Source organism: Choristoneura fumiferana, chromosome 25 (genome assembly GCF_025370935.1).
Source record: "Choristoneura fumiferana chromosome 25, NRCan_CFum_1, whole genome shotgun sequence".
Lineage (NCBI taxonomy): Eukaryota > Metazoa > Arthropoda > Insecta > Lepidoptera > Tortricidae > Choristoneura > Choristoneura fumiferana.
Genome location: NC_133496.1, coordinates 8138235 through 8210323, shown reverse-complemented (window position 1 = coordinate 8210323; position 72089 = coordinate 8138235). Strand labels below are relative to the sequence as shown.

Sequence of the window (72089 nt, the reverse complement as noted above, 5' to 3'; positions counted from 1 at the left end):
TTTCATGTAAAAAACTGCATCGTAATCGGTCTATCCGTTTGAGAGCTACGATGCCACATAAGACAAGACAGACAGACATTGGCGTCAAACTTATAACACACCTCTTTTTCGTTGGGGGTTAAATTCAATTTAGAACAATACGTATAAATTACACGTAACAGCGTTGTTATAGAATATTACCTGCAATAGATAGAGTTGCATAAACCAAAATGTTTATTTTGCAAGAAGGCCTAAAAGAGCTTTACGTACCTATATTGTTTTGATTATAATAAAGTCTTTGGAAATATAAAAAAAAAACTTTTATTAAAATGCGTTTGATAACTTGTACTTAAATACAAGAATTTGTACTTTAGTGTATTTTATAAAGACTTATAATACTTGGTACAAAAAGTTTTCCATTTTGAATAAAAAATATGGTTTGGGTTTTTACGGTTTCCTTTTAATCAAGTATCAAAACCTATCCTAGCGATAGCTTCAAGCTTCAGCCAAAAACGTTACCGGGACGTGACCAGTTTGCGAACGTGTGCACACCCCACTAAACCCCCTTGTTATTGTTATGTAATTTGAAGGGGACATTTACGATGCTGCGGTGACCATACTTTGTGTCTGCGTGTTAAGGTGTGGATAGACTGGTAGTTTTTCATCGTCATCATCATCAGCCGGAAGAGGTCCACTGCGTAAAAAAGGCCTCCCTTAGAACACCACAATAAACGACAACTTGACACTTTTTATGAATACTTTTTGCTACCAAAGATTTTTTGTTATAGTAGGTAACAAGAAAGGAAGTTTTTACCAGTAAATTATAATATTTTGGGTGATTAAGAACGTTATTTCGACTACCTACTAAGTCCAAATTACTTTACCTGCACACTCTGCCGTGTAACTATGCAAACTAATATTTTACAGTCAACAGGATATTTATTTATTGTATTTACCACTTGGCTTAAAACGAGATTCTGTCAGTTTGTTGGTATAGAAAATGTCTAGACAAATTTGGTTCTCTTAAATAAATAATCATTCATCATCCCAGCCTATATATGTCCCACTGCTGGGCACAGGCCTCCTCCCAGAACAAGAGGGCTTGGGCCATAGTTCCCACGCGGGCCCAGTGCGGATTGGGAACTTCGCACGCACCATTGAATCGCTTCGCCGGTTTGTGCAGGTTTCCTCACGATGTTTTCCTTCACCGCAAATACTCACCGCAAATAATCATTAAAAAAAAATTTGCATAGGAAAGTATCATGATATGTTCTTCCAAGACATAAAACAAAAACATACAAATACTTGAAGCTCACACATCTTTTCCCATTACTAACAAAATTAAAATTAAAAAAAACATTAATTAATTCAGTTTATTCATTCATTCACTGCCTCATCCAGTGTACAACCTCCCTAATACATGAACCATCCACGCGCTTGATATTCGCATGATGTTACCAATGAAAAATTGATACGGAACCGTTGCAGTGATTTCGATTGGTTCCGTACGTGGTTCTTTGCAACGGGCCCCTGATTTTATAAGAATCTATGATCTAAGAAATGCGGTTTGGGATTTGTCTGAGTTAGGAGTTATTAGATTCAGATATCTTGGTACATAATAAAATAATAAGATGGACTGACCTCAGATACGAACGCAGAAATAATAGGAGGGAAGGAATAGGCTCGCGAGGCGCTTATATGGCTGAAAAGTCATAATCATAACATATATTAAATATATCTAATACCTATCTCATAATAGTATTAGATAGACTGTAAGTGATTCTGTCAGCCGTGGTGGCCTAGTGGTTTGACCTACCGCCTCTCAAGCAGAGGGTCGTGGGTTCGAACCCCGGCTGGCACCTCTGAGTTTTTCGAAATTCATGTGCGGAATTACATTTGAAATTCACCACGAGCTTTGCGGTGAAGGAAAACATCGTGAGGAAACCTGCACAAACCAGCGAAGCGATTCAATGGTGCGTGCGAAGTTCCCAATCCGCACTGGGCCCGCGTGGGAACTATGGCCCAAGCCCTCTTGTTCTGAGAGGAGGCCTGTGCCCAGCAGTGGGACGTATATAGGCTGGGATGATGATGAAGTGATTCTGGCTAAGAACAACGTCAATGATATCTTTAAATTTCAGTACCTTTTGTCATTCGCCTTCTGACAATTTGATATAAAAGTTCAACACCAAGTGACAGCGACAAGGTAGTAAAGTGTAAATATATTTTCGAACTCGACCATACTACCGACATAACTGTCAGTAACACTTGTCATACTGAATGACCTCTCGTAAACATCGGTTCTCATTAATTAATCAGCTATAATTATTGCCGACGCACGATGCGTATAAAGAGTAAAGGAGCAGCCACACCGCTGCTTAAAAAACGGTGACGCTACGAAATCGCAGTGACGCATCGTATGCGCACCGTTTTTATCGCATGCCCTCCACACCACTGCTCAAAATACGCAGACGGTGCGAAATCGCAGTGAAGTGCCGTAAACGTTACGACTTTTGATGGAGAGCATGCGGTAAAGTCCTGACGTTTACGGCACGTCACTGCGATTCCGTACCGTCACCGTTTTTATCTACACCCATATAGTAAATCCTCAATTATGCGTTCAAAAACCATAGGTAATGACCAGCATTACGACATTGGATTCTATTATGAACACGGCTGTATCGTAATGGTCATAACGATACAGAAATCTGTACAGCACGGGGGGAGCGCACCGCGACCACGTGCAGCAGCAGGTCGTCGCGCGCGCAGCTGACGCAGCTCGTGGGGCAGACATACCTAACCTACCTAGTTCTCGTTAATGCAGGTCATTCTCAATGGTTCTTGAACACATGATAGAGGATTTAATATGTGGATATAGATAAAATATTGTATGCAACTGTACGTAATTAGGAATAAAAACACTCATGTGACCCTATTATGAAACGAGGCGTAGCCCTCACCCACACTCGTGTTTTAAGGACCCCTATTACGATACAGTTGCATAAAATACTATTTAAGCAGCGATGTGGCCGCTCCTTAAAGAGTAAAATTGTCAATAAGTTCGCTGGTATTCGAGCGTGGCGTACCTACTGAACGCCATCTAGGTTTTGAAAAAGGGTTCGTATTTATAATGGTCATCTCGGCTCGGCCTATATACGTCCCAGTGCAGGGCACAGGCCTCTTCTTAAAATAAGAGGGATTGAACTGTAGTTCCCACGCGAGCCCAGTGTGGATTGGGAACTTAGGTACACACACATTAAAATTCTTCGTCGCTGTGTGCTGGTTTTCTCGCGATGTTTTCCTTCACCGTAAAGGTCGTGGTAAGTACCTATAATGTAGTGTCGCACATAAATTTCGAAGAACTCAAGAGGTACGAGTCTGCGGGCTCGAACCGACGATCCTCTGATTGAGAGGCAAATAGGTCAATAGGTTGTTACTTATAATGGATCAAAGCTTTTTTAGAAGCTTCTGAAGAAAACAAAGAAATACTGAAAACGCATACTACTAAAGACGCATACTAAGTCTGCTCTGTTGCAACAATATTCAACATGAAATAACCGAACCATAAAAATATCATTTTTAATACTAGCTTTTTTGTTGACTGTACTTTTTGTTGACAATTTTTTTTGCATCGTCACCCAAATTTGCACATCAAATTTCAAGTAGATGCCATTAACCGTTGAAGAGTTCCGTAGGAACCATGTCATTGATTTTAGTAACAAGACAAACTGCGTTCATACATTTAAAAAAACTTGTACTCAGTTCGGGAATCGAACCCGGTCGTTTTGAAAAATAAAACATACATTATTTCACGGACATCGGTAGTGAAGGTCATAAGAAATAAAATTAAATGTTACTGTGAAACAAGATATCTGAAATAAATAAAATTCATTGTTTTTCATATTCCATAATGTCAGTTTTATTTTTCAAAACGCCCGGGTGCGATTCTCGAGCTGAATACAAGTTTTTTTTTAAATATATGAATGCAGTTTTTCTTGTTACTAAAATCGATGACATGGTTCCTAAGAACAGTGCCCTATTTCACGAAGCTACAAGTTACAATTTACAAGCGGTAGTCTTTGTTTAATAGTATGCATTGAAAAGAAACTACCGCTTGTAAAATTGTAACTTGTAGCTTTGTGAAACAGGGCACAGATCTTTGTATGTCTTATAGTTTCAGACTTTCCCATAACTGACCGATATTAATGTTACACCCTGTAGATTCTATGCTCCAACACCATCCGCAGATAATAATTTAGTCTTCCATCCATAAAGCAACGAACAGACGTCCGTATTGGTATTTAATCGAGTTAATATTTATCAGGGGTTGGGGCTTATCGTACTGTTTGACGAATTAAAAAGGGGGCCGTTATGATTAGGGGTGGAACATTGATTCTGCGAATATGAGCGAGAATTATTTGAGTACTGAAAAAAATGGTCAAGAGCGTGTCGGGCCATGCGCAATGTAGAGTTCGTAGTATGCCAGAAACATTCAATATAGAAGCCAACAGAGGCCTATACCTGTGTGACAGACAGACGAAAAGATGGATGGATGGACGGACGAACGGACGGACGACACGTCAGTGAAAAAATTTTTAAAGCTTAGGTAATATTTTGCAAATGGATCCCTTTATCGAAAAATGATTAAAGTACTCGAATCCAACAATCATTCTACGATAACAAGACACTATGGGTTTAGATGAAAATAAAAATTAAATACATATCTACATGCGTGTGTGTGTATGTGTGTGTCTCTGTATTCCATTAAAGGTGGTAAGACCGTAACACAGAAAGACGAGGTGATATACTGCATGCACAACATGTTTTTTTTTCTGTAAAATAATGTACTTACATTGAAATCATGTAGACAGAGGTCTTGTTAAAACCTCTGTTACCTAGGTATGTTTCGGTTTAATTATTAAACAAACAAACCATATCTTTAACATCCATAGTCGGTTAGCATACTAGCCATAACCATAATAACGGGAGCTGAAACAAAACCACACTTAACGAGTGCCGGCCCCTTTCTGCGCCAACAATTAACTTATTGCAACAGTTGAGGGGCACTTCAAGAGTAGCTTAATAAAAACAGACACGCCAAAGAACATTATGCCCATGCTACTTGGCAAAATCACACATTTAAAATGTCATCATCATATCAGGCGTAGCCCAAGCCCTCTGATTTTGTACCCAGCACTGGAACATATATAGGCTGATGGTCAGCCATAGGACGTACACTGTTGGCCATATGCTTCCTCTATAAAATTTACCATGAGCTTTTTAGTGAATGGGAATATAGTGAGAATACGTGCAACTTTTTTTTTTGTACATCACTGTTGGCTACTGATTGTCGGATTATCGCGCTGTTGTCAGTGTACTTAAATCTAGGCATTGGAACTTTTCTATTGTTAATTTTATTTCATTTTTTTTACTCTTTTCTAAAATCTTTGCAGCACACACTGTCAGTGTCGATTTACTTTAATATAATTCTCAGTGAGAGCTGTTGAGGAGGTAGATGAATGTGATTTAAAAGAATTTAGAACATAAGAACTATTATTGTACATCTATTTCTGTTTGTTCTCCAAATAAAACTCGTGCAAGTAATTCATTGGTGTGTGTAAAGTTTCCAATCCTCACTGGACCTGCGTGGAAATTAAAATTACGGCCAGCCTTATTCTGACAGGAATGTACAGTCAAGGGCAAAGATATCGACACGGCCAAAGTTACAAAAATATGTAAGTATACACGACTTTATTCACTTAACATTAAGGCCGTGTATACATATTTTTGCAACTCTGATTCTGCTTACCGGTTGAATAACTTTTGATTCTAAACGTATATGATACCTGTATTTTCTGTACTGTTTGCTGTATTTTGTGTTCAATAAAGAGTCACTATATTGTATTGTAGGTACTTATCTCTAGCTTAAGTCATGGTCACACTATCTTTCGCATTGATCGATATTTTGCAAAAAAATATGGTGACTTCAGTGCATAGCTATGTGGGTGCTTAGACTGAAGTAAGACTACGTAAGTCAATTCTACTGCTAGCTTTCAGAGAGTTTAGTTTCTTAGCTAAGATACCCCCGTGTCGCATCTCCTTGAAATTACAAATAATCTTTGCCCAATCCATATTGCTGGACCCTCTATTGAGTTTTAATGCGCTTTTGAGGGTTAACTAATGTATCCAGCGTAATCGGATCTATGAGGTCAGTCTGGCCCTTTGACTTCACAAAAGGGCAATAGCTCATCTTTCGCTGGTCTGGTGATAAAATTTATTTGTTTGCGATCGAATTATAATCGATCTTGTTGCGTGATAGGAATCTTTGCGAGGCGGTTTTGTTAAGTAATTGGTTCGTATTTATTGAGATGATTTTAGTTCTATTGATTGTTTTTATTTGCGTAGTGTTAAGTTCATTATGATGGGCAAAGTTGCTGGTAAACGCAATGTTGGCCGAGGAATAGTCTTGGTTGAGAAGCATGCTGAAAATGCCTGCTAACCCGCTATAATCTAGTCTTTACTTCTTTCTATTAAAAAGGTTGCCTGGAAAAAGCCGCTCTTAAGCGATAAGGCCGCCTATTGCTTACCTTGTAATTTTCTCTCTGTGTACCTGTTTTCTGTATCGCTTACTATTCATGGTGTACAATAAAGAGTTATTGTATTTTATTGTATTGTGGTGCACTCGAGAGTGGATCGAAGTCCCGAGTACTGCTGAGCTGTTCCGCCTCAAGAAAGACAAGAAGAAATATTCGAAGTTGATAGCCAACCTTCAGTACGTTATTGGAGAGACACCACAAGAAGAAGAAGAAGTTGTAAGAGATGAATGAACTATTTACAGTACTGTAACAAGTAGATTTTTTGCCAATAGTCATAGGAAATCTTCATGTTTTCGTTCATCATGTCAGCCGAAAGACGTCCACTGCTGGACATAGGCCTCCCCCAAGGCTCTCCATTCAGACCGGTCTTGTGCTTTCCGCATCCACCGCGATCCCGCGATCTTAACCAAGTCGTCGCTCCATCTTGATGGATAGCAGTTAACCTTTATAACGATTATCAATAAAAGCCGTATCACGTCATATCATATCGAACATAGTATCACGTCGTTTCATCAGTCTTATAGCACTCGAATTTCAAATTTCGTAGTGACTAGTGACCCCCCAGTTTCACAGCAATGACGGTTTCAGATAGCATTCGTATGGTGAGATTCGTTTGACGTTAGAAAAGGTTCATTGCATTGCAGACAACACCGCAGGCAACAACTAACTATCATAGACCTTGAAACAGCAAAACAAATGTCAATCAGTGAACATCGTACACAAACAATTGACAGTCACTCGACCTAATAAAAAAACAATTGACATCCTAAGTCGCGAGCACTTTGCGCATAAAACAATCTGTTGTGTAACAAACAAACAAGCAAATAAAACACTTGAACGCGCTGTCAGTGATGCGAGTGACAGCGAATTAAAATATAAACGCTAGGGTTGGTCGCGAATTAGGGTAGGGTTGACACTTATTTGTTTATTTAAAGCAGAATCTGGGAAGCTGAATCTAGATCGAGATATTTTTAAATAATGCTTCGCATGTAACAAACGTACAACAATACAGAAATAATTATTATTACTCACGTGTTTTCCATAGTGTTGTTTTTCTGAAGTTCGTTTGGTTCAAATTAAATTAAACTGTCAAAAGTTAGGAATGAAATTTGACCAGACTCCTGGTAAGAGGGAAGTCCATACTTAGTGTACGATTTAGAACAAATTTTGCCTAATCTGGCAGTTGAATTAAGATTCAGAAATATACTAAATTCGCTTGAAAACACTCAAAAAGTACAATCACACATTCAAAAAGTAGCATAATGGTCTTAAAGTTGCATTAAGAGCCCGTGCAAAGTTTAATGTCTCTAGTTTTAGCGTGAAAGACCAACACACTCTCATAAACGCATATCATATTCATGCAATGTAAATCATTACCGTGATGTAACATTTGGTAAATTCAGGAATTTCAATTTGACCGCTAGACCTAATGATTACCAAGCGAAGGCGCGGGTAAAGAGTTAATATAAAATTAATAAAACATTATTTTGGAAACCCTAGCTAAGTGACATCGCAGGGGTGACGCAACAGAGCCCTGACAATAAAAACGAGAGGGATCGCATCATCACTAACAATACTGCATAGCCCGTGAAAAACATCATAAGTGTCCTCGGTAGCCTAACACACTTACGCCCTTTTACCTCTACGTTGGATACTAGTAATATTTGCCAGACGTTACCATTGTGAGGGTTTATATGGTTAGGTTTTATGCCTATTAAATTATTAAGCTTTTAGTGTAATGTATACAGTGTTATTGCAGTGTCAATAATGAAAACTGCTAAAGCCAAATATCCTACCAGAAACATAAATGTGGCAATGGGAGCCAAGTTCCGTAGATAATCCCGAAAAGATAAACGAAATAACTTAGTCTTAAATTGGAGCTCAAAATGTTACTTGGCTGAATTTTAACAACAAACCAATTTAAAAAAACAAGATGTTGACCTTCCAATATAAAACCATTAACTTGCATATAACTAATAGAAGATAAATTGATAAGTCAAATATAAGAAAGACTTGTATGGGATTTCAAGTAAATGTAATTTAAAAATACTGAAGAAACTGAAAATCACTTCTTTTCTGCTTCTTTTTGATGCAAATGCAGCTATTAAACAAAGAAGAAAGCATAAAAACGACCATACGGTCAATCAAACCTAAATCCAAACGAAAACATAGACAAACAATTTCACGTCACATTGACTTTTAATCCACGCCAAACGGACCGTGAGAAAGCAAGTGTAATTCAGACATCAACCAAGGCCTCTGGGACAGTCTATCTATCGCCCCTTCTAATTCATATCTCTATGGAACAAGATGTTATCCATTTATGGGCTACGCTTCTATACCAAGTGCAAAATTCACTTCACCAACGCATTACAGATTATGGGAATCACGCCTCAGATCAACATGGTAGAACGCTGTAACCGACCCATGTTTCATCAATCTCATAGCTGTTTTAGCAAGACCAGTTACAGTTGAATTTGCTGAGGCATGTGGAAATGCTATAGCAATTACGCTCTTTAGATTTAATACGACTTAAACGTCATCTGTACCTCCATTGGTTATGGGATCTGGTTTGTTCGGAGGAGAGTTCAGTTTGGGTTGTAGAGTAGAATCAATATCAAGTGCCAGTTAACGCTCTGGATCCCCAGGGGTTTTAACCCCACGCGTTGTGTGGTGCAGATCGAAAGTTTATGAAGGCACACTTGTTACGGGATTGCAAAAAGTGTTGTTTTCCACGGGGGGTGATTTTACGAGCTAATAAAAAGTGGGATGTATGTCGCGCTTGCTTAATTGTATTGTGATAAATGGATCGTGTTTTGTTTAATGTTATTAATGTTGTTTACTTTCTGGTTCATTTAAGATACCTAGGACATACATATATATTTAAGATTAGCTTATTCTTACGAACTTGCCCTTGTGGCTTAAAACTGGCTGGTTTTTGTCCAATTTTGTCTCTGAATTTGTATCTCCAGTGGTTAAGGCTCTGCGGCGTTGTCAATAAAAATATTAACTGTTATTGACAACGCAGAACTGTACTATTTTATAGCTATAGATAAGAAGTTCAGTGATTACTGTTTGAAAGATATCCTGGATTTAGTTATTCTGTGGTTATAATGTTTTTGTTAAATTAGTTTCGATGTTTAAGTATATAATATAGGTAAAATAGCACTTGAAAATAATTGATTCCTCGGTAACAATATAAAATTTTGCAGTGTTTTAAATTAGTTTTTTATTTAAGACACTTGACATAAATAAAATCTCATATTTAAAGCCAGGGATTTCATTATTTTTTTATCTTATTCCTTTGGTACAAATAAAATACTGTAATCCATACTCCCATGCATTTTCTAACTAGCTAAACGTGGGAGTGTATTAAATATAATCGTGTGACGATTCCAAAATATTACAATTTGTCTCTAGAGACTTATTTTAGAGCCAACAATAACCAGTTTTACATAACCTCCTAGTCCCTTTACTATCAAATAAAGTTATTCGAACAATGAGAAGTCCAAGGGGTCTTGTGATACTGGTAGTTGTTGGCCTATTCGCACGGATATTTGATGGTTGACGAGATATTATTCGGATTTTGAATCAAGTGACAGATGTAATTTTGTGATTTGGTAGCATTGGGTCAAACATTTGTAACTGGATACGATGAGGTAGTAACACAGATAGCAGTGATAGTAGAGTCGAATCTTTTGAGTCGTTGATGTAGAACATTCTTAGCGATAAGGCCGCCTATTGCTCACCTTGTAATATTTTTTTCTGTGTATCTGTTTTCTGTATCGCTTACTATGTCTGGTGTACAATAAAGAGTCTTTGTATTGTATTGTATTGTATTCTCACAGTAAATGTCGTAAGGATAAGTATATGATGCCAAGAGGCATTGCGATGTTATAATGACATTACATAATGCTTAAGCTCACACACACACACAGTGCACACACACAGGGCACAGTGGTTAGCGATTCAACTGTTTTAGTAACACTGAAAGAATAAAGAATTTACGCTAGACAAATTTGCAAAGGAATGTAGACTACTACCTGCACCTTTGGAATCTTTTTGTATTTTTATTTCAATTCCAAATTTTTACTTTTACGGTCATCCCGTAAAACCTAAATTGAAAATACAAACTGAAATATAGCTGCACAGAAAACCTAGAAAAATAAGACCAGCACTGAGAACGAAACCAGGTCCTCGGCATTCCGTGCCACGTGCTATACCGCTACACCACTGCTGGACAACGGTACAGACACGAATTTCCCCTATGCACCACATATCTCAGCTTGTTTGTTTCTTATTTAGCCACTTAAGCAGTGACGCTAGCGACATCTATACAGTAGCCCTCATTGAGAAACTTTCGGCACTCCATTGGAACTAACCGCTCACCCGGATAAGAGATATCGTTATTAAGCAATCAAATTAAGATTGTTTTTTTTTTGGAATCTTTTTGTATTTTTTATTTCAATTCCAATTTTTTACTTTTACGGTCAACCCGTAAAACCTAAATTGAAAATACAAACAGATTATCCGAGAGCGGCTAGCGACCGCGAAGTAGATTAAGAAAGAAATGGAAGGACGATTTTGACATATACGTATAGAAAGGAATGTCTGTGAAAAGTTCTCAAATGGAGACCGACGAGCGCAGCGTAGAACCTTCACTAACGAGATGGATGGATGACCTGGTTAAAGCCGCGGGTTCATAGTGGATACAGGCCGCTTCCAACCGAAGCAACTGGACGTTATATGAGGAAGGCCTGTGTCCAAAAGTAGATGTCCTTCAACTGATATAATGATTATGATGAGAAAGGAATGGCGGAAGTTCGAAGATGGGAAGCTCTTGCAATGGGTCATTCATACATTGCAGCCTCAAATCGTGAAACAAAATCCTTTATTCGAGTACTAAATTGTTCACAGTCACACACACAAGTCACACGTCAAGTGTTGACTCCTCTTAAATATTTGAGCGCAAGACGAAGGGTCAGCGACTGTCATCCGTCAAAGCCATTTGTGACTTTAAATTCCCGTTTATTTCATTTTTTAGGGGGATATAAAAGCGTTATCGGGTAGCGTTGAAAATAATAGGGGAGTTTTTAACACTGGAAAGTTGCTTCGTTAAATATTTAAGCTTCGATTTGATGGTAACGTGGACGTCTGGTTCTTTTTTGAGATCAAGTTTTAAAGGTATTTTCACGTTACATGTGTGAATACGTTATTAGTTTTATAAACAGATAGAGTCAAAAAACGCCTGACTTTGGCAAATAAACACTTTTAGGTATAACATGTCGTTGACTGACCACTTGTATTTTGCTTAGAAACAAATGAAAATAACTTTTAGCGTATACTGACATTATAAGACATTTCCAGTGCGTTTAAAATTCTCCTCGAGCGTTACTGAAGCAATAAATTGTTAAAACAGGATGGCACCTATCGACTTGAAACTTGGTACTGATGTGTAATTTGGGTGAAAATACGAGTATAAATACAATCAACACAGTGTTAAAAAAAACTAGTAACACTACGCGTGAATTAGAATGAGTGCATAATGTGGAGAATGACGTGAGAGTGAGCGAAGCGTTGCGACAGTAAATATTATGTTTTCATCTCTCCTGTTCGGAAAGTTTAATTTTCATGGATAGACAGCCGGGTGGAAAATTGCGTTTTAATCTCTAGGGTGGAAAGTATTTTTTTTTAATTTTTACGATTAGCCTGGAGTCGAGTTACGTCAATGACACTTTTTTTTCACGTTTCGGCCTGGTCATCTAGATACACGTCGTGATCAAGGAGCTTATATACCTACAACACTGATGGAGGTTGAACAAGAAATTTGACTTTTATTATGTCACGAATAATATTCCGTCTCTTTCTTTAGTTAGGTTAAGAAAGAGATGGAAGTCATTCTTGAAATGTAAAAGAAAGAGATGGAATATATAAATAAGTAACAATGGTCAAACTTCTTCGTTCGGCGTTCAACCTCCAGTTTTGTTAAGCTCCTTGGTCGTGTCGTGACCAACTCGATTTTTTTTTTATAGTCGGACGTGGCAAGTGGCCAGTGCGAAAAGGTTGGAGGTTGGATATCAGTAAATTTAATTTATTATTATTCTCTTCTTTTTTGTAGTATTTTACTTTCCTCACAGTCGAAATGAAAAGTAGAGTGTCTAACTCGGGTGAAATTACCCATTTCCCCTCGAACTATTGGCGCTCTCACAATATCTCGGGTGAAATGGGTCACTTTCCACCCTTGGTTATCAATCTACTATTTTAGCATAGATACATTTCCAGCTTAGAAACCTAACGAAGAATATCTCACTATCACAAATTAATGATGCAAATCGTTTGTCCCTCTCACAGCGAGCGATCTACTTGATATGACTATAACTACTTTAACTAGCAATAGCCATATTTCCCACTAATGACACCAAAACACGCATTAATTTGTGTAAAATGTTTCAAATCCAATACGTTCTAGGCGGTGCTTGACATAAGCTGCGGTGCGCTAATGAGCCTGCTAAATCCCATCACAAAGCTCCGCAAAGGTTTAGAGAAGGTATTTAACAATTAACATAACAATTCAACGAACAAAGAAAAATGAGTGAGTGAATGAATGAATGGTGGAATGAATTAATAAACGAATGAATGAAATGAAATAGGTACTTAAGTAGATATCAACGTGAAAAGAACTTAAGACAAGGTTAGAATTTTGCTTTTTACTTTAAAATGTATAAGGTAAATGTTTGAGTCCTCGTCACGCTAATGCCAATGAGAATGAGAAATATAAGGAAGATGACGAGCATTCATACGTTTAACTTATAATTGACCAAACGGCTCACTAAAGTTCACGAGCTTGAGAAATAAGACCTGTGGATGAAAACAGATTCGGACAGGCGAAAGCATTTTTGCCCAAGCTAAAACAGAGGGTAAATAAAAACCTATAATAAGTTTTTGGAAAAAAAATATTACAAGCTTTTTTTGCTGACTGTACTTTACTTGACTGTACTTTTTTTGCATACTGACTGTACCCAAACTACATTTGCATAGGTACCTAATTTCAAGTCGATGCCATGAACCGTTGAAGAGTTACATCCTGCGGAGACGATCCTGGCCGTACTACGAACTAACTACCAAATTATTGTATTGTCACGCAATTTACATAAGTAGGTACCTATGCCAAATTTGAAGTCAATCCGACTACTGGAAGTTGGTCGAATCTAACTTGCAAGCTTTGACTACAGACAGACAGCAAGCAACGGGACAGGTGAAACTAAATAAAAGCTTTTAAAAATACAGAATGAATCAGCTCCAAAATGTTCCATTAAAAATTACATACATACATACATACATAAAATCACGCCTCTTTCCCAACGGGGTAGGCAGAGACTACACCCTTCCACTTGCTACGATTCTGGCATACAACTCATAAAAATTACAACATCTTATAATATCTTGAAACTTATCACATCAATCTGAAACTTATTCATAGCTCCATGTGAAATTGCGCTCGCTTCCCGGATTACCCCACACGTGGGCTAATCAGGCCAGCTAATTGCTTCCACGGCACCTAAACAATCAAATATCATGCATTGTTTTGTGTTGACAGCTAGTAATTAGATCGTACAATGCAGCTGTATCGCCAAAATATCGGCTCTGTATCATTTAACCCGTTAGATATAAACTATGTGAACTAAAACAATTACTTTGCTCACCCGTGACCTTATGATTGCTACGTTTATGCAAGATATGCGTGTTCATGCAGTTCCTCCACCTCCATAATGTAAGAACACACACAAATCATACAAACCGATCTATCACCACACTACACTGACGGATTTCGAACTAAACCAGAGCTCATCTTCAGAGCAACACGACCGTACACCATGCTACCAGATGTTAGGCTGCTGCATGCTGCTGTAAGTCTACATACTTATCCAATTTAATTTAAATCCGTCCAGCCGCTTTAGCATGAAGAAGTATTAAACACACATATACACACATACACACACACAAACACTCACACACATACTCACAAACTTTCGCATTTATAATATTAGTAGGAATTCAACTGCCTATCTATTCCACCCTGGTGGAATTAACCTTACGTATATTTATTTTTTATTATGTGAGGTAGGCAAACTAAACCGATAACGATTTAATAATCAATTTCATTATTATTATCTTTGTCAAAATTATGGGATGTCAACATGACATTAGCAGCGCAAAGGTACACGATTCAGTTTGTTCATCTACTTAAGGCTCCGTTTGCCACCCTTCGGGTACGGAACCCTTAAAAATAACAAGTTTCATATCAGTTCTGTGCAAGAACCTTTCTTAAGTTTTTACCCATTAAAAGCCAATAACGCCATCTCATTTTCTCGGAATATTATTTGAAAACTTGCAGTATACATTGGTGCTCAATTATAATGTAATCGTACCTTTATAACGTAACGACCATCAAACAAGTCGAAACCGATCCGTCCATTAAAAGAACTACAATTCTTTCAAAAGCTTTAAACGAAATCGATTTCCAGAAAAACCTTATTTCCGTCGTTCAAAGCGGTCGATTTAACGTCATTTAAGGCGGCCATTACAATAATATCTACAATTTTAACGTTCCTTTTCCCTAGTATAATGACAAAACATTATAAGGACGTGACTTCTGTACTGTCATTAGGATGTTTTGTTTTAAAAACCCAAAACAATTTTGAAAACCCTTATTCTGATAGCCAACAGCGTGCAACGAAATTCACCGCAACGCATCCATTGCCGCTTCAACATTATTAAAAATGTCTACTTCATTATTTAAGCGAGCAATGCACCTTGAAGTTAGAGATAAATACGTGGTATCTCCTTTAGCTTTTGCGGTATCATAAAGGTTATTTCAAATGATATTTTAAAGGATGTCCCTGCATAATCGATGTTTAAACGACAAAAAATAAATGCGTTTCACATCATTTTGGTCGCGGCACCTTGGTCAATGTCGTTCAATGATCAACGATTTAGATACCTTTCAAATTTAAAAGGAACCTTTTGATAGAAGTTCATTGCGCGTAATTATCTAGCTACTAAAAATATTAAACCGCTTTGAAGGCAAAGATAATCTTGAATACTAAAACAGTAAGGTACCACCTATGTGTTTTATCCAGGTCCTCATGATACAAGTTCAGGCTAATTTGACGACCGCCTGATAGTTCATTCTTATTTAATTTGTCTAAGTATGTCTTATGTTTTAAGCGAATAAATGATTATTACTATTATCCCTAAAAGTTGACTTTGTTACGTAGACGATAATATTAACAATATGCCACATGCTTCGCGGACATAAAGTTTCCCCGTTGAGTTCTTTTCAACGTTTTGCCTTTTCGCAGAATTTTCTTTGGCCGAATATCACTTGCCAACCAACGTTTCGCCGATGATTCACTTTGACAACTTGCTATTCTAGGTACTAAATTTTTATATGACAACGTGTCATTTGGTCGAATTACATATTATTAAGATCGCAAGATCGCGGGATCGCGGTGGATGCGGAAAGCACAAGACCGGTCTGAGCGGAGAGCCTTGGGGGAGGCCTATGTCCAGCAGTGGACGTCTTTCGGCTGACAGGATGATGAATTTTTATATCATTTTGTCAAATCTTTCACTAGAGCAAACAACTGTTAAACGACGTTTCGTCAGTGCAACACTTCCCTTTTCATTCATAAGTCAGCTGTTGAACTTGCCTGAAACCTGAAACAAATAAGAGTTTTGTAATAAGTAAGTATAGAAACAGAAATCTAATTTGTGACAAAGTCCAGTTAGGTGCGACGACGAGCGAAGCGAGGAGGATCGTATTAGATTAACCGCGAGCAAACAGCGCACGAAGCCGAGCGAGCGAAGCGAGCGTGCCTCGGTAGCAGCCGACGAGTGCCAGAATCGTCTTTTTTAATATTTCTTTTTTAAATATCCAAAACATTAGTCTAATGAAAAACAATATTGAACTCGTTTTTAAATTATAAAAAAAACCTGAACATAATTTCATTCCAAGTGGAAATGGCAACATAGCTACTAAACGAAGCTAAAGCTAACAAAAAGTATATCATGTGGTTAGTATAGCAGCATGTTTGCATGCACTGCTTCTACTGGATCATTTAGCTCAAGGGATAAAATCGTTTGTGAAAAAAGCAATTTTCTTTATCCGTCAACGGACTAATAAAAAACTATCCGAAGTTAATTCTTTTTTTTAATCGCGTGACTCTATTCCAAATTAGCCCTCGAAGGGTAAGGTTTGTCGGGGATCGAAGTGACGACTTATAATCGGCGTAGCGTGTAACTGAGCTACTGGAGGACAGTGCTGTTGGCGTGAACTGGCGACTGTAGAAAAATCAGTCAGTCACTCTGAGGAAATAACTTAATCAAACGGCTGAATCAATTTTTTTTATTATTTTTAAGAATGAATGAATGTATCTACTAACAAAACTATGAATTTAATCTGCAATAAAATTTAATTATTTTTATTTTTATTATTATCAATAAATAAATTGTGTAGCTAAGAACCACCGCAAGGAAACGCTTTAGCAAAAAACGCATCGGAGCCGTTCCATCCGTTTGAGATCTACGATGCCACGTCTATGTGTGCGTCTGTCTAGATACACAGACAGACATTGGCGTCAAACTCATAACACTCCTCTTTTTGAGTCGGGAGTTTAAAAAGTTCTTTTGAGGTTCTAAAAGGCTTTCATATGAAACTAATTTCATCAGTGGACGCCGATAGGCCAATTTGCTCATTCCCATTCGAGGGCATTCGGTGGATGTAGGCTCTAAAGAGTAGCTGTCATAATTATCTCACAATTAAAATGGCAGATTTACCCCCTGTTTCACCGTCCATTGATTAAATTTAATTGATGAATAAATGTGATGCCGTTTCTGTTTGTTTTGTTCGAATAGACAGAGACGGCATCAAATTTACCCGTCAAACAAAATGAGTGAATGGGTGGTGAAACAGCCCCTTAAAGGCTGGTTTGACATTTTTTATTATAATAATAATTTACCAACGGCTTCAGGATATCCAAAAAGCAACCAACTTTCGTCAATCCTACTAACTAAACAACCCGACTAAGTTGACAAGCGCATTTTTGTGAACAATTTTGGTGTCACGTCACGTCATTCCAAGACAAACTGTTATTAGTGTGTAGTTGTCATTATACCGACATATAATATCTCCGCTTAAAAGTATAATTTAAGTCATCTTTTAAAACATTCCCTTTTTTTCAGTAACAAACATTAACCTACTTCAGAAATAGGTAATTAGAATTATGATTGAAAGAACTATGAAGTCGTATCGCTACTACGCGGGAACAATGCAATTTTCAGAGATAAATGCTATCCTATATTCTTCCTATAATATGAAATTATCTCCATTTTAAATTTCATCACAGTCGGTTGAGTTGACTTGAGATATAATAGGTACACTAAAAATACAAATACAGACCTATAGACCTACCCCCTTATTCATAAAACTTAACAAGCCTATGTTAACTAACAAATGCTTTAACAAATACAAATGTCGAAGTGACAGATAGGACAAACGAATTTTAGCGGCATTTAACCGGAATAAGGCTGAATTCGGAAGGCTGTACGACGACTTACCTGATTGGAAATATTTGAACCTTTCCATACAAACTTTTCTAACTTATCCCACCCTTCCATGAGCTAAAAATAGACAAGTCTGCGTCATTACCGCCTCTACATGTCAAAACTATGGAAACTAGCTATGATTGATAGCTCCCAATTACCTCCAAAGCGGGGAGTAAGTGGTGTTTGTCAGAAAACCATTTTGTTTTTAGTTGACAGTTAACTTTACCCAGAACTATGAGCGATCGACGTCAGGGCGGAGTTTTTTTAATACATTGCCTGCGATGCCTTCCAACTGCTTTGCGGCAAGTATCAAAACCAAGCAATGAACAGAGAATGAATGAAAAATAAGGCCGTTGGTCGCATGGCTGAAGTTATAACCGGGCCATTTGGCTTGTCTAATGACATCGTTCACGAATTTAATGACAATCTAACAGTAGCTGTGAATAAAACCGACTCTAAAAATGGAACCGACTACAAGACCCTTGAAAATATTTTTTAGGTAGGTACCTACCTAACCTACTAGCTCGAAGTCGATGCCTCAGCACGAGCCAGCAGGAATGGAACAATATAGTCGTCTACCTCACCTACATAGGTAGGTACTATGGGTTTCAATCCATCCTGCTGAGTCGTGCTGAGTCACCGACTTCGAGCTAGTAGGTACCTAGAAAAATATTTTCAAGGCTTTTGTAGTGGGTTCAATTTTTGTTATTTTTTTTTTTTTTGGAGTCGGTTTTACTTTTTTGTTAAAAAAATCTTTATTTCTCACTTTTTAGTGTTTCGTAGCCAAAGACCATCTCACAACGATTCCATGAAGCCCAAACACGGCTTAGTTACGTTGTTTTATAACAGAGTTCCGTTGCCTACCTTCCGGCTTCAGCATCAGGTCAGTTCGAAAGAGTCATTAACTTAAAGCTCCTTCTTAGTCGCTTATCTAGGTATATTAATCATGATCGTTTATAGACGAGCGAGCATTACTTAGCTTTGACGAGTTCCATTGGTCATCTACGGTCTTCTTCATCAGGTCCAGTTTACCAAATGATACTTTCTCAATGTAAATGCTTATCTTAATGCTAAAAATGACAAAATTGCCATAGGTGTGCCTATGAAATTTTAGGTTTGACCATGATTTTCCATGGGACCAACTCAGAAGAGTACCCTTTCGACTAAAAAAAGAATTTTGAAAATCGGTCCACAATTGACTAAGTAATCGGTGAACATACATAAAAAAAATACAAACATTGGAACATAGAACCACCTCCTTTTTTGAAGTCGCTTAAAAACTAACAGCCTTATTCATAAAAAGTTAGAGCCTCCTAAGGCTCCTTGAAGGCCCGATGCTAAAAAACATGATTCATAAACGTCTGTTAGCGCTAATCAGTCGATCAAGACGTATCCTTTATCTCCTGCTAAGTTCCGGTATGAACAACTTTGACATTATTTATAGTGGAGCTACGCAGATTAAAAAAAAACTTTATTTCAGGATTTGTAACCTCTAACAACAATAAAAACCATAGGCCGAAAATTCTCCTTTTAAATTAATGGTCATTTCTTCCCAAATATCTAATTCTATCCAGCTAATTGCTATCGGTAATAGTCAATAAAAAAAATACAAACATCGGTTTTTTTGAAGTAAAAACTAAGTTTCTGTCCATAACCGCTATTACTCGGTGATAGCAGCCTATTGTAGAATGTCAATGCTTAATGTGAAAGTTTGTGAATGCGTGTGTGTGTGTGTTTTTTGGTTGTGCCGCGCATCCTTGCATTGTGTGGCTTGTGGGGTGCTGGGAGGTGGGCAATCCTGGCGTAGCTGCCCATAAGCCTCAGTTGACACGTGGTTTTTAACCGACTTCAGAAAAGGAGGAGGTTCTATGTTCCAATGTTTGTATTTTTTTGTACATCAGCCATTCGCTTATCGACACTGCCACATATAGTTTTATCTACGGTCATCATCGTTCTCGCTATTTTAAATGTCTGCTATATCACCATCCTTTATAATATTCTGTTGAATAGTACATCCGTAACTAGTCAAGTCAGCGTGTTCGGTGGCGAAAATGAGTAGGTAGGTCCACGTTCCTTACATCTCCTCGGCACTGGCCACACCAATATTATATTCAATTGCAGCCATTGCGGTGGTCGGCATTCGCTCGCAGTAGTAGAACCTTTTTTGTTTGTGGATGTTGAGACCTTTGTGTTAGACGATGATTTTTCTTTATGCTCTAGAGCATAAAAAGTCATTTTATGTCGCCTAGATCCAGCATAAACACGAACTTTACGAGCATGAAAAGTGAATACCTAACGTTGAGGTTAGAATGCAGCCAGCCTGGAATGATCTTAAATAGTGATTAAGGATGTTTGAGAAGTAAAACAATTTTAATAAAACTTTACAAGTATATTTATTTAACGCCCATCTGAGTTTCCGGCACAATGAAAACTGATAGTACTCAATAATGTATAAATTTACAATACATAATTATGTTTTTTAAAGGATAGGGTTCATGGAGACGCTTCCTTATTTTGCGTATTAAGTATTTTATTTTATGAATATTTTACTTAAAGATTTTTTCGTATTGCGTTTTTTTTTTTACATTCCTACCTACTTATTTAAAAAATAAAAGTAAAGGAGTAGTACTTCCTTTGTGTTGTGAGTGGGTAAAATTTGTATGAACGTGAACTGAACTCAGAACTATGTTACTTAAATAAGTAAATTGATTATTTTACATAATTGAAAACAATTTTATTTAATTTCTGTACTTATGAATTTATTTATATTGAGTAGGTACATTTTTATTGACTTTAACACGACCGATATTTACAACGGATTATATATTTTAGCGTTTTTTCTAACAAATTCTACAGATTTAAAGCGAGATCTGGAAAAAGAACAAACAAGAGTTTTATAAATATAAATGTATAATAAATATTATACAACGCATACTATTCCGTAATTCAGTACTCAGATAAGTTTACAATTACACATATATCGTCTCATCAATATTACTATAATATTATGTTAAATATTTTTATTTAAAATGACGTCATAATACTGTTTCATATTTATTTACAAGAATCTTATATTAATGCTATTAATGTACAGATTAGCTATCGCCTTATGTATACTTTCGTATTTACTACATTTAGGTACTTATTTACTTTTTCAGCTGATATAAAATACCTAATCAAAATGCTAATTAAAACCTAAGCGATTAAGTTGTCTAAAACATAGTTACTTAACAATAAACATTATTTACAATAATTTTGAATTTAATTTATTCCTTTTTTATAATAATAGTATAATTTGAGCGGCATTATACAGTCAAGGTCATAAATAATAATGACAATTGTATACATTCCCAAGACGTCAAATACATTTATAAACCTTTGTGCTACTAACAATAAGGTCGTATTTGATAAGATGGATGTATTGATATTTATGACTGACTGTATATTATTAAATGATATTGTAACGGATAACTCACGTCTTAAACCGAGTTTACCTCGACATGTTTCGGGCTATTTCGTAGCCCTTCTTCTCAGGAGCACGCGGCTCGGCGGCTGCCGCAACACGCACACTGCCAACTGCACGCACACTGCACACTGTAGTGTGCGTGTTGCGGCAGCCGCCGAGTCGCGTGCTCCTGAGAAGAAGGGCTACGAAATAGCCCGTAACATGTCGAGCTAAACTCGGTTTAAGACGTGATTTAATATGAGTGAGTCTCACGGTAGTTTCATGTTCAAAATTGACTGTATATTTCTAGTATATTTGAAACGATGATAAAATCTTGGGGTGTGCCCAAAAATATTAATCAGAAAACCATTTTTTAAAATTAATGGATACTTCATTTCGTGACTTGTGAGAAAGTGACCAAAAATTATAATTTAATTTCCATTTAAGTACAAAATACCACTTTTAAAGTTTTACACTTAATAAAGAGACCTTTTATTATTTATCATCTTGAAATTTACAAATCTCTCGGATAAGGGTTTTCTGATGGTGGAATATCGCTAGATGGCGTTTTAGTATAATTAGGTTTGTGTATAGTTTAGTGAATCCAATGACCAGTCAGACCAGATAACGGATGCCTATAGCTATGTCCAACAGTGGACGTCCTACGGCTAATAATGATGACGAATGACCAGTCATTGGATTCATTAAGCCGCTTAACACGGGTTCTTGCCACATCAAAATGTAGACAAACCTTTACACTAAAGCCCACAGACTAAATATCCGTTACTTTCCCAGAAACATTCAAAATTCGAATTCAACAGATCGGCGAAGCGACAGGCGGCGGATGCGGTGGCGGTGCATTCGGTGCCGGTGCGTTCATAAACCCTTGATTACCAGCCCAAGGCTGTAAGTTCTGTAAAGCGCTTAACGCTGTGTTGGATGGCGCTTGGGATGTACTGTTTGGATTTTGATAATGCAGCGCTGACAGCGAAGCGGAAGTCGGCGGTTCGGGGATGTAGCCTTTGCTTAGCGCTTCAGCTTGGAGGGATAGCATGAGGCGGTTCGCTGCTTGCCGTTCGGCTTCGCGCTCTTCTGCTGTTTGACGTCTGAAACAATTGAGAATCAAATTAATACAATTTCTTTTTAAAATGTAAGTACTACCAACCTAACATAGGTGAAGGTTTAAGGTCAGAGCTCATTAGAGCCACCCCGCACCCGACCAGTCAGAAATGAAGAAATTAACGCTTTCATTTCATATAATGTCACTTTTCATTTAAGTTTTTCAGGGTAGTTGGCAAACACGGGATCCTTATAGGATCACTTTGTTATAGTCTCTCTGTCATGTCTGTCTGTTCGACTGTGAAGACCTTTTTTCTTAAGAACGCGCGGAGACGTCAAGCTAAAATTTAGGTCTGTTATCATTTGGAGTAGAGAAAATTCAAAATTCTATGTCAACGAAATCAAAAGATTCAGTCATTAAAAAACGTGTTTCCATACAAATTGCCGGGAAATCAAAACCTGTAGGATACTTCCAGTTGAGAACCTAAAATGGTCAACACAAACATAAATTTTGTAGAGCTACCTACAAACATAATTTAATTAATCTTTGACTAGGGCCAAATAGCTGTAACAGGAACCCTCACTACGAAAATCGAAAATTGAAGTTCGTATCGCACCGTCCCTGTCACTCTCGTGTGAAATAATATAAGCATCAGCGGGACAGCCGTGGTGGCCTAGTGGAAAGCCGTGGTGGCCTAGTGGTTTGACCTATCGCCTCTCAAGCAGAGGGTCGTGGGTTCGAACCCCGGCTCGCACCTCTGAGTGTTTCGAAATTCATGTGCGGAATTACATTTGAAATTTACCACGAGCTTTGCGGTGAAGGAAAACATCGTGAGGAAACCTGCACAAGCCTGCGAAGCGATTCAATGGTGCGTGCGAAGTTCCCAATCCGCACTGGGCCCGCGTGGGAACTATGGCCCAAGCCCTCTTGTTCTGAGAGGAGGCCTGTGCCCAGCAGTGGGACGTATATAGGCTGGGATGATGATCAGCGGGACGGTACGATACCAAATTTTCGAATTTCGTAGTAGCCCTACAGGTTTACAGGGTTACGCCTTGCATTGCAATGCCGAAATGACCATTTAACAATTCAATTAACAATTGATCCAGGCAATTAACAGTGCACCTAACACCACATGCATACGCGGTTAGTCGCCCACTAATGGACCTTGCATTATTTAATGGACAATGGACTAATTGTAATTGAATTATTTTATTTAATCATTATAAAACATGTATGAGTTTTTTATTTCTTGCAACATACGACATCGAATGTTATCAAGAATTAACCAAATTGTGACAACAATGCATACAATACTTTCAAATACCATTATATTTCTCTTTTTCGATGAACCGTGATTATGTCTGTGACTCTTTAATTATAGGTACCAATTACACAAACTTTTTTTTTATTGAACAGCTGGCAAACGAGCAGGCGGGTCACCTGATGAGTGATCACCACCGCCCATGGACACCTACATCATTATTAGGACTGCGGGTGCGTTGCCGGCCTTGCAATAGGCGATACACTCGCCTTTTGAAGGCACCCAAATCATAGCTTGATGGAAAACCCCGAGCAGCGAGTCCATTCCATATTTTATACGTGCGAGGTAGAAAGGAACATTTAAACCGCACAGTTTACAATTAAATGGAGTCGTAAGTACACTGCAGTTTGTTATAAAATCGGCTAGACGGACAAGAGTGTAACTTAAGAGTTACTAATAAGGAGAAGAAATAATAATCAACACAAAAATTATGCTACTTATAATATATAATTTCTATTGTATTATTTAAAAAAATTGTACTTATACATGACACGCTCGCGCGCTTCTTTTAATTTTGTCAGTATTTAATTACTTACTTTTAGTTTGGTTTTTTGAGTATATAATAGATGAAATGTACAATTATTTATTTTGTGTAATAAATATTTGCTGGATCGGCAATACTGCGGCGCAGTTCCATACCACACCAGCAAAATACAAAATCACAAAGTACATAAATACTTGGAAAGGGTTTCTCCGCTACTCATCCCATCGTACTGTAAAATTGCATTTTATTTGGAATGTCAGGTATTTTTCAAGATTTTTCCAATTTTTAAATGGTAACACCAGCAATGACGATTGTCCCGTGCCTGCCTGCTGCTGAATCCTGCCTGCTTTGTAACAGTCACCACTTATCGTCTTTCTCATCCCAGCCTATACACGTCCCACTGCTGGGCACAGGCCTCCTCTCAGAACAAGAGGGCTTGGGCCATAGTTCCCACGCGGGCCTAGTGCGGATTGGGAACTTCGCACGCACCATTGAATCGCTTCGCAGGTTTGTGCAGGTTTCCTCACGATGTTTTCCTTGACCGCAAAGCTCGTGGTAAATTTCAAATATAATTCCGCACATGAATTTAGAAAAACTCAGAGGTGCGAGCCGGGGTTCGAACCCACGACCCTCTGCTTGAGAGGCGATAGGTCAAACCACTAGGCCACCACGGCTTCTTTAACGTCTTTAACGATGGTTAATATAATACGGCAAAATTTGCCACTTAAGGCACGCTAGACACATTAATAGCTAATGGGAATAGAATCGATGAACCGTCAACCGCCGTTTAGCCGACAATTAGGGAAGTTGAGCGTTCACGCGTCAATACTGAAGCTTGGAGTTTAAGGGTTGCCATACCACATCAATCAAATTGCCGGAGATGCCTTATAACCTTGTAAAGAGCTGGTGTTTTAAGATCGAAAAAAAAAACAAAGTAAACTGGCATTCATATTTGAAATAAAAAAAATTTTGAGGGTTTAGTTACAATGTGCCTGCAGAATATATAATTTGACACTTGCCTGAAAGGTATAAAATATCATAGATCGCACAGAAGTCATTAGGTATGATTAGCTAATAGATGAAAAAAATTATCACCCAGCAATTTACCTACATCAATTTTCTGATAACGAATTATTTGGCAAATAACATTGGAGAATGCAGTACTTAAAAGACTTTTAAAATTAAGGTAGAACTAAAATTGAATTATACGTAAATATGAACACCGCTTGTTAAAAGTAAGCAGTAGTCGAGTAAACTAAAATAGTGTCAGTGAATAATAATACATTACGATTATTATAAGGAACAAAAAATACCTTCAAATTCGACAAGTTCGGCGAATCCCGAAAGGAGGGCAACCCTAAATCAGTTATTTAACTGATTGATTCGATTAACTAATCAATGGTTAGCGACAGGTTGAGATTGATTGTTTTGAATTAGAGTTTCAAAATTGGCAATTTTATACATTAATTACTAACTTGAATGAAACTGTCAAGATACTGACGAAAACATCATCGCTTAAGCAGCGTTTCCACCAATAATGAATGATTTTCATTAACCAATAGAAACGCTTCATTTACATCATATTCCTCGCGGCACATCCTCGCACATCTCTGGAGGAAACGCTACTTAAATCGCTTGAGTTGGTCCTTTAAAATTTTTGTCCCCTTATTTTTTTTCATTATTATTTCTTGTTGTAATAGCTATGGAAATTCACATTATGTGTAAATTTCAGCTGCAACAGTAAAAATACAGCCATGTGAAAGAGAAATAAAATAGGCAGCAAAGCGAATAGGGTTACGTTTGTATTGTAACCATTCGGGTACGAAGCCCTAAAAAAGTAAGATATTATTTTTTTAACACAACCATTTTAATTCACAAACTTTTGACGTCTGACGTTCTTCTAGCATCATTTTAATTCCACTGCCTGCTCTCGGGTTCAGTTTAAATTTAAAGCAACCCTCAAGTTGATTTCAAGAGCCAAGCATGCCAGTCTTGGTCGTAAACTTCAAGATAGGGATTTCATGTTTGGCCGAAAAGAACTAATACCAAGAATTATTCGGCCTTCGGCTTACATTTCAAATATCATGAATATTGCTATAGTTGAGCAAAAGCTACAGACAAGACTTTCGGAGCAAACAAACGACTGCTTACTTCGTTTATTTTATACTTTCACTTTGATTTTGTATTTATCTTGCTCAAGATTTCTCTTAGATACTTTTGGGAATTCGTGGTTTTCAAGATTCTTAACAAGTTGACGGACACACAAGATTACTTAACTTCTAGTAATTCGTGATTATGACGCAGAAATTTTCCATGCCAAAAGTCATCATGTCTGTCTGTGGATGGATGTCATATGTTACGTTTTGAAAATATATGTTACGGCAATAGCAGCCATATACGAAGACTGTGTATGTAAATAGTCTGGCCACAGAAGCGTCACAACACGAGATATTTTTTGTTGTGTTTGTGTGTCTGACGGAGATAACACGTGTGCAGGGAGTGTTTGAGGCACCAGCAGGTTCTGTTACAGTCTCAAGCAGCACAATGTTCACATACAGAAAAACAGAGGAACAGATGGGTAAAATTGTAGTTTTATGTTTCAATTTCTATGTACTGACTAGAATTCATGAAACTTATTTTATTTCTCGCCGAATTTTGGCGGAGCATGTCACATCCCTAACCGTAACATCACCCGATCTAACTTTGGCATCACGTGCATTATGGATTTATTTATGAAGCCAAACAATTCCGACAACTTGTCGACGGAGTGATCTGTTAATCAATCGATATGAATATTTTAGCAAACGATTACAATGTAGGTTTGGACAATGTCAAATTTATGGGAATCTAATACTGAAGTGTGAATTATAAATGCTGCTAGTATTACGTATTATTATTATTTTTGATGTTATTTCTGAAGTCACAAATCCAGGCAATAGTCCAAAAGAAAGTAAGAAAATATCGTACTTAATATTTTTTATTACAAAATTAGGTAAATTACCTACAGACCTGCGTAGAGCAACTCCCCTGTTTATCCTGTTTTGGGGATTTCCCGCATAAAAACTCATGTGTCGTATAGACGTAGCCATTTTGCACGTGCGGATTACCAAATCGTAATTATTTTTTGTTTTTTTTTCGAGCAGCGATGTATTTATTGCGTACGATATGCCATTTCTTCTGACAGTTGTCTCTTGCGTCATAATTTATTTTAAAAAGAAAAAAATAAATTATCGTATCCCATCCCCCTATATAATAAATACAAAAGGTTTGTAAGTCTGTTTGTTTGTTTATTTGTTTGTTTGTTACTTCATCACGTCTAAACCGCTGAACCGATTTAGATGAAATTCGGTATACAGATAGTTTGAGTCCCGGGGAAGGACATAGGATAGTTTTTATCCCGGAAAATTTCATAGTTCCAGCGGGATAGTGAAAACCGAATTCTCCGCGGAACGGAGTCGCAGGTAACGGCTAGTCCTACTAATATTATAAATGTAAGTTTGTGAAGATGTTTGGATGTTTGTTACTCAATCACGTCTAAACCACTAAACCGATTTTGGTGAAATTCGATATACAAATAGTTTGAGTCCGCCCCGGAAAGGACATAGGATAGTTTTAAGTATCCCGGAAACTTGTATAATTCCCGTGGGATAGCGATAAAAGTATACTTACTACGCGGACGGAGTCGTGGGCAACGGCTTTTTTTTTAATAAAATATTATGTAAGTAGTGTTTTCTGTATCGCTTACTATTTCTGGTGTACAATAAAGAGTCTTTGTATTGTATTGTATACTAGCTGTTGCCCGCGGCTTCACCCCCGCTGGAACCCCGTGTTTTTCTAAGTTTTCTTCGATAAAACCTTTTCCTGACAATAACGAACACAACAATATAAGAATAAGCAAAATCAGTCCAGCCCTTCCCGAGTTTTGCGCTTAGCAACACATTTTACGATTCATTTTTATTTATATAGATAGATTATATAGATAGATTTATTAGGGACTTTACTAACTACCCTTAAAATTTGCGGTTATAACTAAGTTACTCCCCATGGGGGGGCCTATGTCCAACAGTGGACGTCCTACGGCTGAGATGATGATGATGATGAATTAAGTTACATACGCGCTGTTCTATTCGGGTGGCTCAAAAGCACTAACCTAAAAGCCTAACCTAGCCTAGCCGAATTAGTAAACTATTAATTATTTAACATGCTTTTAACAGTCATCAATCTGGTATTACGAACTAGTAGACATCGACGGATACATTAGAGTCTCGAAATACTAGAGTACCTAAGCTATTAATTTTATTTATTTGTCGTTAAATGAGTTTGAAAATTATCGATCGTGGTGGATTTTATTATCAAGACTTTTTTCCAAAATAACTTTTATTCTGAAACTTCATAATAATATTAATAATATAGGTAAGGCACAGAATCTAAATGACACAAAATCAAATAATACAAAAAAAATACAAAGCAACAAATTAACAATAAAAATAAAAATATCTTTAGTATTGATATGATCTTTTATATCACTTCATGTAGAACTCCATTTTAATAGATGTATATATTATATTCAACAAAAACACCTTGAAAATTCCAACAGACTAAGTCATCTTTAATGGCCATACCATCGCAGCCTTCAAGGGCTGAGCAATCACAGGCCACCGCAACCGCGACCTCGACTCACTGCAATTGGGGTTACCATTACGAAATTTCCAAAAGCCCTTTTCAAAAGCAGGATATTTAAAATAATAATTGAATTTTTTTTGTTATTTTTTTTAATACAAGCTTTTTTTGTTAACTATATTTTTTGTTGACTGTACTTGCAAGGTCATCTTAATTACATTTCCGTAAATAACAAATTTCAAGTAGATACCATTAACCGACGAGGAGTTCTATCCTGCTGAGACGACCCTGGTAGGACTACCAGAATGTCCGTACCTACCAGATTATTGTATTGTCTCCAAATTTACATAAGTACCTACTCGTAGGTGCATGCCAAATTTCAAGTGAACCCGACCACTGAAAATTGCTCAATAAATAAATAATAAAATAAGGGCAAGCTAAAAAAAAGCTTGTAAAAACAGAAAAAACCCTACTGTCTTAAAAAAAAGTTTTTATGACAACAAAAAAAAACCAAGTCTATAGTCTAGAACTCTGTTTAATAACTGTCGGGACCCATTCAAAATCGTGACGGCTCAAAAAAAATTAAGTTATGGGTACCGATCGTTGAATTTAAATTTATTTTACTTAACAAAGGTTGTAGAATACTAGCCTAGCTACTAGATTTGTTTTTCTTTTCGGTTTTCATTAATAGCTTTTCTGACCGACTTTCGGTTTTTTTTTTCATTTCTTAGTTTTTGACATCTCTTTGTGAAAATAATAGCTTTTTTTTCTTTACTGTTTTTACAAGGTAAATATGTGCTTATATAAGTTTTCATTTGATTTTTTTTAATCACCCGAGAACTGGTTTTGGGCTCTATCTAGGTGGCTAGTGATAAAATCTTAACGAAAATAAAAAGTCTCGAAGCGTCTTCACAAATCCTGACGCGTGGTGAACCTTACTCCGATGTGTTGGCGCACGGCTCGGGCTCAACTTAGATCATTTGCAGCGAGGACTTATTAGTTAGTTAGGCTTTGTTTTTAATATACTTATATTTAATTTAATAAGGTAGTTTAATATAAATTAAACTAGCTTTTGGCCCCATCGCCGATCAAAAAACATTTTATATCAACGCAATATTTCTTAGTTGGAATGGAAGAACAAATCATAAAGCCACGGCTCGATTTGTTTTCTTTTTTAAATAATTCTCTATTACTTTCATTTTATCGCAAAATTCTCAATTGACAGTGGCTTTAAACTTCTAAGCACCTTCCTGCTATCTAAGTCAACGTTACATTAATGTCCCCAACATACAACTTAAGTCTTATGGCCTTTACTTAAAAGGGGTGAACACACTTGGGCTAAGCGTCTTTACCGGAATTATTAATAAACAACGGAGAAGCTTGAACTCTACCACGAATTTATTATAAGCGATAAAACTCCTAGGGAAATTCCAGGGAAATTTCGAACAAGCCAAAGTTTTGAACGGTTTCTATTTTTAAAAACATGCAAGAAGAAAATAAACAATTATTGCTGGCTGGAAATATGAAGAAAGCATTTTTTTAAATGCGGCCAGTATCTTTAGCAGCACTTATTTTTTAACGATTATCACGTTGGTAATGTTGGTGCGTCTGTAAAACGCTATGCATTTATCCCGTTTGTTATTAAAACACGAATTGACATGTTTTTGAAAATACTATTATTTTTAATTGTAATTTAACGTGCGGCCTTACAAGGCAGGGTTTCATATCGTTCTAATTAAGATAGCACCAGACCTGAGTACTCTTGTTTTGCATACAAAAACCAGCTTGCGTTCGCAATCAGTTTAACCCTTAGCGGGCTGAGATATAGTCGACAGTCCTTTAATTAAGTAAGAAATAAGTTGGCAAAAGTAAATAAAGCTTTTAAGCGGTATCGCAAATGTTTTCAATTAGATGTGTGCTTTTATCGTAATTGGGGCTCGAGCTTAAAGCCATGATGGCTGTATTTAAGTTTTAGTGATAATTTGCATAATGGCGCGGTCAGGGAACCCTGTGCATGCTTTTATTACTTACATAAGTAAATATGCTATGTAAGAAAATAAAATATATATTATACTTGTGTTTACACGCGGCTTCGCACAGGTAAATCATTAGATCTAGCAGCTTAATTTAAATTTTGGGATTTAAAAAAATTCCACAAGTTACATTAAAAACAATCATGTCAAATTTCATGACTCTAAGCCCAGCGGTTGTTGTTTCGAGATTTTATTTTATCCATAACTTGGGATAAGTTAGATCGATTTTTCATCCCCGAAAGCTCATACAAACCAAATTTCATAGAAATCGTTGCAGCCGTTTCCGAGATTCCCGAAATATATTTATATATACAAGAATTGCTCGTAGGTAGGTATAAGATAAAATTTATGTCTTTTGTCCTATTTCCCGTGATGAAAAAGCCGTGATGGCCTAGTCGTTGGACCTATGGCCTCTCATACAGAGAGTTATGGGTTCAAACTTGGGCTCGCATCTCAAAGTTTATCGAAATTCATGTTTAAAATTTTATGAACAATTTTCCATGAGCTTTACGGTAAAGGAAAACATCGTGAGTAAATCTGCAGAACCTGCGAAGCAATTCTATGATGTGCCCAATCTACACTGGGCCCGCGTGGTAACGGCCCAAGCTCTCTCATTCTGAGAGGAGGCTTTTACCGGAAATCGGACATATATAGACCGAGATGATGAAGGATGGATTACAGATAACATTGGATGAATTTAAAAGTATACACAAGGTGTTTTTTAATGAATCCATAATATTTCAGCAGATGGTTGACTTTCGCCTTGACTGAACACCCCTATAAATTTTCATTAAAATATTAAAGTTATTAAATATTTTGGAATAAGATAACAGAACTTTAATTCAAACATATTATGAAGTTAATTTACTTGGTATGTACGACAATTAGTCAGAATATATGTTAAGGAATAGAAATCCGAGTTGGAATCTAGATATAATTAAAATCCAAAACACGCACCAAATAAACAACCGAAAATATTAAACCGAAGCCAAGTCCAAAGTAATAATTCACATTCAATTAAAACCGACATTCGGATGAATATAAAGTTAATTTCGGAATCCAAACTTTCTGATATATGGCCACCCTAAAACCGCCAGAGAATGTAGAGCTCCTACCCTCCTTTCTGTTCGAATTCGTTGTTCGTTACAAAGGGTGTTATAACGAGTTAAGAGGGGTCTAATTAGGTTGGACGGAGGAGATGAATGATTAAACAAAGCGTTAAGTCTATTATCGTAGCGAGAACTTTATTAGAACAGTTAATGTATGAGCGGTGGTAGGGTTGGGCAAATGTCGGTACATTTTGGCAAAATTATCGATACTTTTTACAATAGGTATACAGGAACAATTATCCTAGTCGAGGCTTGTGCCTTGCTGTGGGACGAATATAAGTCGAGATGTGATGATTGGATGCTGTTTTGAAAAACTGAGTCAACTGACTGTCATTTTGCAATACAATGTCAACTTTTAAAATTCTTTTCTAAGGGTTGACATTGTATTGCAGAATTAATCAGCGTTAACACACTGTTGCAAAGCAGCATCCAATTTACAGTAAAATTATAAACTAAAAATTTGTAATAAAATTTCTGGGACCAAGTTGCAGTGTTTTTTGCTGTGGGGATAGCTACCACCACCTTACCTGTTGGCCTTCTGCCAAATAAGAGTGTTCACACTATTGTATTCCGGTTTGGGGTAAGATTAGCCAGCCAGTGAAATTACTGGCATAGAGGTATTCCATTTTAGTCCTATAAGTAGGCAGCGCATAACACTGTTTACATCACATGGGCTGCGAACACGTCTACCTACTTAGTAATAATTAAAAAACCATCGACATCAAAAATCGACATCCAAGTTTTCATCGACACAAACATACCCCATCCTTACCCCAACAGAAGCCAGTTAAATTTTCGTCTTGATAATTAGGTAAGCGGTAAAGCCTCCAACGAGCCGGCGGCGGCGCAATTAGTAATTTCTGCCTGATTATAAAGCGCTGACAACGATATAAATTTAGTTGATATAATAGAAAATGACAGATGACTTCGGATTAAGTAGTTCGAGGCTTGGGATTTATCTGTCATTACGGCGGACCATTAGTTGTGGATTAATTGTTAGTATAGGATGATTCGGACTAATGTCAGGAGTAGTAGTAGTAACGTCAGGGTGTGTTAATTCTTAATTTACTAAGTACATAGTTATAATGAGCGAAGAGGAGATAGCAGAACAACTTGGTCGCAGAAATTGAGTGACGAGAATGCTCTTGACAGACACTAGTAGCAAAAATAATAGGAGGATTTTGCTCAGCAACAAGGTTATACACAGTCAACAATGAATTATAGCCTTGACGTTAATAATATTCAAATTCAAAAAACTAGGTACGACATTATTTGACAGCTGAATTTTTTTGCATGAATGCAAACATTTAGTTCCAATAAACTTCTACGATCAAACGTAGGGAACAAAAGACACAGTTCAAGATAAAGGCATTTTATGCAACATTGTTCATAAATTTGTAATATATTATCGTTAGTTGAAAACACATAATATTATAGAAATTTACATTAGACAGTGTCTAACTTTCCAAAAGACACCATGTAATCCAATTTTTCATAGCATATTCTAGACAACTGTACAAGTACATCCCTGAGTGGCAGGAGCGTTTCCATCCGGCGGTTTCCGACAAATTCATGCCGCCTAATTAAGAACTGCTTTATTAATTACTTTTCTCGTTTCCCCCTTTTAACATTTAAAATTTCGCAAATTGTTGGTGAAATTCATTGCTCTCTGGATTTAAGAACCAAAAGAGATGTTTAAGTTGTTACAGGTACGCCTGTCAAAATTTAGAATACAAATAAGTAATCTTTTCTATATAGTTTCTTTATCAACCGTAACTTGATAAGATAGTGAAGAGAGAAGTAATTTTAATTAAATTAAACGCTGTTTTGCAATAGCGTGTTAACCCTGATTAATTCTGCAATACAATATCAACCCTTAGAAAATATTTCAAAGTTGACATTGTATTGCAAAATGACAGTCAGTTCATTCAGTATTGCAAAACATCGTTCATTTAATCTCTTAATAAAAAAACGTTTTGAGAATTTAAATTTAAATTCTCTTCAGGTGTAATAATTACCATAATGGTTATATTTCACAATCAGCGCAATGCACATCTAAGTAAATTTTTAAAATATTAATTTTCACCGAATATGCTGTAGATGTCGATAAAAACTTAATACATTCACATCACTGGTTTACCCTGGCGATTGTCAAAACAGTTGAATATCTAATGCGAGGGACTTTTACCAAGTTCCAGACACTCCCGTTTTTCCCATACATAATAAATGAGCCGGTTTGATTTCTTAAGATTCTAAAAACCTTTTCAAATATACTTTTTATTAATATTGCTGTTTAGAAAGAGTGCTTTTTATGATTAAAGGAAATTGGTTAATAGTAAATATTTCAATGAAATATTCAGCATTGTGAACAAAAGTAACCGAGAGCAAGTAGGTAATACAAAAAGTAAGTTTATTTACAAGATAAATTTAATTATAAATCAATGGGGGAGGCCCATGTCCAACAGTGGGCGGCCTGCGGCTGATATGATGATGATAATAATGACATTATCAATTTTATGTAGAGTACCTTCTGTCAGCCTTAAAACGAATTCATTGGCTTCTTAAAAATACCTTTCTTTATTAGTATTTATTACCTTTTAAACTTTTTTTTACATCAATCTACGTATTGAGAGTCTTTCATGTTTTTTTGCCATAAGCAACCTTATTTGTCTGTTACATAATCATGAAAATGTGCAATGTAATATTGTAACTTTTCTATTTTACATATGGCTTGAATTCATTCAACAAAAACATCGCATTGATCGTATTTATCGCCCAAACTTGCACCTTTTTCCTGAACAGACGTTTCCCCGAATCCCGTATCAATCAGCCAACGGATTTGTTTCTTAATTCCTAAGGAGACAGCCTACAAGCAGCAATTATCCGAAAGACATCCAAAAAAACAACTAACCCAGCAAAAAGCCCTATGTCCTCACAAAAACGTCAAACCATATGCCACCATAAGCTAAAGAGACTAAAGTGATATTGCCATGGTTGTAGCACATCGTCACCAAAATTAAGTCGAAAGCAAACGCCGCCAAAATAGACTCTTTGCGGCGAGAACAGCTCCAGTTTTCCTTTAACAGATTACAGCACCCTAATTCCAGGAGTTTTAATATTCACTTATACAAGGGAAAAGAATTACAGGAAGAAAATGAAGCAGGGTGAGTGAATAAGTAAACAGCGCTCTCCGTGTTCCTATTGGTCGGTACGTTGTGTTAGATCGTACGATTCCAATTCGATTTGTAGATTGTCGGAATATCGAATTGAGCACGATAGGAGGGAATGAACGACCTTTAGAACGTGTAAATAGTTCGTGGAATAATGTAGAAATAGCCCTTGTGGTTTGGTTTGTTTTCGTAAGAATCGTAAAGGTCGTCTCGTTTCGTGCCAATGTTTTGTAATGCGAAGCTTCTGTTAACGATTGTAATAATCGATATAAGAAACGGTATGTCATCACTTTCCGCTGGAAGTTATTGATTTGTCATTAATAGAAAAAGCGAAAGTTAACTTTCGCAAGCAAAAAGCTAATAGCTAACGTAATCAATCATTGGATGCGATTGGAAATAATATCTTCTGAACGTGACTTGCTTTAAAATTCAACGCCATTTTTAATTTTGCGTCACTTAGGTAGAGAGGAGCAAAATTTATCGATATTTTATGTCGGTGGCGAAATTAATAAAGTATTGTCTGAAGTTATTGACGTGCTTTTAGGTTTTTGTTTAAAAGTAAGAAAAAAACAGTGTAACCAAGATTTTATGAAAAAATTGTAACTATCGTTTCATATAAACTGCTCATTGCCTTCAAATACTTTAGAATAGAATATTATAAAATTAAACTAAATTAATAGTAGGTAGGTAGGAAAAAAACTAAAAATACTAATCCACGGACCAAACCGCTAAGCTACCACGTAACTGACACATAAACGCGCAACAACCAGACCACAATAATGAAGAGGCTAAAACTTCAACCCCCACTACAATAACTTAAACGCAGCGTGCGTAAAAGTCACCAAAATAGGCAATAAACCAAACAGGGAACAATGCATGCATGTAAAAATGGCGCTTCTTTCCCACCGCTTAATAATTGATGGCTCAAACTGCCGAGTTGTGTTGCTCATACAATATTTACCCCCCCAGCAACCTCGTGTTACCGCCTGTTTTCTACCTACATACGTATATCCACTTAGCTTGTTTGGGCTTTGATGGCGAGTTTGGTTTTTGAAGGCAAGTAGTGAAATGGTTTACCCTTCTAGACATTAGCCACGTCCACTTATTACTTTGTTAATTTGTAATTAACAAAACCGATCAATTGCAAATCGCCGTGTGCTGAAGGCTCCGTACAAAATAGAAAGTGAGCATAAATAAGTTTGTATTTCATACGTAATATGTATTTTATCGCGCATAGGACTCGCACTTGTCCGGTTTTGTAGGATTAAAATAGTAATATTGGTTTAGATATTATAACATAACAGAGAATGGTAAAATAGCCCCTAAGTGTGATTGTATTTTTCATTGACATCGCGCTGCAAAGAGTCCAAACTCTAGACCTGGCGAGTTTTTAGAAATGTCAGAAACGGTATATTTTACGAATCATGGCTCCTTGGAAAAATTACAAATATTGAAATGTCAAAAATTTCACGAGAGTCGGTTGAGAAATGAGATCTATAGAATAGAAAGACCTACTCGTATAGGTTTTCTCTTTATTAATAGGATGTTTGGCAACTTGTAAATTGTGCTATTCTACATAATTATTATGAAAATATAGACTATACACGAACTTTAGCTTTAGCGAAAAATAATTGGATTTTTGAAAACACAATGTTTGCCTCTATCTAAAACACTTTTCTCTATGCGATAGGTATGGTGTAATGGTGTTACTGGCGAGTAACCTCATACGCTAATATTTCTTTCTCTGTGTAATCTTCAATTATAAGCCTTTCACTATAACTCTGTTACGTGTACTTATTTATAAAAGACAACTTATTTTTTCCGTTCGAAAACATGCATTGTCAAGCTTTACCTTTACACTACTAAAAATAAAGTCAAATATCGTATTAGCATTTAAACACTTTCTACACTCAATCAAACTAATCACCAACACATGTAAAATACGAAATTTAAAAATAACCATATATCCTGAGTATCGATGAAACACAATGGATATCGAAATCGATAAACAAATTTATGCAACCGCTTTTATCGATATCTCATTTATAACGCTGTCACATGCTTATCTCTTAATAAGGGATATAGGCGTGGTATGTTCTATTGTTTGGATGCAATTGGGTGCTAAGTATTAAAATGGATGAATGAGGTAGGTGTATGTTGTTTTAATGATTGCTGATAATGTATGGTTTCTCGTATTGCCTTGCCCGTGGACATGCGACGAATGCAAATGCATTTTTTTCTCAAACGATTCCTATTAAACGCGCGTTGTCGTACGACAATGCTGGTTTTCTATGGAGTCTAAGCCAAAGATGCACAAAAGCAAGTAAGGGGCAAAAATTAAGTTTTTTTGTTTAACTATCCCTTTTTTGGCCAGGGCCAAATTATTTCTTAAATTAAATAAGGTCTTGGTCGTGGTCTAAAGCTAAGGCTGTGGTCGCAACTAAGGTTGTGGTCGCAGTTGTGCCAAGCACTTCTCCTCGCTTCGCTTACACTAAATTAGCGGCAATGGGCGGGCCACATCGCTCAAAGGACAGATATCCGTTGGGGGAGAAGATTCCTCGAGTGGCGACCACACACCGGAAGACGAAGCGTTGGCAGGCCTCCCGCTAGGACTGACGATATCGTGAGAGTTGCGGGCAACCGGTGGATGCAAGTGCCTTTATTCAGCAGTGGACTTCCGTCTGATGATGAAGATGATGTAATAATTCAATGAAAAACAGTTAAAAGAGTTCTTTACCGATAGCAAAATACAAGTAAGTACCTATTAACATTTATGTGGCGAAAAAAAAATCCTAGTTAATATAACTAAAAACTTAGTTAGTATAACTACCGTTCAATTCGAGCTTCATAGACATAAAATTATCTCGCATCAGACCGTTCAATCTACATTGACTAGAGACGCAAATGAATTGCCTTTATCTATGACAAATGATGTGATATTATCCACTGCTATCGAATTAATGACTCGATGGAGTCTAAAGCGTTGACTTCTGATGATTTAAGCGTATCAAGCAATGATAAATTTATTGAGTTAGGTTCGGGGCCTGAGGGTCTACTATGAAATTCGAAAATCGAAGTTCGTATCGTACCGTCTCTCTCATTCTCATATTATATAACATAAGCGTCAGCGAGACGGCAATAGCGCCTGATTTTTAAGCATGTTTCCGGTCTTTTGCTTTGTATGTAGTCGATAGTCGAAGTCATAACAAAGATAGCTTTACACTTTATAGTCTTGTCACTGTACTGTATGCCATCTGTCAATTTTGTACAAAAGTTCAAACATGAAGTAACAGCGACAAGGTAGTAAAGTGTAAAGATATCTTTGTCCTCGACTGTGCAGTGCAACCAGAATGTTAATCTCACACGACGTACAAATTTAAAACAAAAGAACTCCAATTTGACATTGATTATTGCTACAAAACGTTACCCTGTAATCAACTGAGTTAATTAAGTTCTAATTTTGAAGTATAATGTACTAGGTTAGATTGCAATGCAAGGATAGCAAACAAAAAGTATACAGCCAGAAAAAAAACTCGTTTTTTAACTTATTATATGACCAGACTTGTCAAGAAAGGAATGCAAACTACTCACTACAAACATTTAACGAAACACATGTAAAAACTCTTTCATTACTATCATTACGCCCGAAGAATGTTAATGTTCGTACGTAAAACCAATATTAGAATATCTTAAACTGCACAATAAATCGTGTTTTATCTTTATCTTTGTTTAAATGAGTATTTTATTTTAAAGGTCTCGAACGGACTAAAGCTTTACTGGTGCAGTCCGAATTGTAGCGCCATGTCCGGCTGGAATTTGAAATGGGGTTACGTGTTAATAAAAATAATGTGTTTTAAAAAAAAGTTAAAAGTCTTTAGCTTTATTTATAAATGGTTCTATAATTTCTACTAAAAATCAATGGTTTTTAATGATGTGTTTACCCACGTTTTACCGCAAAGTAATTTTTTTTTTTAATTTGGTGTCAAAAAGGCCTTGTTCACGTTAGCTAATTTTGATCTCTACAAGCAAAACATAAACTAAACCGCACACAAATCTAATTAAACCTATTAAATATTCCATCATCTTTAAATCCACAGACTAGACATTAGTCGGTGGATTAATCAAACACCCTATCGGCGCCTAGTCGACCCTCGTTAGCGATAAACATAGTTAATAAACAAAACAATAAGTAGGAGTTAAGATAAGCACCATTAACACGGTCGCTTGGCTCACTGCCTCACTCAGAGAGGACAGTTAGGTAGTATTTAAGATTGTTCAAGATTTATTTAATACAAAAAGTATTTTAACCCTTTACGGGCGAGAAACTTTTTTCCGATTTTTTTCTAAAACGTCTATTAATTGTAGTTCGCGAAAAGATGATTCACGCGCGCTCAGGATAGTTGCACGATTGTATCGAGCTGGCCGGAAAGGGTGTCATGGTAGCCTAGTGGTTTGAGCTATGGCCTCTTAAGTAGAGAATTGCGAGTTCGACCCTGGCTGACATTTCTAAATTTGATGTTGAACTTACATCCGAAACTACCACCAGATACGCTATGAATGAAGGAAGACCTGCCAAAAAATTCAATACTGTATATGACATTTCTAATCCCCACTGGACGAGAGAGAGAGAGAGAAATAGGAGGCCTGCGTCATGAGACGTATTTCTACATAGGATAATAAGGTGAAATATAAAAAGTTACTCGGGCGCGTTTGCCGTAATTTGAACCCTTTTAACTTTTGATTTAGCGTACCGTGCCAAGCCTGTAAATACAATTATACTATAGCGTCCTCAACCGACCCACTTGAATAATATGATCGCTTGTGTACGTCAATATTGACGCGTTTAATGGTAGAGTTAAATATTATCGGGTATCAGTTTCGTAAAAAAAGTCCGATGCTAATTTGATAAATCATTTTTAAACTATTTCAACTAAGATATTAACCAATAAAGCATCCATAATTCAGTCACAACAAAATTGATAGTGCCTTATGTTAAGCTTTGACTCTAATGATAATAAATTACACCAAGTTTCATACTGTGAGGCAATAATTGTATTTAGCTATAATAAAATTATTTAATACCGTACTTAAGATAGCGCCTACAATACCATTAACACTTTCATTGTCATTACCATCAATAATGTCAATGCCACCAAAGGAATTTACAATTCAAACAATATAAATATTCTCCATTCAATAGCATAAACAACAAGAAATAAAATTCAATATTATCCTAGTATCCGAGAGCAGATCACGAGTGTATATTTTTTTCTTTTTTTAATCGTAAAGCAGTGGCATGGGCATGGCGCCGCGCGTATCGAGCACGCGTTATCGACGCCGAACACAAACACCGCTTGTCCATTAGAACGTAATCGGCCGTGATGCCACCAACACGATTCGGACTGCATTGTCTCGCAGTTTTGAATTTGGAATGTTTTTGTTCGCGTTCGAACGCTTGAATGCAGGTGTGTTTTTATTTTTTTAATAGGTTTTCTGATGCTGTTTAGCAAGTTGCCAGTATTTAAAGTTCGTATAAATAATCTGTCATACTTTCGTTTTCATTTTGAGTGTTGTAAGGTTAGATAATACTTTATTGTACCTATTATCTAATAAGAGCTGTATTAAGAGCAACATTTTAATAAGAACAAAGATGCAAGCAAAGGGCAATGTAAAAATTCAATGTCAGTTACCTAACTGCGTTAAAAAAATGTTCAGCACACATGCATACAAAATGCCTAGGTAGTAGGTAGATATCTCCAAAAAAAAACTGTTCTCCGACTAAATTCCAGAATGCTTCTTATAGTTTTAAAACACAAAAAAAACGTTTGATTGCAAATAAATTGATGCAAAAAGCGTTCATTTTGACAATATTGTGCGGTAATACTAGCCGTTTAATTTAAATATCGTATTCAGCCAGTGTCATCGTGTATGAATAATGCATGGCTCCATTTAAAAGCCTACCAACACGTGTATGTATTGATTAAACCGTTCTCATTAAATTATGTTAATTGATGTTCCTGCCGTGTCTATGATCTTTATTTTAAATTGTTGATGTTTCCTACCACTTTGTTTTGTTGTAAATGTCAATTTGTTTTTATGTACGGTATATCATTAAATGAGTCCGTTATTTATAAAGGTTGTTCAGTAAATAAAGATTATGCGGCAGAGTATCACATCTCATGTCATGAGATAGATATGATAGACTCAGCAGCAAGTTTTCTTCGAGTATTAAATTCAGTTTTTCTTTTATATAATGTGTAAATGTAAACTTTTTCTAAATATTTCCTTAAATTTTTCGTGATTTATTTGTTCATTTGTCAATAAAAAATACAGTTAAAAATTTATGCGCTGTAAAATTCAAACTATACACAAAACAATCCATTCCATTCCAGTCGTTCCCTCATGACTGAGGATCGTGCTCATCAAGGGCGGTCTACATTTAGACAGGATTATTTGTTTCCATCGGCTTCTGTCCATGGCAGCCCTGACGACGGAGCTAAGCCTCGGGGACCTGGAGTCCCTAATTTGATCGGTCCATCTGGTAGGAGATCGCTCTGAAGCGATAAGGCCGCCTATTGCTTACCTTAGAAAATCTCTATGTATATACTTGTGTTTTCTGTACTGCTTACTGTGTTGGTGTGCAATAAAGAGTTATTGTATTGTATTGTAGGAGATCTGCCCCGGGCTCGTTTACCACAAAACAATTAAAAAACACACACGCACACACAAACACAAACATCACGCCTGTATTCCCAAATGGGGTAGGCAGAGCACACGAAACGTTACCGCATCGGAGCCACTTTTAGCAATTTTAGGTTTTAAGTTTGACAAAAACGGTACAATAGTGACAAGTTGCTAGCCTGTCGCCTACGGTATACCTAAACCTATATCCTTAGTCGCCTCTTACGACATCCACGGAAGAAATGGAGAGGTGTAATTCTAACCCGACACCACACGGGGAAAAACACAAAACATTAAAAAACGCAAAAAGACAAAAAACTTATTGGGGGTTTTTTGAAAATCGTCTAACTATTAAGGGAAGACTAAGACAAAATAATACCTCCATTTGGTCCTTCGATTCTGGAACCAGGTCTTGACCTGGGCGTCTGTCATCTTCAAGGTCTTCGCCAGGCTGGCTCGTTCAGCTGACGCTAGATATTTCTGCTTGTGGAACCGCTTCTCCAGCTCAGCTATTTGGAGACGAGTGAAGGATGTCCTGGGCTTCTTGCGTTTCGGCGGTGTTCGGTTCTGGTACGGGTGCCCGATCCGCCTTGTGATGGGAAATGAGGCTGGAAGAAAAGGAGTCGTGTGAATTGATTGATTATGAAGATGAAGTACGTAGAGGGTAGAAAAAGAAAGAAATGTGCGAGAATGCGATGCGAGGAATATGTTTCTTGTTATGTCATGAACCAATATTAACGCCTGATTTTTCCCTTTTCGCTTCGCTAAACGAGTAAAAAGAAACAAAACTGAATCCAAAGATTTTCTTAACTAAATTATAATTTTCTTTCATGTTTACGTATTCTGCCATTTAGAATTGATGACAAAATAAAATTAATGTTAGCTTTTACGTTTTTTTTTCAAAGACCAAATAAATTAGAAAATTTTTACCCTAAACAATACAAACTTCCATCGATTAATATAATAAAATAGCAGTTTTTACTTTTTAGAGGATTGAATTCCCGGGTGAGACCAGCGAATTTTAGAAAATATATGAATGCAAATCTGTTTCTTTAAAAAAATAAAATGATGTGTCCTTTCAGTAAAATTTATAGCACTCTCCCTTCAGCCTTTTCTTCAGAATTTCTGCCAGTCTGTATATAAGGAAGAATTACAAAGTTATTCATCCTTATCATTATACTTTAACCGACTATTTTTAACACCCGACGCAAAAAGAGGGGTGTTATAAGTTTGACCGCTGTGTGTGTCTGTCTGTGTAAGTCTTACGGGTAGACCGATTTGAATACGATTTTTTTTATTTGTAATCAGGGTTTTTAGCGATGGTTTTTATACATGTGTAATCAAAATCGGTTTAGCCGTTTTTGAGATATTGAACTTTGAAGTGACAAAGTCGGGGTTATCCAAGTTTTTGTTGGTTAGGTTTATAGTCCCTTAACATTTCAATAAAAAACCAAGAAATAATTTCCGTCTATCGCCATATCTTCACGAGTGAAGCAATGGCTTAATCGCTCATATCATTACAACAAACTCATGAATAAATAAAAATGTTATTAGTCTGTTGTAGAATTATGTATGTTAAATTACCCATACAATTGGTATAAAAGTATGGGCTATTACGCGAAACGATAATCAAAGTTTTCTGCCTGTAATAAATAAATATTGAATTATATGATTGTGGAAGCTCGGTATCGTTCAGATTAGCCACGTTATACACAGAAAGAAAATGTGTGTGTGTGTGTGTGTGTGTGTGTGTGTGTGCGTGTAAATACGCTTGTGCGTTGAATTAAAAAAAAGAATAAAAACCGTTCTTGGTCTTACCTATACTTACTCTTAACTTTGGGTTGTAGCTTTTTAAATTTGTAAAATTTCCCATTTAGGTATGGTTCTGTTCTCTGTATTATATACAGTAAATAATTTGTGCAGACGCCTATACTTGCTTTGGGTAACTATTTAACTAAATGTAAACAAACTTCAGCCGCCAGATTCCGTAGGTACATTCAAGGATTTTAAACATTTTACTTATATATGCACTGCCTACTCCATTTGGAAATACAGGCGTGATGTTTGTGTTTGTGTGTGTGTTTTTTAATTATTATACAAACTACACTAGTATATTTAAATACAAAAATGTAACGTAAATGTTTAGATAGTTTAATTTTAGGGAATTTCAATATTGACGACACCAATTGACGTTGTTTTGTTTACATTTAGTTAAATACCTATCCAAATCAAGTATAAGTAACGTCGTGTACTTAGGCCTACCTAACTAAACTAAATTGAAATGGACTAGCCAGTAGGTAAATTTTTTTGATGGTTCAATAGTAAAAAAGCAAAACAACGATATCTAAGATTAATCTCTAATTGACTACAATTTTAATTCATCAATTTCGTATATTCTCAGGAACAAACCGCTAGAAGTCATAATACGATCGTAACAACATAAAGCATTAAAAACACGTAATCACGCTCAATCATTCAAAGTAGCAGTTACACGTTTTCAAAATTACAAAGATGGCGGACGGATTACGTTTTTAAAATTCGACTCAATAAATTACGTTTGAAGTCGAGCGCTGTGATTGGTCGGCCGTTCGGTAATCATCAGTTACCCCGTAATAGATCGATTTGTATTAAATGATGCGTGAGATGAGGTTCGTCGGTAAGTAGAGGTACATTATTTTCAATGTCAAAGATATAAAATGATGATTATGGTGCCTATTGTAGTTTGTATGTAATGGATCCATTTAATATTTACGTTTTATGAGCCTAAAGTAGAGATATCGATTGCTGTTTGAATTATTTAAAAAAAACGTAGTTTCTCGTGATAAAATATGTTTTTATCGTCATACTTGAATAGAAATCATATTTTAAACTTAAAATCTATATAAGGGATAAAAAGAGAAGTCAGAACTTTTCATTGAATGATTCACTCACACACTGACTGACTGACTGACTGACTCACTTATCAACGCCTAGACCAATCCATTTGTCCTCGAAAGCTGAAATTTTGCGTAGAGGTTGCCTTTAAGTATAACGTAGACAAGGAATAGCAACAAATTTTTGAAAATTCGTACGGGATAAGGAAAACACGGGATTTATATTTTCGATTCAGTCACCCTAACTCCGCCACAATGATTGCTAGACTGTTCAAATTTAGCATTAAGTGCTTAAGTACTTGATTAGGTAGGTATGATAGTAAAAACTAATTTAATGAGTTTTGGAGATTCTCACGGGATAAGGAATAAAGTGGAGTATTATAAATATTTTGTATCCAATGTCTTAAATTTTCGTGATTTTCACTCATAGTCAAAATACGCACAGGACTTAACACGCTAACACACACGAGTAATATTTACCTCGACGTTTCAGCAACATTACAGTGGCCGTGTGGTGGCCGTGTGGCAGTCTACTCGCGACCACGGCCACTGTAATGTTGCCGAAACGTCGAGGTAAATATTACTCGTGTGTGTTACGTGATAAGTCCTGTGCGTATTTAGACTATTTTGTATCCACTCGCCTTACTGTTAATTTACATTATAGTTACCTATTGGATGACTTCGGAGTGCAATCCTAGTCTACAAGTCGTGTTTTTATTCCAATAAAAATCCATAAGACCAAACTTCAATTATAAAATCACGAAGTTACCAACAATCATAATAAATATAGCCTTCATTCGCCTTTGTCATTCCGCAAACAAATTATCCAGATGCCCTAGTCTGTCCTTAAATTGCTCTAGATTCGTGCAGGACTCGATTATATCGTACAGTAGCACAATCAAAATGGCGGTGTTGCACGAATTGCGACAAAGTATAACCTTAAAGCTACAGAAAAGATTTACCTACAAAATGATTTCAAGCACTGGTTCTCAAACTAGTAATCCCCAAGAGTTCATGTAGGCAACGTGATTGTACTCAATCTTCGAAAAACCGCGCCGGTTGTGATTGTTGTGATCATGTACAAGTATTTTTTTTATTTGACTGGTTGGCTGGGGGTCTCCTGATGGTAAGAGATCACCACCGCCCATAAACATCTGCAATACCCCTAATATGTATTGTATTATGTATTGTGAACGGTGTGCCAGTGATAATTACAGTTCCTTTTAACCCCCGACGCAAAAAGAGGGGTGTTGTAAGTTTGACGTCAATGTCTGTCTATCTGTCATATCTTAGCTCTCAAAAGGTTGGACCGATTTCGACAATTTTTTGACAGTGAAAATGAATTTTATTGTGGTGGTTGTTAGCTATGTTGGATTAAAATGCGTTTTTAAAAAAAAAAAAAGTGTAACAAAAAGAAAAATGTTACACTTCGCAAAGTTTTTTTTTTTAATATTTTACTTTACTTTGACAAAAAGTGTCAGGGATTTTTCAACTTTTCTAAATTGGTTAGTTAGGTTATTACACATTTGTGGTCCTTGTTAATAATAATCAAAATAAAGGTGGTCTCTGGTGAAAAGAGGTTGCGAACCACTGGTAAGAGTATGGGTAGGTATTTTTATAATTCGCTGTGGCACAGTAAAGTTATACGAATCGCTACAATCGTAAAAGCCTCGCCTTCTCTCCCTTAGTTTTCAATAAAAAGACCTGACAGAACTAGCCTCCATTTTTAAATATGTACATAAGACACTTGTATAAAACACAACTCACCTTAAAGTTAAACAGATGAACGAAACTTAGTAACGATTCAAAGCAACGAGTTATGTATTCCCGCGCAATTGCTACATAATTTGTGGTCACGTGAAGCCGCCATTACGTTTCGCTGGTCGGCCAATCGGAGCACGGCGTTTAATGCGGTTCCATATTTGAAAAGAAAAATATGAAACATGAATTCGTAATTTGAATTTGGAATAGGGAGCGCTGTTAAAGAATGGTGTTTAAGGAAGATTAATTTTTACGTAGTAAATTGCTTTGGATTGTTGTTTTCGGTCGAAGAAGTTATTGCTTTTGTGAAATCTTGTACTTATTCAAATCTAAATTCATCACCGATGCTGGTTTATTTCGTCCATTTTACAAAATGTCACATAATAAAGCGATCCGATAAGTAGTGCAGGGATATAAGGGTTTTGTTTTATGTCAGTCATCAGAACTTATTAGGTTTTTAACTCTGTAATTATGACCACTGAGATTATTTTATACAATAAAAATATTGGTGTTCACTTATAAATTTGATCTTATGTAATGATAGAAGCCCACTGGACACTGAATATAAGTAGGCACTTACCTACTTTACATATTTTAAATGATTGAATTCCTAGGTATATTTGCCATTCATTACAATGAAATTCTAATATCAGAACAACGTTCAAGTAGGTAGGTACTTGCACGATGGTACAAATAACCTGCCAGGCGTGGTCGCAGCCTGAAATTTTGGATGGGGTCACTAATAATAATACATCGGGGCTTGGGGCAAATAGCAAGGGCAAAATAGCTTTTTTATTTAGTAAATTTTTAGAAGATTTTTCAATTTAACGTGTACGATTTTGGGGGGGGGGCATGTCCCTGTGACCCCCCCCTTCGGACTGCGCCTGTAACCTGCACAATTAAAATTTTAGCTATTCTGTAATAATTGTGTTCGAACTCTACAAAAAAAATACTTGCAATTACTGTCAAACAAAAATTTCCAGCCAAAAATATCATCTTACCGAATAAAACTAAAAATACTCAAACGTAGCCCACAGACCCTGTATAAAAGCGATTAGTTACGCACTGTCACTTGGGATCAGGCAGAAAAGGGTACGTAACGAGGTTCTGCCAACCGTAATCTGGTTAGGTATGATTCATGCGTGTTGGTAGCATTGGGGCTTTTAAAAACATAGGATATTGTTTATGGATTGACTGTAAAAAGATTGGTATTGGTGGTTGGTTGATTTAAATGTTTTAAATTTAAACTTAGCATTAGTATATATGGGCTAAAATGATACAAATGTGAAATGTATCTTTTATACTATTCGGCATCTTCTCAAGAACTTCCGAACTTCAAATCTTAAAACAAAAGAAAAAACACATTTAGCATCCCATTGGTTAATTTTCCACGCTGAATTGAACAAATTGTGAAACTTCTCTAAGAAGCGAAAATCATATTGCACCGTTGATAATTACAATTATCTAAGAGATAATCACGAAGGAAAATTAATTAAAAAAATAACATTGGAAGGCTTAAGCGCCTGAAAGTAATCCTTTTATGTATCTCGGGGGTACCCTTTTCACTCTTATTTGAGTCGAATCCGTTGACTAGCTTTGGTTACAAAAAAATTTTTGAAGGTGGTTCTGATATAATAAATAAAAAAATGGTTTTGATTGCATTTACTCACGTTTCTTACACTGTTCAGTTCTATCAGTTATCTAACGAACTATGAGTGATGACAAAAAAAAGACATACTATCTGGACTAATACCAAACCGTGATTTAAAAATAAATGTACACATTGAAAAACACGCCTGTGTTCTTTTTCGTTTAATCCAATCAACAATTTCAAATGACTAAAGAAGAATAGTCATTAAGTTATGTAATATTATGTAAAATTCACCCATTTATCTGTAGATACTTCTAATACACAATCAGAAGTTTCAAAACAACATTCAATATTTGATGACCGGATAGCCCGTTGGTTAAAGCTCCTGACTACAAAGCTTGGGGTCTCGGGTACGATCCCCGAAGGCAGATATTTGTATGAAAAAACAAATGATTGTTCTGAATCTTTGATGTTTAATATGTATGTCGGCGGCCGATCGTAAAATCCGCCAGATCACGAAATTCGTAGGCATATCGTGAAATAGCGCCATTTCATGAAGTGGCTAAGGGACATCCGCCATATCGTTCAAAACAAACTGTTGACGTTTAGGCAGATCATGAAATTTCTAGGCATATCATGAAACGCCGTCGTATCGGTTCTGGCAGAATTAGATTCAGTCAGACCGGTTAGAGCAACGTATTCGTCGATATTCTTAGCTCTACACCGGGCACATCGTGATATGCCGAAAAAAACGAGCCGAGCGCGCCGAGCGAGCGAAGCGAGCGTGCTGCGGTAGCGGCCGGCGAAGTGTCAGAACCGATATGGCGGCGTTTCGTGACATGCCTAGGAATTTTAAATGGCGGCGTACAGGAATTTCTTTATCTGGAAGGATTTACGATCGGCTGCCGACATGTATTTAGATTAAATATGTATGTATCTACTTATATCAGTGTGTTTATCCATTGCAAGTCATCATCATCATATCAGCCGGAGGACGTCCACTGCTGAACAAAGGCTTCCCCCTTACAAAGGCCTCCTCCTTACAAAGCCCCCCCCTCCAATATTATTATTTAAAAAGTTCGCTATATTATTATTTCGACAACCCAAATATAACGCTGGCCAAGAATAATCCAATCATAACATTCGCGTTCGAAAAACAAAACACAGCTCCACTGTTCCATGTTCAAACATCCCCCAGCAAGACGAATGCTTGACGTCTAATTGGCCCGTCACCTGGGAATAGGCGTTCCATCACTCGGTCCGCGCATTTGTCCGCGCCTCGGTAAGATTTGAACCACTGTGTTGATTTAGTGCCGAGCGAATTTTAAATCGTTATGCTTGGCGAGTGTTTGTCTTATCTGTGTGATATAGTGTTATGAATTTTAAATGTCTTGTCTACTGTGCGTTTTTTTTTACTTTTAAGGCTTGTTCGGACTAGGCTAGTATTTTAGTCTAGTAGCGAGTAATTTAGTAGCTAAACTATTCGCTACTGCCTAAAAATCGTTAGCATTACAGTTGAGTATTAAAGTGGTTTCCTCGCTCCAGCGAAACGACATTTTCACGCCAACTAATGAACTCGAGTAAATCGACAGGTTCGGACTTGTTTAGCCGGCGGCCGAGTAAGCACGGACGCGTGGTGGGGGTGCTACTCACTACTAAACTACTAAAAAAAATAGAATAAAATGGATTGACTCGACTAAATTACTTACTAATCTGCTCGACTAATTATTTGGTGTTCAGACACGTTTAGCTACTAAATTACTCGCTACTAGACTAAAATACTAGCCTAGTCCGAACAAGCCTTTAGAGTTGGAATGTGAATAGGAATCCATAGGATAGGAACATGAGTTCATGAAGTGGCTTATTATGTACTAAACGAAACATCTTCGCCTTCATCTTTATTTACAAGTTTAAGGGGCTGTTTCACCATAGATTGATTAGTGTTAACTGGCGGTTAGGTGTGATGCCGTCTCTATTTGTTTTGTTCGAATAGACGGAGACGGCATCACATTTAACCGTCGGTTAACGCTAATCAATGGATGGTGAAACAGCCCCTAAATAAAATAAAAAGATAGGTTGGTACTATGAAAACTAACAACTAGTATGGAGGAAAAAAAGCCGTAGTGGCGGTATTAGCTTGACCTATGGCATCTCAAAGACAAGTTTTACAAAATTTATGCTCGAAATTACATTCGAAATTTACCACAAGCTTTACTATGAAGGAAAACATCGTGAGGAAACCTGCACCACCCTGCGAAGAAATTCAATAATGTGTGTGAAGTTCTCAATCCGCACTGGGCCCGTGTAACAACCTCTCATTCTTAGAGCCTTAGCAGTGGCAATCATTGAAGGAAACATTAAGACAAGTTCTAAATTAACAAAAGCGTCCAGCCAAACTTGAGAAGCAAGACTGTTACAGAAAATAATAAATTTGAAACTCGTCGATGTCCTAGCTAGACGCACCAGACACCAGAGAATACAATTATAAAATTTGCAACTGCAACATTTTCCAATTACAACTGCACGGTGGGCCGAATGAAAAAAAAGACGGACAAAATCTCATACATATTGCACGCAACAAGCGACTACCAATTCCCACTAGTTACGTACCGAACGGGAATCGGGAAAACGGCGTACTCATATTATATTCAACGGTTGAAAGCGTGGTGCAATCGGGATACGGGTTTAGGCTGCATTTTGAAGCAACATTGCACTCGTTTGAGCGAACAAAGGCTTTTGCTGCGGGGATTTTAGTGCCTTGCTTGGTTCGTTATTATCCTAGAGTGATCTTTTTTTCGAGCAATTGCTCGTAAGTCTATCGAGCTTGTAATAAATGTAGCTCTAGCAATAAAATAAATTATTGAAAATTTTACTCGTAAGTAACGTTGTTAAACAAATTTTTATTTCTGCATTAACATATTGGGAAAGATTTTGACTTAATTAAGTAATTTCCGGAACCATCTGTATATCAGTGCTATCCAAAGTCTTGTCGTGGATAACAATAATCAAGCCTTACAGGATTGTCAATTGACTATTGCAATATCTTATAGGCTTGATTATTGCTATCCACGACATACTTCTACAATCATTCTACACAAATTTCTATTCATACATCATGATCATTGTAGCGCACTCAAAATACCAAAATGCAGAATATCATGACAAAACTATTCACTTTTAAATTAAACATCGAAATAGCGTGCTTTCAAAGGATGTAAACAATTCATATTCTGTAAACCGTTGCGCTTTGTAAGCATAATTGCTTTTATGTGTAATTTAAAGCAACAGTAGCAACACACAAGTCGTTTTTATCTGCTGATCTAAAAGTTGAGTAATTTGACAGTTATACATAGCGTGTTGCGCATTAAAAAAGTTACAAAAAGCATCAAGTTTAACTTTTGTACGAAAGAGACTCGTTTATGATATAGTTAATTATGTCCGTGAGAGGATCACATGAAACAGTGGGCGATTATCCGCACGCTCGCTCATTTCGCTCATTAAATTTTGTCCCCCACTGTCATCGGTCCGACCACTGTGTAATCTCCGAGGTTGACCTGTTATACGGAATTATTTTCATGTAATTCTACCACATATTGCTGTTGTTAATGATCTCGTTGTTGGGATTTGGTCGCGTTGCATGAATTGCCATTTCACGTTATTACATTAAAGGTGTTTCTGTGTTTTTGTATCGTTATAATTCTACTTGTCTTGTATAAAAATGGTACACGCTTGTTGAAAATACTTGGCCGTGTTTATAAATAGCTATAATTGTACGTTTTGCTATTTATTTTAAACGTTGTCTGTGTCTAGTGTAAAAAACATGTAGTATGTAGCTGTATGGGTATGTGTAGTGTGTATGTGTATGTAGCTTTACGGTGAAGGAAAACATCGAAAGGAAACCTGCACAATAAACCTGCGAAGCAATTCAACGGTGTGTGTGAAGTTCCCAATCCGCACTGGGCCCGCGTGGGAACTACTGCCCAAGCCCTCTCATTCCAAGAGGAGGCCTGTGCCCTGCAGTGGGACGTATATAGGCTGGGATGATGATGAAATTAATATTTTTGCTTTTCCGTAGGCTACGTCTCAAGTATCAACGCAGCTCGAGTTTCCTTCACCGTAAAGCTCATGGCGTAAAGAAAATTCAATGGTGTATGTAAAGTTCCCAATCCGCACTGGGCCCACGCGAGAACTACGGCCGAAGCTTTCTCATTCTGAGAATAGGCCTGTGCCCAGCAGTGGGTACATAGCCTGGCATGATGATGACGGCTCCTAAACACTTTTTTAGCATTTAATCCAATCGCGCAATATTTCTGAAGCCACATAAATAGCAATATAATATTTTACATCGGTCCCCTCTGGGCTCCCGTATATTTACACTTTTGAAATACACCCCGCTTTATAGCCTCTCACGTTATGGATTGAACGTAAAATATATCAACGTGTATTTTTATGTAAAAATGTTTTAGGTTCGACATAAACAGATATTGATAGGAAGATCGCTTTAGCTTATAGCTGTAGAGTGAGACTTCATCAAAATAAGTTTGTGTTAAAAATTACATTTTTTATTTTTTCTGACTGTACTTTTTGTTGAATGTACTCGCATAAATTGTCGTCCAACCACAGAATAAGTACAAAAGTGACGTTTAGGTACCATCAGCCAAATATGTGGTCTACCACCCTAGAGTTGATAATTGTTTGGATGTCATAAAACAATAATCCCAAAAGACGTGTCTGTCAACTTGAAAGTTCGACTTTAGCGGAACTTGTTTAAAAATTGGTAGACCACTTATTTGGCTGATGGTACAGGAATCGTGCTTACTTTATGCTTTTCTGTCTAGCGCATAACTCGTGTTCACAGCACGTGTAGTGCTAGGGTTGCTACGCCCGGAATACACTAGTGAAGGTTAGAAATGTCATATCATGAAATCATCAGATGTCGTTTGAGTATGGTTCGACAATTAATAATGAAATTAAATGAAATTTATTGCGTATGAACTAAGCTACAGACGATTACATATTACCTATGCGTAACGTTGCTTTTGTGATGGCAGCCATATTGGATTTAAATTATATTTTTCAAGCCCTTTCATTTGATACCCATATTGAACGGATTGAAAAGAAATACGCACTAGATAATTTTCGATGGAAGCCATCTTGGATAAAAACTACACCACATTTTAGCGTGTGTTGCTGCACAGAAATGCAGAACCTTATTGCTTTATTCTTCAACAGGTTAATACGTATTAAAATAACGTTACAAATGCGCTATGTTAACATGCAGTTATTCATTTTATTTACAGTCCGATTATTGTACATACACACGTATAAACTTATTACACTAATAAAAAACGCATTCGTTTCGTTTGCAGCGTAGTAAATAAAATAAGCGCAAGCACGACACGCGGGCGATCAGAGGCGGTGCGCGGCAACCACTGTATAGCACACTCTAGGGGGCCCCAGACATCTATATACTTGTAGCGGAGAACAAAATCGTGGAGTGAGCCGCGCCTGGTCAAACTTACATAACCAAATTTCAACTCAATCCGACCACTGGAAGAGGGTCAAAATGAACTTGTAAGATTTCACCCAAACCAACAGTTTAGTAAAAACTTTGTAATAATGAAATGTAAAGAATATTGAAAGTCTTTTGTTTTTTGGCAATATAATAGGTAGGTAGGTTGAAAAGTTGAATGAAACGGTTAAATGTTTCACAAGTTCACATTGTCATCGACATAGTGCTTGTTTTTGTGTACCTATCTACTTTAGCCGCTTTGTGAATGATATATTTAGTGGGAGCTCTGCCAATGCTTCGTCGTCCGGTTCGTGGTCGTCACTCGAAGACTTTTCTCCCCCAACGGCTATATGTTCTTCGAGCGATGTAGCCCGCCCATTGCCACTTCAACTTGCATAATCTCCGAGCTATGTCGGTTACTTTAGTTCTTCGGCGAATTTCCATAAGTTGATGTAAAGCTTGTAAATGGGTCTATATCGGAATCAATAATTAACTTTTGTCCTAATTGTAAATTCCATAATAACTTTGGTCGTAATGATCTTTTGCCATATTAACGTTTGTGAACGACTGGCGACATTGTGGAAATTGCGGGCATCCGGTGGATTAAAGTGGCGAGTTGTCGTTCATTGTGGCGATCTAAGGGAGAGAGGCCTTTGTTCATGGTGATAATCCAATGCATTTCCAAATCCAAATTAGGCACCTTGACTTTTTATAGCCAATCTATGACTTTTATTTCAACAAACCATAATCTCACTCAACGATTGTCAATCAAACTAAAAGTATCCGCGCCCGTAAAGCACCCAACGCATTTCGCGCCTCAATTTCAATAAAAGAACACGTAAAAACCGTTACAAAAAGGGGAAACGGGGCAAATATCGCTAAGAACATAACCCCTTATCGTATCATCGCATATTGGGCGCTGTCAAATTTTCATAACGCAGGCGCCTCCCCTAGGAAATGCGGCGGGAAGCTGGGGTGAGTTGGCTTTAGTTTATCGATGATCGGTGGGAAATATGAAAGTGTAAGCTCTCAATCGATTCTTAACCGACTACATTGAATATTTTCGAAATTTATATCACAAAATTTTGTGACATTATTTTGTGATATAAATTTGAAGATATTTTTAAGGTGATCTTCCGTCTGTCAACTTATCGAACTTTCACAGGGCTGTATCAATTGAACTGTCTTAAGCAGACACCTAAAACTGTCAAAATTTAAGATACAAACACTCTTTCATGATGTGTACACATAGTTTGAATTGTAAATGATCTTGCCTTAATTATTTTCATTACTGTACTGTTTACAATTTGTTTTGTGTGCCAAAGTAATAGCCGTAGCTTTTGTCTATCTACAGAAGCCCTTGTTGCGTCCGTCTTCGAACTTAGGCCTCCTCTTCACGTTCCATGTCTGTCTGTCCCCTGCCACCTGATCCCGTATCTTATGCCGTAGCTTTATCTTCCTAATATTATAAACGCGAAAGTTTGTATGGATGGATATTTGGATGTTTGTTACTCTTTCACGCAAAAAAGTACTGAACGGAATTGCATGAAATTTGGCATACATATAATATATACCCTGGACTAACATATAGGCTACTTTTTATCCTAAAATAATGTATGGTTCCTGTTGGATCAAAAAAGGTTTAGGTAAGCTATACCTATACCAATTCTGCGCGAGCGCAGCCGCGGACAAATATAAAAGGTACCTATAGAAAAAAAAACTTCGGCATTTTTGCCGTAGTTACAATGGTATAACTACGACCAAATTCGCATTTGGGAGTTCTACAAGCAATGTGTTAAGAAATCCACGAAATAAGTAGTAATCGTAGTCTCATCATCGTCGAAGACGTCCATTGCTGGACAAAGACTTTTCCACCAAAAAACGTCATAATAACCAGTCCTGCCCCATCCGCATCTATCTCCTTCGGGTTCGCAGTCCACCTTTATGTAAAGCTTATCCACACTGCTTCTTTAGGAACGTGGCCAAAAAAACCGGCCTGAAACGCAATGTCACACTTCAGTTTGGTAACTTTTAAGGCCCTTTCACACTTTAGTTCTTCTGCGGATCTCCTCATTTCTGATTAAATCCCTCAGATAAACTCCAAATACAGTTCTCTCCTCTTCCTGTGACTTTGCTTTGAAACTCCATAAAAGTGAGTGACCACGAAATAAATAAATACTAAATAATATATCTAATAAATAGTATATCTGTTTACTGTACTGGTTTAATTAAATTTACCAGCATTTGCAGTTTTAAATGCATTTTGCAACGTTAAAGCCGCAATGCATTATTTTATGGCTTAAATGGCAGTCATTATGTCAACAAACGTATTACAGCGCCAATTTAATAGTATTAATTTTACTACTGAGACTAGTGCTCTGTTTCGCGTGTTTACTTGCGGAATAATTAGATTTAGTTTGCTAGAGTTTTTTTTTTATTCGTGATAGTAATTTGATATCGATGCTTATGCCTATTTTGTGCGACTTGCATTTGGTCGATTTTTTTGTTTACGAACAAAACTCAAACAAACTTTGCTTTTTTTTTGCAGGTGGTAGGACCTTGTGCAAGGTCCGCCCAGATTGCTACCACCATCTTGCTCGTTAATCCTGCCGTGAAACAGCAGTGCTTGCACTGTTGTATTTCGGCGTGGAGAGTAAGACAGCCGGTGAAATTACTGGCACTTGAGGTAGGTCTTAGGCCTCTAGGTTGACAACGCATCTGCAATACCCCTGGTGTTACAGATGTTGATGGGCGGAGGTGATCTCTTACCATCAGGAGACCCACTTTCTCGTTTGACATCCAGTCGAATTAAAAAAAAACTTTTGTAATCTTTGATAGTTAAGTTTTTTACGGAAAACTGAATTAACGATCTTGTCCTACCCTATAATTAAATAAATAAATGAAAAAAAAAATGTTTATTATAACACCAGGTAATTAGAATTAATCATTACACTGGCTAGATCCCAAAATAGGCTGAGCCTGTATCTTAGGACCCGGAGTCGACATATTGACAGTAAAATATTTACTGTTATAACGTCATCTAAAATTGCTAGATCTTGTAATATTAAAATTAAAATGGAACGAAATAACAATGCTTAGTCAATGCAAGCGTTTGTATAGGTTTGGAGCTTGTAAACATTTACAGGGTCTTGGCATTTTTCGATAAAAAGCCTGTTTAGTAATTTATATTGCTAAAAAACCAACACTTAAAGAGTTTACCCATGACTGCCCAATTTAATTTCCACAGAAGAGTTTTTTATACGGCATTGAATTAACAAACCGACAGCCAACTTTTTTCACTATATTAACAGCTGTAAAACACTAATGCTATTTAATTATATTGTCCTTATGACCTGGCTCTCCTCAAACGATTAATGAAGATATCAACGATTAGTTAATCGTTTTATGAAACGGGTCACTCACGTACCTTTTTATAGTCGGGGTTTTGGCCATGACGATTGAAGGGAAAGGGAAAGGTTGCACACCCAAAAGTAATGACAAAAACATTAAATTTAAAAAATCAAAAACTCGATTGCCTTAAAAGCTAAAAGGAAGAAAATAAGTCTAGTGGTCTAGAACTCTGTCAAGGCAGTCGGGTTTTGATTTTTTTAATTTAATGTTTTTTATTTTATACTTTATTGAGTTTACATACATAATAAGAACTAACCTAAGATAGCTTAACTAACTGTAACAATGAAAATAATTATAAAAAGAATACCCGTCTAAAATATATTTTTTGATATTTCTGTGAAAATAGTAGATTAAAAGTATTATAACCCATATATATTTAGAATGGGCTAATTAGCTTTCATTTGATTCCCATATTGTTACAATACAAAATATATTTTTTTATTACTTCGCCATAATTTTTTTATAGCAGACGCCATTTTGAAGTATAGAATACCCTTTGTCACTCCAACAGTTATGACGAATCCAATGATACCTCAATGCTACAAGCCGTCCAGCCGTTTAGGCAGAAATGGACATACATTCCCACATACATACATACATACTTACATACATACAGACATACACACATACGCTCGAAAAACATAACCCTCCTTCGGGCAGTCGGGTAAAAGGAATATAAAATCTCATTATAAGATTTATAAGTAGGTGAGCAATACAACATGCTCTATATACGTGTGACTTTGTCTTTTGGCTTTGAACATTGGGAAAATTCGCCGTGAAATGAAAGCTTGGAGATGGTGTAGGGTATATGTAACACGCGCCCAGGATGAAGACCCGGGTTATATTCCCGGCTCCAGCATTTTTTTTTTTAATGTCTTTTAGTTACGGTTTACGGTATAGATAAGGAAAACCGAAAAATTAAATATGCAAAATTCACATTTTTTTTATATTTCAAGTCATTAAATCATTAGGTAGGTATTGTTTTTAAGTTTTTTTTTAATGATTAAATCTCTTTTCTCTCGCAGTACCATGTTTTTTTGTGTTTTCTCAGGTTCTAGTACATTACGATACTCGTCAATATTTTTTTCTTTTTGAACCACCATTTCTGCAATAGCCTCTTTCCTACTAACTGAGCTGGGTAAATAAATAAACGGCTTTTTAGCCACATGCTTAGCTCGCTTGACATTTTTATTCTTCATTTTACCAGCCCCCTGTACCACAAAAGTTACAAGTGCTACTACTTCTACAAAATTGTTAAGTTTCTCTTAGTAAAATGTAACAATTTTGTAGAATTGTAGAAGTTGTAACTTTTGTGGTACAGGGGCCAGTTTTGTGGTTAAATACAGTTCGGTCAACGCTCGACTATAAATATGCGTGCGTTAAACGCTTAGGCTGCATTTCCACCAGACATATACGATACAAGGAATGTGTTTGTCGAGAATCAATAACAGTTGCTTCATTTACCTATTCGCTTAGCACAGCACTAGTGGAAACAGTTGAGCCGTGGAGGATAAGTAAACAAGCGTTTCTATTGGTCCCTGAGAAACACATTCCGCGCAACGCATCCTCTCACATCTCTAGTGGAAACGCAGCCTTATTTCAAAAGTGAAATTAATCGTTTTATACGCCGGTTTAACTGATTTCATTTGTTTTTTATGGTTGGCTCTGTATAATCTGTTTATACTCAGACGATAATAATAATTAAAGAAATTAAATAAGTTTTTTTTTATTCGACTGGATGGCAAACGAGCAAGTGGGTCTCCGGATGGTAAGAGATCAGATCACCACCGCCCATAAACATCTGCAACACCAGGGGTATTGCAGATGCGTTGCCAACCTAGAGGCCTAAGGTGGGATACCTCAAGTGTGTTTGTTTTTCCGTTGTAAAATTTCACTTCAGTAATAAAAGGACTATCCTATTCCTGATTAACATTTAACTTTATTTTCTTGTTTTCTCATTCTGAGAGGAGGCCTGTGCTCAGCAGTGGGACGTATACAATACAATACAATACAATAGATACCTACAATGACTCTTTATTGTACACCAGAAATAGTAAGCGACGTATATAGGTTGGGATGATGGTGATGATGTTTTTTTTAATAGTTTTTTTGTTTTTGAGATTATTAGGATTCTTGGGATTCACTCTGGTTGAGTTCGAAACATCAGTGTAGCGTGATGGTGGTGATAGTTGTGTTTGCGTGTATTCTTAAGCCGAGTTTAGACATGCAAAAAAAAATCATGCAAGTTGCATTACATTGCGGCGCTCGATTGACCACTACAAACTCGTTGGCTTTACGGCCTCGCAATGTAATGCAACTTGCACGATTTTTCTTGCAAGTCTAAACTCGGCTTTACAGTGTGGAGGGCTTAAGTTACTTTTTCTTGTAGTATAAAACATAAGAAATGAATGGATTTTGAACTTTTTGGATAGCTAAGCTTATGCAAAATAATTTGAACTACACAATCTGTTTCGATTTTTTTACTATTGTTAGACTAATGATAATTTGTCGTAACTTACCCACATATGCAAAACATTCCGTCCTTCAAAACTACCTTGCTTTTTATTTATTTACTGTAACGGCATGTTTTATTAACTACCATTGCTGAAATTAGATCCAAGCCGTGGCAAAGGAGATGAAACTAAATTTACCTGCTCATTAATAATAGACCCCATACTGTTGTATCTAATTATCTCCATGCATTCTAAAACATCGAGACGAAACCCCTTGCCACAATAATGTAACACTTCATACGAATCTGAGTCCAACCTAACCTACCTAAATATATAGTTCATTGATATAGTCCTCCGCAAAGTCCGATTCTTAGTTTCGAGACCACTTGACCTGACAAAAATGAACCGAAATGGTCGCAAATCCTCCAGCATATAATTGAGGCAAAAGGCGCTGCGGCCCACTAATGGCCAGGAAACGGCCACCGCCATTAAGGTAACGACTGAGTGACCATTCTACCAATTACTCCGTCTATTGATTTCGTGAAACGACTTTTTGTTAGCCCAGCTTTAGAAAGTTCACTCGAAGCTGAAGCTGACGGCAAAAAAAAAGTTTTTTGTTGTGAAACGAAACAAAAGAAGTGAAATATTCCGGCGCCACACGCGTGAGAGAGCTACGTTTGTGCGACATATTTTGCAAATGTCATTGTCATCATCATCACAGCCATACGTCACAGTGCTAAGTTTTTGTTCTCGAATGGAGACCGCGGCTCGGCAAGCGCAGCGTAGGTCGTTCACCAACGAGGTGGACGGATGACCTGGTTGAAGCCGGGTTCACGGTGGATGCAGGCCGCTGCCAACCGAAGCGACTGGAGGTCTGTGGGGGAGGCCTATGTCCAACAGTGGACTTCCTACAGCTGATATGATGATGATGATGTTTTTATAGTTTAACTAAGAAGAAGATACAAAAAAAAACAATTCAAGCCCGCTTTAAAATGAAAAAGTTGAGTCGAACTTGGCTATGTTTTTAGCAAAACCAATGCCGTCGGCAGAAGTGAGGTAACTGTGATAATCAAATCTGTGAGTAGATCGTTTGATGTTTTTAGGGTTCCGGAGCCAAAATGGCAAAAACGGAACCCTTATAGTTACGCCATGTCTGTCTGTCTGTCCGTCCGTCCGCGGCTTTGCTCAGGGACTATCAATGCTACAAGGCTGTAATTTTGCACGGATATATATGTAAACTATGCCGACAAAATGGTACAATTTTTTTTGTATTATTATATTTTTATGGTACCTCCCATAGACGTAAAGTGGGGGTGATTTTTTTTTCTCATCCGACCCTATAGTGTGGGGTATCGTTGGATAGGTCTTTTAAAACCATTAGGGGTTTGCTAAGACGATTTTTCGATTCAGTGATTTGTTTGCGAAATATTCAACTTTAAAGTGCTAAATTTCATGAAAATCGAGCGTCCCCCCTCCTCTAAAATCTAAACCGGTGGGTGGAATTTTTTTTTTAAATTTATGATGGTAGTAAGTATATCAAACTTTCAAGGAAAACTATAACGGCTAAGTTTGCTTGAGATATATTAGTAGTTTAAGAGTAAATAGCAGCCTAAGGTATAAAATATACCTAAACATGGAAGATTCCGTATAAAATACGAATCCTTAGAAAAATATTAAGTACTTATTTTTTTCGTCATGGCTACGGAACCCTATTTTGGGCATGTCCGACACGCTCTTAGCCGGTTTTTATTACAAACTGGGTTGTGATTGTAATTGACATTTTAAGATAAGTATAGTAGTTTGTTTTGGGTATTATCTTGTACTTATTTCATTTTTTCATCTGTTAACTTTGTCTAACTTTGAGTGACGTAACTGACCTATCGGTTGCATGCACCATTAAGTTCAGTTACCTAATCAATTTTTACTTGGCTTAAACAAAAAATGGTAATTCTTGTCAATAACCATAATCGTAAAAACTACTGGACGGTAACGGTTTTTGAATTATATTTTTATGTTATGACATATCAAAGATAAAATGGGTTAATGATAAAAAAATATTCCAGGGAACAAAATTTGTCAAATCCGAATGTGACAGGTGCCTCAAAGCTCCGACGGAAAAGCGGGCAAATTCAAATGTCCGTTTCTACGGCGATGTTTTTTTAAAAGCTCGTGTAGACGTTCTCTTTTATGTGCCAAATTTTCTTAATTATTTTGAAATTCGAAATATTTTTTAACAGACTTGTAGATATGGTTGAAATAACATATTTTTGTAAAAAAAAAGGATTTTTGAAAAAATTTAGATGTCTGTATCTACTTTGCTGCCATCGAAATAAAAACAGACACAAATATTTAAGTGAATGAATTGGATAAAATTTCATTCACATATAATTTAATTGAATACCCGAATATCCTGCTGTATTATAAACGCCAAAGTTTATGCCTATGTGTTTGCGTGCGAGTGTTTGTTGCACTTTCACGATAAAACGACTAGACGAATTTGGATGGAATCTGATGAATAGATTGGAGGTCGGGAATCCGCGTAAAATCTAAAAATGATAATCGCTTAGTCTAGATGCATAAATATGTTTTTAGAATTTTTGGAAATTCTCATGGGAATTTATTTAAATTCCGAAATTTCCATTTAATTGCTGGATCTAATTATTTACGCGTGCAAATTTATCTCCCAAGTTTACATAGGATACTTTTTATCTCTGAAAATTGTAGTCTCCGCAAGTCGTTATCGACATCGTCGTTATCATATCTGTGGTAGGACGTCCACTGTTGGACGTAAGCCTCCCCTATAGGCAAAAGATTGAAATGCAAAACAAACTGACTTCAAACAGTCCCTATATATTTCAGATCCTATAAACAGTTCAACATTTACATCGACTTGCGGATTTCGACTGTTAGAAGCAGTTAAAAATACATAAAATAAATGAAACAGTCGTAAAATCGGATTAATTCAGTCTTACAGCTATAAAATAGCAAAAAACATAAAAGCTCACTTAGGATACTTTGTTAATTAGACATCTTTATCGCGTGCACCGTTGTTTTTTGATACTATTGCCTTGGTAGAAATAAAGAGAGAGACAACATTTTTTTTTTATCCTTGGATGTTAAAGCGAGTAGGGTATAATTTTCATTTATCCTTGGAACTGATATTAGGTACAATTGTTTTTTAATTAAGTGAGCAGGTTTTAATCAAGGTTCCGACCGTAAAATATATTTAAATATCATAATTAAGTAAGTAATTGATTAACTAATAAATTCATTTAATTAACAGTCTTTTATTTTTATGTTTGCTTATTGCATTTATTTTGACTTACCTTACTTAATTATGTGAAAAAATAATCGTATGTTTTGCTAAATCAATACCTAATTCTAATTGATTTCTAACTCTACACTCATTATTTTTAGGTAGGTACTTGTCAGTTGCTATTTGCTGTTTTAGAAGAAAATAAAACTGACAGAAAAACGGCCAGTATTAATTATCTAACTAGTATCTACTATCTATGCAATCTCCTTGCAATCTCGCTAAAACATTTAAGACTGAGCACAGTAAAAAAAAAAATACACACAACAAGACAAGATGCAGAAGGTATCAAAATCCTTGACACTGACCAGGGGTTCCAACCGTTGGGTACAAGGCAATCAGCTGGGTACTGTTTTAACCAGCCGTAAAAGTCGTGTCAGTTCCAAAAGAACGGCGCTTACTGTTATGCTACTACCGCAAACACAAAAAAAAATTTTTCGTGCAATATCATGTCCAAATTGACCCATTCTGTCAAGTGTTTCCGGCCGTTGGCAACAGACGTAATAAGGGCTTAAGTCAAAAATTCCCAATTTACAACTTAACTGCTAAACATGGTATACATTCGGACAAATTGTGCCTATCGCATTTTTTCAAGTGTCAAATTGCCAAGTATCGTGACAATTACGGACTGGACATCCGTAGGATCCTAGGTGGTCGCAAAAAACGAGAAAAAAAGTTTTTTTTTAAACCGGGACCCACACGCGCCGGTGCCGCAATTAGTGGATGAATCACTGGCAATTGGAATTGAGTACGGTGTGATGCAAATTGGTAGAATTAAGATGTTGAGGATTACTTTAAATTGCTTGTTCGGATTGTATTCGAGAGTAAAAAGACTTGCTTTGTCCAGGAGCTATTTTGGAATTTTATGTAGGTATGCTCAAAACAAAAATAGATAGCCTAGTAGTTGTAAGGAGCATGAGTATGAATATTACTGAAGTCATCATGATCATCATCATCATCATCATCAGAAAGACGTCCACTGCTGGACATAGGCCTCCCCCAAGGCTCTCCACTCACAATTTGGTAGCCGGCCCTCTGCCGGTGATTAACTATAGCGCCCCCTGCCCCGCCGTTACCATGACCGCTACCAGAGCCAGGAATAGCAGGGCCACCGGGGACTAGGGGTCTGGGCTGATTTTGTGGGTTATCTTGTTCTTTTGGGGAGAAAATGCCTTAGTCGCCACGCTTGGCAGGCGGGTTGGCGACCGCAGTTATACCATACATACATACTATACATACGATTATTGAAGTATATTTGAATAAAAGTAAGGAATGAATTTCTTTCTTACATTATCAATTAAATGTTGTTCAATGATTTGTCAAAAAACATTTTTAAAAATGTAACCAAATAAAGTTAGTAGGTACAACGAAAAACAGTCAAAAATTTAGTGATTTTTTTCTCATGCGACAAAATTTCAAAACGAAAATCACACGAATCCCACCGATATTAAAAAAAAACATATTTGTCTATATTAAAACCCAAATCAAATTTTGGTAGCCTTATTTCCGGTCGCTTAAATCATAAAGCGGAACTATCACAGGCAACACTTTCTGTGGCCACAAAAAAGGGACCCTCGCGACAAATTACAGGCGCCTCAGACCAGACGCAAAAAACGAAAAAGCAACTTACGACGATTTCGTGTGTCATCGCACCCGCAGGGCTACTACGAAACACGAAACTCGAAGTTCATGTCGTGCGGTCCCCCTGACACTTATACTATTTAATACGAGAGCGAGAGGGACGGTACGATACGAACTTCGAGTTTCGAGTTTTGTAGTAGCCCTGCCGTATCCGTGACCGTAAGGCTCGATGATGAAGTCGTATAGTTATGTTAGAAATAATGTACCGTAAGCCGTATTTAGTGTGCATTTTATGCCACAAACAATTGCTACCACCATCTTGCTCGCTAATCCTGCCGTGAAGCAGCAGTCCTTGCACTGTTGTGTTTCGGCGTGGAGAGTAAGACAGCCGGTGAAATTACTGGCACTTGAGGTATCCCATCTTTGGCCTCTAGGTTGGCAACGCATCTGCAATACCCCTGAGCGGTGGTGATCTCTTAACATCATGAGATCCACTTGCTCGTTTGCCATCCAGTCGAATAAAAAAAAACAAAATGACGTCTCAAATAAAAAGCAAGAGAAGAATTATATAGAAGAGGAAGAGGAAGTTACAGAGGAGAAAAGTGAACGTTCAACACACTATCAAAAAAAATGGAGTGAGTTGATTGGGAATCCTGTAGTCTAGTTGGTAGGACACTTGGGGCACATAGCCACAGGAGATGCTGATTCGAATCTCCCACGGTGCACCCGAAAATCTTTTTCTTTTATAAAACTTAAAATAAATTTTATTTGGGAATTTGATTGGTGCAAGTCGATCCCTATAACGAATTTTGTACTAAAGCAGAGTCTAGTAGAGCCGAAAACTCGTTGGCTTTACGGTCTTGCATTACATTGCAACTTGCACGATTTTTCTTGCAAGTCTAAACTCAAATTTTTAAGTGAGTGGCCAGAAAGGAGTAAACTATCCGCACAACAGCTAATTAAAACCGATAATGTTGTCTTCAACATAAACAATAGCGGAATCATCGATAATGCCAACGAAGCTACATTCCCAAAAAGGTTATTGATTTAAGAAGTAACGCTTAAGGAAACGAGTAATAATTAGTTACTTCGACGTTTCGACCACCTTGCAGTGGCCGCAGTCACGAGTTGGTGTTGTTAATGGTTAAAAGTGAAAATCACGAAAGTTTTAAAGTTATATCTACGAGTATACCATTTATAGTGCCAGTATCGTAAGTTAGAGTCGCAAAAACTTCTGATGTCTCCTTCAATTCGTGTGTTTTATCGATCTGAATTGTTTAGCAGACAAAATAATGAAGGCTCGGACGCATGCAACTTTGGATCAGTAGCGTAGCTAGGTGGACAAGGGCCCCGGTGCATAGAGAAAGAATTGGGCCCTCAACCCCTCTTTCCACGTACATAGCTTGAACTTATATTGGCCTTCAAAATTATAGGTAGGAATAAGAATAGGATACAGTGAGTTGAACTTATCCCTAGTAGGCTCGAGGCTCGACCCTGCTCACAAGATTTTTTTCCTCTCTTTTTCTTTTATGCTCCTCTCTTTTCAAAGCTTAGGTTAGAGGGCCCCTTGAGCTCCAGGACCCTGGTGCAATGTACCACCTGGGCCTGCAATACATACGCCATTGCTTCGGATAACTTTTTTTATTTCAATCTAACCAGCCATTGACCTCTATCTCACCTGATGACAAGTGCAGATGAATCACATAGTTAAGTATAGGAAGTGCCACTGGAATTGAGTTCGAACAAGAACATGCCATTTTTGACATTCACTCATTCATTTCATTCATTCTCCTTTTATGCAATCAGCTGTGTGTAATCATTCACGCCAACTCTCTTGGCACTACCTATACCAACATATTCACTTTGACTCACACCTTATCAGCGATTTAAAGTTGCAACTTAAATAACCGGTATGATTTTTTCTTCGCAAGAATCCTGTTTGTTTTGTTCTTCGTTGACAGCGTTGTTAGGAAGATTTACGACTGACCCTATTTTACTTTAAGTGAGTTGTGAGATAACGATTTTACGGCTAGTTAAGTAAACATCGAGTTAAGTGTGGCTTTTAAATGGTTATCTAATGAGATGAGGCGGGCAATATACGAAAAGGATGGATCTATAAGAGGAATTTTATAGTGATAGGGTTATGAAAGGATACAACTACACTGACGAGCGAAAATAAAGGGTCGGTTACAAAAATGACGATAACTTTAAAACCCGCTGTGATAGCTTCTTCAAGTAAAATGAGTTTAGTAAAGAGTTTTATTCTTTATGTTATTGTTACTTATATATAGTTAAATTAGCTCAATGTACTTTTTAAATAAAGAAATTATTTTTAATAGTTTAGGACCTATTGCGATTCTAGTAACCGACCCTTTATTTTTGCTCGTCAGTGTATATTCCTTGTAGATTTCTTTGACCCTTAAAGGATTTACTAGATTTTCCTAACTTAGCATAGAATTAGTTCATAGTGGTACCTAACTAAGCGAAGCAGCGTTACAATAAATGTATCCAGATTCAAAGTAAAAAAAAAGTAAATATCCTACACCTTGGTCTACAGGGGATTTCGATCGCTGAAGTTGCAATACTGCAATACGGCCGAGACGTTTGGGATGATATAGGCATATTAGGGCTTCATCTTTTTAAGTTGCTGATTTATTCTTTTTTCTAAGTTTTCTGGTAAAATATATTATCTAATACCCCAGTTGTTATAATAGTAGATAAATTAAGGCGGTCCTGATATATGTCTCATCGGTGGATTTTACTCTATTTTCATATTTGAAATTATACGATATTTTTGGTCGGATAAGCCAAATACCTAAAAGTAAAGTTCGTGTACGAGATTAGCACATTCGATGCCAGTTTTGTAGCTAGAATTTAGCTGTTGAATGTTTCGTTTCAAACATTAAGATTATTTATTTTATCAGGAGTTGATAAACTAGCAAGCAATGTTAAAGAATAAGAAAAGAGCAAAGAGCAAAAGGAAATGATAATTGAATTAGAATATTTCGCAGATACTTACATTATGGTTAACTTAACATTGAAGCAAAGTAAGTATTTATAATTGTGTAAATAGCCATAAAATTATAGTAAATAACGTTAAGGTAAACTGTCAAAATGGGCCTCAATAGGTACACAGTTTAGCTTACGGCAGTTACAGAAACCGCAAATTGTTGAGCAAAACAAGCGCCAACCAATGATAGTCCAAGGGAAGTGGTCATAGCTAGAAGAGGAAATGAGATTGTAAATTGTTTTGATAGATTTGGGATTAGTAATGATTGGATTAAATCAGATAGAGCCTTTGTCGGTAAACGTGGAATGAAAAGATTGAAAATGGATATCATGTTAAAAGTTCATACACATAAGTTGATTAAAGGCTTATGCATCGAAAATTATTAAAAAACTGGATAACAAATTGAGAACTTTATTTATGGTTCTAATGAAAGTAGGTACTTGAAAAAATTCAAGAGAGAAGATTGAGAAAAATAAAAATATTACGCTCATCATCATAATAGACGTAGTAATAAGTATTTTTACGCTGACTAAAGCTGTAAGTAAATTGATCTTGTTTATTTGCATCAGGGGCTTACTCGTAGCAGCTAGTGTAGAAAATTATGAGGGCAGATTTAAGGCAGAAGCACAATTACAATGGAGTGTTTGATTAACTAAGTATTGGTAATTTTTTTTTTTCAGAATTTCTTGGATCACCGTATCGTCAACCTACACAGACAAAATGGGTATTTCAACGTTAGTTTAATCAAAGTGTTAACAAGCATATTGCAGAAGGTAAACACTTACCATTCAATCTATCCTTAACGACTTGATGCGCGAACGCTGCCGCGGCAGCTTGCCGCATCGGATCCAGGGCAACTCCCCACGCACCCAGAGCACCCAGAGCCCTATGGGCCGGGACCCTCACCACCCCAGGGTTGTTGAACCCATATCCCCCCATACTCAGTCCTGGTCTTAACAACAAGCCAGAGTTAGGGTACAGACCGGGTGGGTGAGAAAAATTTAAAGGCATATTAGAGTCTTTCCCATCGTCTTTAGCACTCTCCGATTCAGTGTCCTCACTTCTGTCACTTTCGCCCGAGTTTCGCCGTTTCTCTATTTCTTCAAAATGTTTTCCTAGAAGCCTTGATATGCTAAAGGGTAGGTTGACCCTTGGTTGTGTGTCTGTCATGTGGTCGTTTGGTGAATCGTGGTATCTTTCATGATAGCTGTGCTCTGAGTCTCGGTCTTCTGAAGCTATGCTCCTATCGCACTGCCCTGACAACCGACTGTCTGAATCTACATTGATTTCTTCTTGATCATCATCAGAATGCACTGACGACATTTTCGCTGTTTATTAAGTCTTCAAAATTTTAAAACACTGGCACTCAGTTGCTTCATAAAATTTGACAGTTAACGAACATTTTCCAATTTTAAACACCAAATTTATAATTAGAACAAAAGTATGAGCGCTATTTTCATCGGTTGCTATCGAACTCGTGCAAATTTGAATCGAGCTCAGTTCGCGCGACCGCCCGCGACCGGATCGTCACACACAATATCAAACAAAACGAGCCAATCAGGGGCGCCCCCACCGCTTCGAATTCGAACGCGATAGTTTGACCGCACAAACGCCTCAACTATGCCCGTTGAGTGGAACAGTTTCCAACAAAAGCTTAATACGATTTCCAAACATAAAAACTCGTTTGGACTAACTTAAACAGACGATTCGTTCCGTCCTTTTCTTAGGGAGTCTCGCTTCAATTGGTTTCCCCCCATCACCTCTATTATTGATTCAAATTGTACTTTACCAATAACGTTAATAAGATTCAAAATTCTTACGAATCGACCAGCAGTTGCCACGTTCTGCGCTGCTTTGTAAAAGGTAAAGTTAACCAAATAGCTTCTGCTAAAGCGAGATAGCGGCATCCTAATTGGTTGAATCCTATGCATATTGAAAAGAGACGAGCGTATTTCTAGCAATGGGCGTGACCTTTTGTTCTGTAACGCGTCGTTTTAAATCTAGTTATGGCCTGACAAATGGTGTACATATTAAGGGGGGGCAATGTTAGGAAACTATTTTTGAATCTTTTAAGACAGTTAAATTATTTATGTGTGTCGGTCGACCGCCCTCTTCTATAGTAGACAATGCACTTTATAATAAAATAGATCCCGCGCGCTTGTTATTGTCCCGGATAAGGAAGGATAACGTATTGCAGAAGATAGCTACTTTATGGAATTGGCCGGGACAGTAAGGCTAGTAAAGGGTATATTGTTTGAATAGCGATTTGCTTTTACAATAATTTTGCGGGTCGTATTCGAAAATGGATTTTGTGATTGTTTGAGTTGTGGAAGTTTGCTGTGGTGCCGTTAGATTAGACTGTACTGGTATTGTTTTACTGAGAATAGGTAGGACAGTGTCTAAAAAGTCTAATTAGGTACTTAGGTAGTACAGTCGAGTTCATAAACTTGTGAGCCAAAATATCTGAACACGCTTCTACGCCGTTAACGATAGAGTCGTGTTCAGATATTTTGATAAAACTTTTGCTTGCTTATGAACTCGACTGTACATACGTCAAGAAACATTAGACAAGTATTTTTAATTTTGTCAATTAAATAAAAAAATATGAAGATATAACCAGTTAAAGTTTCGGTTGACGTCACGGGCTCCCACTCCTGAACTATGAAGCGCTTTATCTTTGATATTGTTTCTTTGATTGACAATAGTAGATTATTGCCGTAGCATGAAAGTATGCAATAGCTGGTTGGGTAAGAGTATTAAATGGACGAGCTTGCGAAATAAATCAATAAAACTAAAAATGTATACCTAATTATAATAGTAATGCGTGAACAATGAAAGGTATGTTCATAGTAAGTGACGCGAAGTGAAAAAGCAGAGTATAAAACTCGAGCATTAAACCCATTTTCCCCTCGATGTGTCTATCCACCCTCGCCGTACCGTAAGTTTTTTTTAACTTCAATCATCAGAGAAGTACATACACACATAGGTGCCTAGTTAACTTTAGATTATTTACTACAAAAGTTGGTTTCCGGTGTACAGTCGAGTTCATTAACTTGTGAACAAAATTTTGATTAAAAATATCGAACAACACACGCTTTTACGCCTTAACAATAGTCGTGTTCAGATATTTTTGATCAAACTTGCTCACAAGTTTATGAACGCGACTGTACAGTCGAGGTCAGAGTCCAAGTCGAGATCTTTAACTTTACTATACCTACTGAGCGGCAACAAATCTGGCCCTCAAATGCGGTAACAGGTAATTTTGTATCTAGAGTGGGCCAAATTTTGTGCCGCTGAGTACAGTCACCAGCACCAATATCTGACACAACAAGCGTGCAGAAATATCTGATACGACTCTATTTCTGGGGCCGGAAGGACGTGTCAGATATTTTTGCACGCTCGGCTGTGGCAGATATTAATGCTGGTAAGTACCTATACCTTACCTATACCTTGTTGTTGCTTGTTGTCGAGGTCATACACACTTAACTTCTTTTACCTGTTAAGAGAGAGAGAGAGAGAGAGAGAGAGAGAGAGATTTATTTACACATATTCGATACACATAAAAATACATTAACATTTAACATTAACATTTTGTTAACGTCTTACCATATAAAAGCTAGCTTGCTAAAAGGCCCATGGGGTGTGTAGTCCTGTGATACATTTCTGTCATCATAATCAGCTGTAGGACGTCCGCTGTTGGACATAGGCCTCCCCCATATTTGCATCCTTTATGCCCGGTTCACATTTTTCCACTAAAATAGTTCTAGTGGCAATACATTGCGGCCTCGCAATACTAACGAGTCGTACGAGACAGAGGGCCTGCTCCGAAATTCGAAAATCGAAGGTCGTATCGTACCATCCCCCTCACTCTCATATTAAATAGTATACGTTTCAGAGGGACGGAACGACACGAACTACGATTTTCGAATTTCGTAGTAGCCCCCGCATCGAGCACCGGAGTGTCAATGTCACTGGAACGACTTAACTGGAATAATGTGACCCGGGCACATCTTAAACATCTGTTTCTAAATTTATATTTCCTTTCCTTTCTTTTTTTAGATAGTGACAAAATTAATTAAAAAAGGCAATTGTTTGCCATCTTCTTACTTTACCTTATTGGTGCTTAATTAATTGATCCGTTTATCCTGGGACTTAATTTTACTAAGTAAATCACTTTACTTTTGTATTTTTCCCTGCTTATTTAGTCGATTTATTTTATTTAGTATATTTCTACGCATACAAAAACCGGGTTAAAATTCGATGAGACTCATTTAAGTATATCAAAAACCATAGTCATGATCATAAAAAGACTGTCTTTTATTGCAAGAAATAATAATAGATTTTTTTAAGTACATAAGTCTTGGTATATTTTGCAAGCATATTTTTTTAGAAGTCCGTAGTCCTACAAGGAACCCTCATAGTTTCGCCTTGTCCGTTCGTCCGGCGCGTCTGTCTGTTAACTATTAGTGCCACAAAGCTGTA

General features: G+C 36.9%; 1 protein-coding gene across 1 annotated transcript; it reads right to left on the bottom strand.

Moving 5' to 3' along the window:
- Nucleotides 1-21860: 21860 nt before the first annotated feature.
- LOC141442194 (T-cell leukemia homeobox protein 2-like) lies at nt 21861-69213 on the bottom strand. Its single transcript, XM_074107108.1, has 3 exons — nt 68393-69213; nt 42482-42710; nt 21861-22730 (listed from the first exon to the last, which is right to left on the bottom strand). Exons 1-3 carry the CDS (start codon nt 68928-68930, stop codon nt 22439-22441), a joined length of 1059 nt encoding a protein of 352 aa, XP_073963209.1. The 5' UTR covers nt 68931-69213; the 3' UTR covers nt 21861-22438.
- Between the last annotated feature and the right edge of the window lie 2876 nt (nt 69214-72089).

Coding starts and splice junctions, on each gene's coding strand:
- LOC141442194 (XM_074107108.1), bottom strand. CDS start 68,930: ATGTCGTCAGTGCATTCTGATGATGATCAAGAAGAAATCAATGTAGAT. Junction 42,711..68,392: donor CGTTAAGGATAGATTGAATG/GTAAGTGTTTAC, acceptor CTTTTCTTCCAG/CCTCATTTCCCATCACAAGG. Junction 22,731..42,481: donor AATCGAAGGACCAAATGGAG/GTATTATTTTGT, acceptor CAATTGTTTCAG/ACGTCAAACAGCAGAAGAGC.